Here is a 72,089-nt window from a genome sequence, read left to right as displayed (position 1 = left end):
TCAACTGAGTATATAGAGTGATAACCGGATGGAAAGATGTAATCTTGGGCAAAACAGGGAGGAGATAGAGGCAGAGTATAAGAATGGACGCTGAAACAAACAACCCGAAGATAAAAGAGTAGGATAAGCTGTATCTAAAACTACAGATCGTAAGATGTAATATCAGACGATCAGACGAGAGAGAAGGGATTGAGAGTTGAGACCACAGAAACCCTAACCTAAACCTAGAGAGAGCTTTCTGATAGGGATGCTTTGGCCTTTGAAACAATAGACTCACGCTCTCAAAGGGATAAGTAGTCGTGCTTGCTCGTGACCCGTGAGAACTATTTCCGCTCGAAAGACAAGTGTCCTCTAAACTCCAAGCAATACTAGTTCTATTTCTGTTGTAAAATATCTCTCTCTGTTATGTAAATGTACGGGGGAGGGGGGAAATTGATTGTGATATTACTACGCTACAGTTTGCGGTTTTAGAGATAAAACCCATACCCTTCTACTTATCCAAAAACGAAGAAGAGATAAACCTAAGGATGTCAACGGGTCGGATTTGCCTCAACCCGAATCCGACTCGTCTTAAAAATACATAATTTTTTAAACCAACTCGACCTGACCATATAGGGCCTAACCCGATAGTGAATTGACCTACTATAATATTTCAATTATATTTTTTTAACACATTTTGAAAACCTAAAATTCAGTAATTTAAGTTAGAAAATTGTTTTATAAAATCTAAAATTTTACTTTTCTCATTTAAAAAAAAAATAAAAATCAACATATAAATAAATCTTAAACTTTAAAGCTATAGAGTTAGAAGTAAAAAAAAAAAAATATTTACAAGAATACTTTGTATACAAAGTATCATGACCCGGTAAGAGTGGGTCAATCAAAACCCAAACTCAACTTGGGTCGAATAATAAAAACCCTAACCCAATCCTAAAGCCAAATATATTGACCCTAACCAGACCCTATCAGGTCAATTCGCGTTTACCATTTAACCCAACCCATTAACATCCCTGGATAAACCCATTATAGATGTAGACCCCACATTGGTGTGGGCTCTAGCTCTATTTGATTAATAATTATTAAAAAAAAAAATCATAAGGGAGCCAAATGAAAGACCAAGCAAGGGATTTTATCTGGGCCCATTCAATCAATGGTGTGAATTGAACTCACTTACCTGACCCAGATTGCAAGGACCAGCCCATCCAGCAGTCAATCCAGCATGGAGCCCAACCCAATAGAGTAAAATTTGCAAGTCCATCAAAGGTAAGGTTTTCAAAGGTTAAAGTAGTAGTTGAGGCATAAGCCTGAAAAATTAACAAAAAAATTAATTAATTTTTTTTTTAAACCTTAAAAGTTACTCCCATCGGAAGGGCGACCCTTCTTTTTGATAGAAGGTACAAATATTTATGAAACAAAAGTTTTATAAGTAATTAATTATGGCATAATCAAGTGACAACTATAAAGTATTTACATTTCAAGTTTCAAAATCAAAAGTTCTCAAATTATTAAAATAACTAGTCCTAATGATTAAAATTATTAAAAAAATAAGATTCACCATCATATAATTGTTTTCACAAATGGGATTATATGGTGAATCGTCTATATAATTGATATTAGCAATAAACTCGTGCAATGCATAGAAAATGACTCAAAAGAGCGACATAAGAGATAGAACATTGATGTTACGCTTGCTATCTATGTAAGAGAGATGGAAGACATTGTTGGTAAAATTCTAAGACAATGAAAATGCATGGCATTGAGTTGTCCAATATTGTGTGTATCCATATTCCATAGTAAGCATAAAGCATGTTGGTCGCAACAAAAGCAAGCCCAAATTTCTTGCAAGTAAAAACTTGGCACACATAGCAACCGGCCGCACATTGAGAATATCTCTTTTGCATATATGTTAAATTTATGGGGAGATGCTCCCAATATACAGTTGGATTCTCATACTTGCAAAATGTTTGCAGAATTTTTACTTGTAGAGAATCCAATCACAAAAACCCTTATTACAACTTCTTTGAGGTAAGATAGAAAATGGAGATCAATTGGAGTTATAATAAAAGAATGTGCCAAACTTTAACAAAATTTTATATTTAAACATTGTTTATGATTTATAAATCAATGATCTTTTCTGTTAGTAACATTAGAATGCTTAAAAGTCAAAAAATCAAGGGAACAAAGAATATGTACTTGACCTTAGGCTTACAAATAAAAAGTCTAAACTTTATTAATACTTTTATAATAATCATAATTTAATAATCGTAAACTTACCAGGGTCAGGAAAATGGCAACAAAATATAAAGGGGCATTGGTTGTCACAAAAAAAAAGATGGTTGTACTTTTAATTTGTTCCATGCTAGAACCCATGGCTTTATGAAGCAAATTTAGTTCTAACAAATTTTTTGTCTATAATTCCATATTTTAGAAGCAACATGAGTATCCATTGTCCTTTAGTGCTTGACCAAAAATAAAATAAAGTAAAAAAGAATACACATAGATTTGGCCCTTTTTTGTTGTACTTTTATTTTTGAAGTATTTTTTATACTTTTGAAAGTGTGGAAGTATGAGAAGTATATGAATGTGTTTGTTTGACATGTTTTTTATTTTTTTAAAGAACACACGAAGTAAAAGTATAAAAAAAACATGAAAAGCACGAAAGCTAATTTTTAATAATCCATGATTTTTTGGCTCTTTAACATACTTTATACTTTACAAAATGTGTACACTAACCACACATGTGATATTTATACACCCTAACATGTACTAACATATATAAATGTCACATGTAAGCATAAACACATTAATGTATTCAGTGACATGTGTGTTCCATGTGACATCATGACATCCATATATGATGTTGTGACATTCATGATTTGTTGATTTACATTTGGATGTCATGTGACATCCATATGCCATTGACCCAACACTCAAATGCCACATGATATTCATATATACTATCACATGACATATAAAAATGTCACATGGCATTTTAACATAATTAATGACAAGTATATGACACATATCATTCGTTTATGTTGTCATATGGCATGTACTATCATTAACTTACCTTTAAGGCCCTGTTCGTTTACAAATTTTCAATTTACCTAGGTACGTGCACTTATCCAATTAAATACTTATTGGATAACACTTACCTGGGTAAGGTAAGTTCACTAACCCATGTTATTTTGATTCCTAAGTAAATAATATAATGATTTTTTTACCTATAAAAAGATAATGTTAAAAATGGCAAACTTGTCTCATCATGTTTTATAAACTTTCCTCTTAGGTGAAAAAATTACCTACCCACCTAGGAAATGGGTAAGTTTTATTTAGATAAATGAAGCTCTCTTTACGGTGAGGTCTAGTACTTAATACAAAAAGAATACTATAAAGTTGGTCAATGGAAAATCTCTTTCCTATTGACCAATTTTCCCTCTCTTATTTATTGATAAACAAATGGGACCTAAATGCCAAATGGCATCCATATATGCTGCCATGTGGCATCCACATATCATTGACCCCATATTTAGATGCCATGTGACATCTATATACGTTGTCACGTAACATCTACATGTTATTGATATGCATTCAAATGTCATATAGCATGCACATGTATAAAACATTTTGTTGAAAAATGTCATTATTTACTTTTATTTTGAAAAAATTTCTAAAAAGTTTTCAAAGTAAAAGTACAAAAGAAGTATTTTATGTACTTTGTACTTGGGTACTCTTAAAAGTAAAAAGTACAAAGAACCACCAAACAATGCATACTTTGATAGTATTAAAAGTATAATGTGCAAAATACCACCATAGAAGGCTTAAATTTGTTGTTATAAAAAGAAGATAAAACAATTATTATTCTTTAGGAGTTGTGTATGTGTGTGTGTGTGTGTGTGTGAGTGAGTGAGAGAGAGAGAGAGATTAGATTAGAAAATATTGGGAATTGAACAAATCTATTTAAGGCCAAGTATGACCATATGCCTTGCTTCCTAGATATACATATCTTTCTTTTACTTATAGCAATGGGGGATAACAAATTCTTAAGATGCTTTTAGTTTTTCCTCATGGACCAGCCCAAGCCATAGCTAGAAAAAATGAGATTAGTAATAACATATACTGAGAAGGATTGGCAATTAAGTCAGTAAATTAAAAGAATAGTAGGAGTTGAATAATAAATTGTCCAATTAACAAAACACAAAAAAATTACAAAATAAAATAGAACAGATCAAGGAAATTGAACCGAACACTTAATTGGTTGGTCTAGTATCTTGGCCAATAGACCACATAAAAGATAAGCTAGGGGAGATGTTCCCACCCCAATTTGTTGCCTTCATATTAATGATTCGGTGTTGCAATGGTGAGTCAAAATCTATAGCTGCAATTCTAGTCCCGTGGTGAATGAGCATTTGATGGCAAGAATAGGTTGAGAGTTAGGTATAGTGATGGTGATGTTGGATATACTTTTGCAGATGGGTCAAACTAATTTGAATTTGTCGAGAAAGGATAGGACAACAGTGTGGGATTGAGTGATAAGTTGGTTTAGTTCCATTTGATTGAATATGAAAGTGAAATGTAATCAGAGGACATCAACATACATATTGTTAAATGTTGGTCTTCAAGGGTGGTCAACCACATTCTTGATCCAAATTGTGTTGTAAAAAGAAAGCTAGACAATGGGGGAGAACAAAGAGTGATGCTTTGATCTTTGGTCTTGTATTAAAACAACTTATATTTGAGACAATGTTAGTTAAAGAGAGAATATGGGGAATTAAAGAGTAGGTTATTGAAGGTAACATATATACAAAAAAAATTAGGTGATTATGTAGGATGGAAATGTAATTAAAGTGAAAGTAACATGGTGGTGGGAATTAAATCTATATCTATATATATATATATATATATTAAAAAAGAATGGGCCAAGTTGGCTACTTTTGGGTTGTTTTTGAAAGACACTTATCTTTTTTTTTCTTAATTTTCTATTTTTAAAATTGAACAAAATAACTCATGTGGCCAATCGCCTTTAAGACTTTTATATTTCCTCATTAACTCATCATTAATTCTCTCTCATCTTCTCATTAAGTCCTTTAATTATCTTTTATCACTGATTATGCCATTGACTATCTTCTTCAATAACTAATGCCATTAATTCTCTCATCTCCATTACTCCATTAAATTCATTAACTTTATCTATATCTACATGCATTTCAAATTAACTATAATTTTAGATACATTAGATAACACTAAATATTATTAATAAAAATTAACTATATCAAAATAGAGATATTTAATGATTAATTATATTATTTGATTAAATAATTTAATTCTCTTTAAAAGATAGTTAATTTTTAAGTTTCTTTTTAGAATAAATACTATTTCTTTCATTCAAGACATAAAACCTATGTTTTTAAAATTTGGCTTAAAGGCTAAGTAGTTTTTGCTTTTTACCTCTAGGTGATGGGTCAACAATTCAATTGTGTGAGTTAGACAAGTCAAACCATGACACATTATTTGTCACTCTCTCTTTGGTGTGTGTATATAGTATAATGACATATAACTGCATTTTACATGAGTGTATATAATGTTTCTAATTTGTACTTTTTATTCTAGTTTTATTTTTACAAATAAAAGATTGAAAACTGAAAAATTAGGTAAAAATTGAGTTTTTCTTGTATAGTAGAGTTTCAAAGATAGCGAAAAAATTACCCAAAAAAAAGACCACTCTATTTGGACAACCAAGCATGAAGTTAAGTCCTCTATAAGTCTTCAATACATTGTTTATTGTAACTCGTGACTAGACTTGTCATGGACACTTTTGTCAAAATTCTAATGGGCCTAGTTCGAAGCCTGACCCATTAACAAGTCTACTAGTGACCCAATGATTGAGTCAAAGGGGTCAATGGTTCGATCATCTAGATAGAAAAAATTTTGACCAAATCAATGATTTTTAACAAAATATAAAGTTTTAGGCAAACTAGAATTATAAATAGGGCCAAGTCATGATTTGAATGGTTCAATCGTTCGAATCATAATGGGTTGAAAAGATTGAATAAAACATTATAAAAATGATAACCCATTTATATTCCATTTAAAAATAATAAAAATTAATAAACCATAATAAAACAATTTAGTAAATTACTTAAATAAAATAAAAAAATATTAATTATTAAAAAAATATTTTTATCATATAAGAAGAATTAATTAATTAAAACTAATAAGATAAATTAAAAACTAATATACATTTAAAATCAATATAAAACTAATAGAAAATTATCTAACAATTATTAGTTTAAAGCTGATTTATACTAATTTAAAACTAGCTTAAATTACACTGAAAAATAAATGCTTAACATAATTAGTTAAAGTTAGTAAGGATTAATACAAACAAAAATTGATACAATTATACTAATTTTAAATATAGTTTAACTAATTTATAATCAATTTAAATTCTATTTAAAATAGAAAAAATTATAAGCATTTAAATTTTTTATATATCAAATTTACCTTTGACCAATGTCATTACATTACTAAAATACCTGGAAAAAAGTTTGCTTCCATTTATTTCACTTGAGCCCTTTAACCTTATTTCGTCCAAAAAGAGTAGATAGAATTACTCTTTGAAAGTCGTTAAGCAAAATAAATTAGTGGAGAACTAAGTTGAAATTTTAAGGCGGTGTTTGGAACCAATGTTGTTTCCTAAGAGGCGTTTTCTGAGAAAACGGTGTTGCATAAGCATGATGTTTTCTAAAAAAATGTTTTTCTCATGTTTTCTATGTGGTACCCTTGTTGTTGTTGCCACATAGGCATTTTTTAGTGCCATTTCAACATATTATTGCTAGCAATAGTAGAAAAAATGAGAAAACACCAAAAAGGGCGTTTTCATAGACCACACCTTTCTTCATTTCCAAGGCGTGGTTTGGTAAAATATTTTCGGAAAACGACTAACAAATAGCAGACATTTTTCAAAAAAAAAAAAAGGATTTCTGATGCGGTGCTACTTTTTGAGGAAACAACATTGATGCCAAATACTTACTAAATTGTGTACAATAACACTTTAACAATGATAAGGGTATTTTTATAATTTTAGCATCTTTCATATTGAAAAGCTAATGAAAAGGAGGTATTTGCACTTTTTTCAAAACTATAGGGGTTTTGATAGGATCAAAACACAAGGGTAGTTTATAGAATTGTTATAAGATGAGTATTTTTTTTTTATAATTTTACCTAAAAATAATAACAAACCAATAAAATTTAAAAATTAATAAAAATAACATTACAATATAAAAATAATATAAATTTATCTAGAGCATAGGAAATTGACCACTTTCTTTAAAGCACAACTTGAACTGTGATTGAATAAATTAGACATAACCCAAAAAAAAATTCTTGAATTGGACTTAGATAGCCACCACTTAATTAATGAAAATGTCATGGAACTCCTCCCTTCTTAATAAAGCTTGTACGCCGCACAAGCCCAGACTAGTAAGTTATTAAAGCCTATGGGATTAGGCATGAGTTATAATAAAAAAAGAGGTGTCAATACCTTTGTTCCATTGGCAATGCAAATGGAAAATGTTGATGTAAAGCATTTTTTTTAAATATCAAATTTACCCTTAAGCAACTTCATAGATGTAAATTCACTAAAATACCTTGAAAAATAATTTGCTCCCTTTTACTTTACTTCAACCCTTTAACCTTATTTCATCCAAAAAGAGTGGAACTCCTTGAAATTCAATATTTTTATTTTTGAGGTCACACATGCATTGTATGAGAATAGAGAGGAGTCTATGTGAGGCATATGATGAAAGGACCCTTGGCCTCCACATATTCCTATTTCTATTATAGATATAAATTAGAGTTATGATCACCCAAAATTTAGAAGAAAGGAAACAATTTAATTGATTTGATCTAAGCAAAAAATAAATCAATAAAAATAAAGCAAATCCATTAAGAAGAGAAATGAGAAAAAAATAGCAAACTTATAATGCTAGATTTAGTGCAATAAGAAAAATCCCACTTAATTTAACCAATAGAAACTAAGAACTTGGTTAGCTATATTGGCTTTTCATTTTTACTCACTTTGTTTTATTGATAATAGCTAAGGTGCCCCTATGTATATTTTGAATTATATGTATTAAATCTCTAAAATAACCATTGATTCTTGAGGCTCACTCCTTGAGACATGAGGTGCACAACTATTTTTGAAAAGAGCTGCTTAAGCATTGAGGCAAAACCTATATGCCTCGCCTCAAGGCTTAAGTCTTTTAAAAAACTAGTAAGCATGCATGTGACAATTCTAGATGATGATAATTATAGTAATAATATATCAATTTTTTTTACAAACTTTATGAATTTTTTATTTTTTGTTTTTTTTTATTAATTAGATACAAATTACAAAATCCAAATCTGATTACATAAACACCTCATCCAAATATGTGATAATCATATCAAATTGTGAAGTTTCAAGTATCCTACTTGCTTGGCTAGACTCTTCTTTTTGTGGTGTTTTATTTATTTATTTTTTTGTGTATCTTTTTTTTCTTTTGTTCATTTATAAAAAAATGTAATATTTAAATAGAGGGAATTGAATGAGGTGAAAAGTAGTAATTCAAGTTACAATTTAAACCTTATAAATAAATAGGAAATAAATTAAAAAATGAGTATGTTAGCCATTGTTTTAAAAACTGAACCAAACTAGACAATTAAACCATTTAGTTCAGGAACTAGTCAGGTTAGTGATTCCGTTTTGGCCCTGAACCACTATTTTACAAAAAAAAAATGTTGAAATGGTTAGAGAACCATTGGCCAAGATGGTTTAACCATTAAAATATTTGACCTAATTCTAATTCTAATTTTTTTATTTAATTAAAAATAGAAAATAAAAATAAAAATATTGAAAACAAAATTAGTTAGGATTTTTAGTTTTCCATTTTGATTTTGAGTTTTCTCATTTTTGTGATTTTTTTAGGTTGTAACAACATAAAAACTTCAAGTCCAATGGAGAGATCAAAAGATCGATGCAAGAGATGAGAGATTAAACACCAATCTTATATTAAAAATTTAAAATACACTAATGAAGCAAGTGATCTGGGACCTGAGAGAGATTTAGAGAGATGAGTGAGATGTAAAAAGAAGGTAAACAGTGTTGTAGCACCGTGATGGACTGATGATGAAGATGGAGATAGATGCTAGTGGTGGTTTCTTTTCTCTTTCTTTTTTGTCACTTCTCAACTTTAACCAATTGCCTCATTCTCAAAGTCTCACATCCCCCTCTCATATAATTTATATATATGGTGGAATTTAATATAATCCTAATTTAATATTTAAAAATAAAAAGTTACATTATATTTTACACCATACCAGTTTGACCCGCCCAAACTAGACCGTTGAACCACTAACCCAGAAATCGAAAGCCAAAGAAATTCTATTTCTGATCGATTTTTAAAACTTTGATTTTAGTGAGAAGAAAGTTCCACAATCTTATTCATATTTTTAATAGTAATGTAAATATAGAATTATAGATGTGTTTAATTTTTTATATAATTTTTTTGTGTGTAAAAATAATTATGATATGTCACACTTACTTTTTCTTTAATATGATAAATATATGATATTATACATGTGCCAGAATACTTTTTTTTTACAAAATTTATGTATTTTTCATTTTTATATTTTATTAATTTTTATTATTTATTTTTGACATTAAAAGTTAACACATTTAACCCAAATTATGTATTTTTACACATTTAACACATTTTATTAGTTTTTATATTTCATTTTTGGTCAGTTCTACATTATGTATTTCATTTTCATTATCAATAAAAATAAATCTTGTTTATTACACTTGTTTTTTTAACTTGATTAATAAAAATATCATAAATTTATATTTTTTCTATATTTTTTGTAATTTTTTTATATTTATTTTATTTTAAAATTTTTATTACATAACTATGAATTGCTTAGCCACCACTTGGATAAAAAATGGTTTTGTTTTTGAGTCAATTCTAAAATATATGATTTATATTGTTATTAAAAATATTGACATAGATTTAATTAGTAGCATTTATTAGTGAAAAATAACTTAAAAATATAGGATTTAATAAGAGAAAATGGGATTTGACACCTTAAGTATAAGACTTAATGAGAGGGGATTAAATGAGGTGGAAAGTAATAATTGAAGTTACATTTTCAACCCTTACAATTAGAGATTATTAAATACACAAATATGATCATTTTAGTAGCCATTAAAGCTATAATAAAATGACTTTTATACCTTTTCTTAAACAAAGAAACATAGGGTAATTTTAGTCCAAAAAAAGTTTCACAATGCATTAATACTTTTATATATAGTATAGATTATCAAAAGAATGGAGGTGGGCTAGGTCTTTCATACATAGACTCACCATACCCAACCCGCGAACCCGACCCAACCTAACCCGAAAAAATAGGGTTAGGCTCTCATATTGAACTACCTAAATTTGAAAATGACCCGACTTGACCCAACTTGGAAAAAAATGGGTTGGGTCATGGGTCAACTCGTTGACCCGATTGTTAGGTCTAATTGAGACTATTTATGCATTGTTAGAAGCTTTCACTCTTTAATCTTTACTAGTTAGTCTTTACTCTTTATTGTTTACTCTTTGAATCGTTAAATGTTCAGTTTTTTTTTTTATTTGGAATTTTAAGATTAATTCCTTTAATTTTGGAATTTTTCATGTATTTATTCTTTATTTTTTAGGATGACCCGAATTGACCCATGGATTAACCCTAACCCAAACATTTAGGGTTAGGGTCTAGCATTTGGCAACCCAACCCGAAATTCAACCTGACCCAAAATCAACCCAAGTGTCTTGACCCAACCCGAACCCCACCCACCCAACCTAATTGCTAGGTCTAGAATAGACCCATGCCCAACCCATCAAAGAGTGGGCACTAACCCAATTGGTTAGTTACTTATATATACCTTGTGTATTTAGGAAACTACTTAAATATACCTTGTACTTTCAAAAGCGTATCTTAGCAGTTGGGACCCGTGTATGCACAAAATTTATTATGTGAAATTGAAGATGAAGGAGCCTGTGGCATATTCTCAATTGAACTAAGTCAGTCCAAGCCCAACTCAATGCATGTTGAGTTGTATGTCATTTCCTCGCTTCTCTCCATCTATTTCAGCTCATATGCTTTTGGTCCTAAAATAATAAATTATTAGTAACTAATATTTTTTTTAATTTTAAATAAAATTTAAAAGATTTTTAAAAATTAAATTTTGATGGCTTGTATATGAAATGGTTTATGCTCGCCCATTTAATGAAATCCATGGTACCATGCATCACAAGCACATAGGAGTCGTGTCCCTTGTACCGTGCAAGTGGGTGGGATGATTGGGTTTAAGGTCAACCTAGACCCAAACCCTAAATATTGGACCTAAGGCCTTGGTACAAATTGGACTGAGGTCAAGCCCAATGTTTCCAACCCAAGCCTAGCAAATCAAAAATTAACATACTTGGGTTGCATCCTAGCCCGAATCAAGCTTGGGATGGTTAATTGGACCCAAGTGAGCTTATTAGGTTCAATGCACTAGAAAGTTGCATGGACCTATTTATTATCACTAGTTTAAAGCATGGTGTGTTGGTGGGTTTAAATTTTCTATTCCATTAATTCCTCTAATTCCATCATTAATAAAAGTATTTCTCAGTTACCATACTTATTTTTGTATATTATGATGAATATATAATATCAAATATTTATGCTTCTTTATAAATTATTTTGTATTTTTTATAATTTTGGTTTGTATTTGTTTTTGAGTTTTTATTATTTAAATATGACACAATGAGTTGACCTACACATGACTCAAAAGAAAAATCATTCATGTCTATACGATGTTATAAATATATATTATTAGAAAAGTGTCAATGTTTTTCTTATAATTTTTGTATTCTTATTATTTAATTGTGACATCATTGGTTAGTCCATCTTACCCAAACACTTGACCATTGACCCAATACCTATATGAAAACATAATTTTGTTTTCAAGTTGGTTTTAATTTTGTATTCCATTTCAGTCATTAATAATAAACCAAGGTTTTAAGAACCAACTCGGAAACAGAGCTGTTCTAGCTACCGGTTTTTGGGTCATCGATTTGACAGTGGTCGAACAGTTAGGACGGTTTGCATATTAAAGCAAATATTTTATATGGGATTTGAGAAAGGAGAACTAGAGAAGAGTTGTTGTCGGCTGAGAAAGAAAAAAAGAAAGAAGAAAAGAAAGAAAGAAAGGAAGGAGAAAGGAAAAAAAGAAAAGAGAAAGGAAAGGGAGGAGGAAAGAAGAAGGAGGGGGAAGGAGGGGGGAAGGAGGAGGGAAGGAGGGAAGAAGAAGGAATAGGAGGAGGATGGTTCGATGCTCACCAGCAACGACGACGACAACAGACACAGATATGAGTTCTCGGATTTGAGATATGAGATTCTTTGCAACATCTGTGATCTTCTTCTTCCTCAGATCTGAGACATGAACTCAGATATGAGTTTGTGTGTTTCTCTCTTGCAAGTTTATACTACGAACCACTGTCTGGGTCAAACAAGTCAATGGTTTGACCATTTGGGTCAGTGGTTTTCTAACAAAGTCAAGGGTTTTTGACCCAGGAACGGGTTAGGGGTGAAATGGAACCAGTTACTTGGATGATTTCCGGGTATAATGGTCCAACCGTTCGGGTCAATGACGATTCAAAAACATTGTAAAAAACAACTCTTATTTATCACCTTATTTTTGTTTATATTATCAATATATAAAATTAGTGATGTGCCCAAATGTTTTCTACACAAATTTTGATTTTTAATTATTTTGTTTCTATCATTTTTAAATTTTTATAACTATTATTTAATTATAAAATGTCATAGGCTGACCCATTTGACCTAAGAGGTTGAACCATTATCCAAACAAAAAAAATGTTTGTTCCTAAATTGGTTTTAAATTTTGAATTCCATTTTCATCATTGATAAAAATAGTTCTTATTTATCATACTTATTTTTGTTTGACATGGCAAATATATAATATTAACAATGTGTTCATTTTTCTATAAAATTTCTATAATTTATAGTTTTATTTATTTCTAAATTTTCATTATTTAATTATGACATCATTGATTGACCCATTTAACCTGGATGATTAAACTAACATGCTTGACAAATGGAAGAACAATGCCAATTTTAGATTAATTTGATAATATCGGTTTTTATATTGTTAAAATGATTGGATTAGATTTAATTATTAAACTTTATTAGCATGGAAAAATACTTTAATATAGAACTTAATAAGAGGAGATGGAAGTTAATAAAAGTGACAAAATTAAAGGTAGATCAAATTCAAAAGTGTCTCCAAATCTAGGGGAGCCATGGTCCCCCCCTATGGTTCAGAAAATCCCTATTGTAATAGAGTTTTCTATGTAAATTCCCCCTCCTCCCACTTTCCATCTCAATGGTTGGCCCTCCTATGGGTCCATCCATGCTTCATTTATGTTTTTGGACCCCTTATAACAATTTTCTAGCTCCACCCCTGTCCAGATCTACTGTGGGCACAAATGTGTGAACTTGGTTGAGCAACCAACCACGAGTGAACATGCTAGTGTTTCCTATACATGGGACATGACACTTGTGTGTTCACTTGTGATTGGTTACTCAATTAGGTTTGCACATTATATACTTATGGAACCCCATTACTTCAAAAGTAGGGGTGTTTTAATTAAGACAAAAGTATACAAAACTTGCTTAATATAGTTTAAATATAGGATTTAATGATAGATAATGGAAGTTAATACCATAATTATGAGGAAAATTTATGCTGCTAGAAAGACATGATACCTGAAGGGCTTTGTCCAATGAAACCCCCTTGTGAATTTGGATAAATCCATTGACTTTGATTACGCTTTTATGATACCAGTCACAGGTGCAAGTCAGGCGAGTTGGGCCTGGTTTATGGTAAACCTAGGCCCAACCCCAAGATTTGGCCGAGCCCAAGGTCAAGCCCGATCTTCTCAACCCAAACCCAACCTGTGTTGTAATTTGATGCACTTGAGTTGGGTTCGGGCCTAGGCCGAGCTCGGATTAGTAATGGACCCACTCTAAAATTATATCTGTATGTATATGTTTTATATAAATATGTTTAAATGTATGTATGTATATATGTAAATACATATGTATGCTTATAATTGGACTGGACTAAGATTGGGTTTGGGCTACCTAAGGGGTAGGCTTGGGGCCAACCGGAAAAAAAAACCCAACATGTGTTAAATTTTGGACTTGAGTTGGACCCGCCCAAATTGCACCCTCTAATACCAGTTGATGGCTTACAAGTTTTTCTAGTATCATAGTCAATTAATCCTAAATATGAAACTTAATGTGAAAGAATGGAATGAAATTGAAATAGTAGTTCAAAATACGTTCAATGCCTTAACAACAATAGTAACATTGGCTCAGAATTTATACATGGCAATCTTAGCATTAATGACGGGCAAGCTTTGCTTCTGCCATGTCTAATCTTCTCGCTATTGTGTTTCACCATAGCTATTGCTTTCCGGTATGTTAACCCAAATCACATAAGCTGACTACATAGAACACAAACTCGTTTAGTTGACCTATTACCTATATGATGCAAATGTGGAGCCATTTGATCAATTGATTTCTTATTTGACTTGACAATTAAACAAGTTTGAGATTAGGATGATGGCAAGGAATGCCAATGGCTCTGACCTTCTACAATGGCGTGGAGATCAACAAAGGCAAACTTGGCACATTGAATGCATCATGGACATGTGATGAGATCACACATTGACACTGTTGATTATTCAGGTGATCTAACAACAATTTTTTTTTACTTTGTGTACCCAAAACACCCTCCACTAAATTGCATTATTCCCTTTATATGTTTTCATTGTTTGTACTTTGTAAATGACGATATGCAAGAAGTTCCCATTATAGAACTCTAGCATAGCTCTGATGTGTTTGATGGGATTGATCCATGTTGTTATCCTTTTGTTTTACATAGAGAGGGACTGGGCCCATTAGAAGCTTGGTTAGAATGATTTATGAGGGTCTGTTTCGTTAGTAGTTAGAATCGGAATCGAAATTCTCCAGAATCAGAATTTGAATGATCTATTTTTATAATTTATTTGATTCAGATAGGAATGGGAATGGGAATTAAAATCAGTAGGAATGAGATTTCATTCCCAAAGGAGGGGCAGGGAATGGCCATTCCCTCGAATGGGGGAATACCATTCCATCAGGAATGGGAATGAGATTCTAATTCTGTCCAATCAAACAGTTGGAATCGGAATAACCCATTCCGATTCCAATTCCAAACCCCTATTCCTGCAAACCAAACAGGGCCTCAGATTTCTTCCTAACAGATTTGGTCCTTAATACCATATGTATAAGATTTACAATAGCTTACCTAGTATGTATGGTCTGTATGAATATGATGCATTAGCGTATTAAGTTTGAGATTGCATTTTGATGTTGCGCAATCTAGGTGCTCCATGCTGGAGGTGATTTGGCTTCTAAGTGAACGACGAATAATTGATCTGTAAGAGGATCAGAGAACCCGGGGTTGCTAGCCCGACGATATCGTACCGATGCTTAAGTCAGTATATTGGTTGCGAGCTAAAAATAACTTAAGAATGCAGAGAGCTAGAGAGCATATAAATCACGCGTACCTTGAACCACTGGGGGTGGAGCCTTTATATAATGGAGTCCTTGTGGGTTTTACGGATCGGTTCTGGGATCATCGTCACGATAGGATCCATTTCCGTGAAAGTTGGATGATAATGCTACCAACTGATAAGGTTCATCAATTCCGCCCTAATTGGGTGGGGAGATAATGCTAGCTGTTACATGGCGTGATCTCGTGAGGCCTGGGATCCATTGGAGGGGTTTTTGGGATCACCACGTAGTGGCGTGTTGGTATCCCTGAACTGATGTCTTTAAGTCCCGAACTAGGTTGAATGCCAAAGTGCCTTGGGATTGAGGTATTCTTGTTGCGATCTAGTACCGAGTTGATCTCGTCTCGAGGTGAGCTTGTCCCGAGGTCATTTTAGCTCAGGGTGGTTGGGTGCCCGAGCTCGATCTGCTACGGGCTGGTTACGTTAAGCTGATTTGTCATCTCTTGGTCAAGTCATGTCCACGTGTCCCCTCTTTACTAGGTCAAGCCAAATCACCCTTCATCAATTGCCCCCCACTCCCCGTGCCAGGGGTTCCGACTTGGTGTGGGGAGTTCATGACAAGACAAGTGGATTTGGCCCAAGGTCCGGGCAGCTTATCAGACGAATCGCTGGTCGGACATGTTTGGCTATCCGACTCAACCAGGAGTAACCCAGGTTGCGTCTGGTTTATGTGTGGACGTCACGCGATCTATAAACTCCACGGATGTCAAAAAACACGCTAAATTGATTTCAACCTTGGGGGTCGTGTAGTTGATTTTCCTAGGAGCCATTGGATTGTTTCAATCTCAATTGTTGATTTTCGTACATACCGGCTATAAATAGGGGGCCGGAGACTCATTTGCTTCGCCATAAATTCAAAAATCTTCATTCTAAGGTCATGTTCAAGCTTCTTAGCTCAGTTTCTCCAATCCGGTGTCTTGTTTCAGTTCAGTCTTTCTTTGGTGAGTCTTCCCTAGCTCTCCTTTTTCGATTTGCCTTTTCTTCGTAATGTCTAGTTTCGATAGTCTTTTAGATGAATGCGGTGATTCTGCAGGGGCCGAGGTGGGTACCTCGGCTCAGGTCATGGATCGCTTCACCAAAGAAGTTACTTCGGGTCAAGGAGCGGTCCGCGGTCCTCCCGAGGTGGAATCACCCCGGGAGGTGCGGGAGGCCTCAGGTGGTCTGGCGTCCACCTCGCATCAAGGTCGACGGCCAGACAACTTTGGTCCATCGACGATGACAATAGACATGCTCCAGACCTTAGTAGCTCGGTATAGGCTTCCCTTGGGTAATTTTCCTTAGGAGCATGGTCACGACGAGATCATGATTTTCGAGGAACAACTCGCAGTTGGCCTTCGTCTCCCACTTCACTCCTGATCGTAGAGGTCATAAAGCTCTTCAATATCACCATAGATCAATTACATCTGAACTCCATTCATAACGTAGTAGGAACCATCTCGCTCTTCCATGATTATAATTTGCCCATTGACCTCAACATCTTCTCTTCCATCCTCTCAATAAAAAATAATTCCTCATGTGTTCTACCCGACCATAGGCGGACTTACTACTTGTCCCCACGTCCGGGCTACAAGCTTTTACACGAACTCCTAAACAGAGTCTCGACCTGGAAAAGGGGCTACTTTTTAGTCTGTAACACTGAGGGTGGCCTTTCCCGATCCACTAGAGGGCGGCCATTTAGGATCCTGGTGTTAGGCTGGAATTGAAGACAAGGGAAGCGCTCCAGTCCTGGGTGGAGCTCGGTCTCAAGTTCGTGGACTATGTGACTGAGGACAAGATAATGCAGGCCGGTTTGAGTCCTAGTAGGTTGTTACTTTTGTGCTGCTTTCTTTTTATTTTGATGTTGTTTCTGACTTTTTTCTTTTGTTACAACAACCATGAAGCTTTCTGCGAACGAGCTCATCGGGAGGATGAAGGGGAAGAAAAAGCGAGCTGTCAAAAGACCTTGCGCTGAGTCTCCGTAGGCTACCATCCCTGAGCCTTAACAGCCCTCTACTACGCAACCTCCAGTGATCGATCTAATCGAGGAGGAACCACAGAAGGATCTCCCCGCCCCTGCGGCTGTCACTTCTTCGGGCAGCGAGGGGGCAGTTCGGAGCATCCTAACTCCGAAGTACAGCCTCCTCAAGAGCAAGAGCGCGATATACACTGAGGAGGTCGCCAATTGGGCCGAGCTGTTGGTCGCTCAGCTCGGAGCTCAAGCGGCTACTCACTATGGTAGTAAGTTGCCTTTACTTCTTCAATTCTATACTTTGAGAACTTTTCTTGTACTAACTGCTATTCTTCTCTTGGTAGGTGAACTCCGTTGTGCACGCTCCAGTCTGAACTGCACCCGAAGCGAGCTATTGCAGCTGAGTCTTCATCTCGCAAAGCTCACGCCGAGCTGAATCTGATCCGTAATGAAATCTGCTAGTTGAAGAATGATGCACAGGCTCAGAAGGAGCTGATATCATTGCCGATGTCGGAGAAGGAGCTTGTAAGGGAGAAAAAGGCACTGAAGCGGGAGGTGGAGAACTTCGAGGCCCACGCCAAGGAGCGAACTGAAATACTCCTTCAAGCAGTGGAGAGGCCAAGGAAAAAGCCATCGAGGAATACAAGACCTCGGAGGAATTCCACGGAGAGCTTATTGAGGCGGGGATGGAAGGCTACCATAAGGGTTTTAAGCTTAGCAGGTGGCTGACCCGACGTGAATTTCCGCAGCTCGATCTAAGCGCCATCACCACCTCAAGGGTCACATAAGAGATGGCTGTCGAAGCTGCCAAAGATCCAGACTTCGAGGTGGAAAGTGACAATGAGCTGCTCATCGACATCGAAGAGACTGATGCTAACGAGAGGGTGAACCTTCCTGCCGAAGCCTCGAGCAAGGGCGAAGAGCGCCAGATGAATAGACTCCATATTGTATACCTCGGACCTGCGAGCTCGGTCTATAGTAATCTTTTTTTTTTTGTAACAAACTCATCATATTAATGAAATACACTCTTTTGTCAAATAAATGTGCAAATAATTCCCTAACTGGCGAACTAACCAAATAGGTATAAGTACCTCGACCCGTCGAGCTACCGAGCTAGACTACCAGTAGGGGTAACTTCGCATGATGTACGCCAAGGTGCGTGGACATTGTAGGGCATACAACCGATCTATCTGCGCGTGGGCTACTTGGTAATGTTAGTTGTCCCTTTGCTGGGGTTCAACTTTTTCATTATATGCCGAGGTGGGTTAGACATCATAGGGTTTATACCCGAGCTGTCTATACCTTAGGCATGAGATGAGTTGCTTATGCCGAAGAGGCGATTAGGTCTTGTCTGCCCATGCCGAGGAGGCGACTAGGACTTGTATGCCCATGCCGAGAAGGCGATTGGGACTTATGTGGTGCTGAGGTCTTTTGTCAACTCATTTCCATTGCCCTTAGGCTTTGGGAGTGACTTGTAGTCCACTCTCCTTACCCTTGGTTTTGCCCATGCCGAAGAGGCGAATAGGTCTTGAGTGCCCATGCCGAGGAGGCGACTGGGACTTATGTGCCCATGCCGAGGAGGTGACTAGGACTTATTGTAGTGTCGAGGTCTTTTATCAGCTCGACACTTTAGTCCTTGGACTTCTGGGAGTGACTCGCAGTCCTCTCTCCAGTTCGGTGATCACAAGTAGTATCGTCTCAGGTTGTCAATGTTCCATGCTTGAGGTACTTGTTTTCCTTCCAAAGTCTCGAACTCGTACGTACCTTCCCCGAGTACCCATCTTACTTGGTATGGACCTTCCCAGTTCGTTTTGAGCTTATCGACACTGGGCTCAGGTACCATAATTTTCCTAAGAACCAAGTCACCGACATGGAAGTGCCATTTCTTGACCCGGGCGTTATAGTACCGAGCCACCCTTTGCTGGTAGGCTACAGTCCGAATGTATGCCAGGTCTCGTACTTCTTCCACCAGGTCGAGATTGGTACGGAGCTCATCGTCGTTTGCTTCCTCATTGTAGGCTTCCAAGCGTAGCGTAGGCACCTTGATCGCTGCTGGGATCACCGCTTCTATGCCGTAGGTGAGGTTGAAGGGGGTCTCACCTGTGGCAGTTTTAACGGTAGTTCGGTAGGCACATAACACACTGGGCAACTCGTATATCCACTGTCCTTTAGCTCGGGCTAAGCGATCCTTCAGTCCATGGAGTATGACTCTATTCGTGACCTCTGCTTGCCCGTTTGCTTGAGGATGTGCCACCGAGGTGAAGTTCTATTGTATCCCCATTTCGGCACACCAATTCTGGAACTTGATGTCCTCGAACTGCTTTCTGTTGTTGGAGATAAGTACTCGAGGTAGCCCGAAACGACATACTATATTCCTCCAAAAGAAATTTTGTACGTTGCGGGCTGTGATGGTTGTTAGGGGTTCCGCCTCCACCCACTTCGTGAAGTAATCCACTACTACCACCAGGAATTTCCTCAGTCCTGTCGTTGGCGGGAAAGGGCCAAGAATGTCGATTCCCCACTGTGCGAAGAGCCACAGACTGGTGAGATATTTGATGTCAACAGCAGGTCGGTGGTGGATGTTGGTATTCCTTTGACACTGATCGCACTTCTTGACGAGCTCGAGTGTGTTTGTCTTCATTGTGGGCCAATAGTACCCCTGTCGCAACGCTTTCTGGGCGAGAGCTCTGCCACACAAGCCTTCATGAATGTCACGGAGAACGAGCTCGACCTCTAAGGGTCGCAAGCAATGGAAGTAAGGGAGCGCGAAAGATCTCCAGTATAGTTGTCCGTCTATGATGACGTACTTCGCTGACTGGCGCTCTACCCTTCGAGCCACATTACAATCTGCTGGAAGGGTCCCGTGAAGCTGATAGCTAGCGAATGGGTCAATCCAACTCAACTCTGCTTGTACTACAGGAGCGACCTCTTCTACCCCCCGAGAATGCTAGGCCAAGGCAGGTCCTCTATGTACACGGTCCTCATTGTGTTACTACTTGTGCTGGCTAACCGGGACAGGGCGTCAGCCTCAGTGTTCTTAGACCTTGGGATCTACCTAATGAAGTAGGATAAGAAGGCACACAGAACCTCTCTAACCTTGATTAAATAGACAACCATGGTGGGGTCACGAGCTTCATACTTGCCGTTGATTTGGTTGACCATGAGCTGGGAGTCGCTACAGATGATGAGGTGTTTGGCTTTTACTTCTTTGGATAAGGTGAGTCCGGCTATCAACGCCTCATACTCTGCTTCATTGTTGGACGCCACAAATTCAAACCAGAGCGCGTATTCCAGTTTCACCCCGCTTGGTCCGTACAGAATTATGCTCGCTCCGCTTGGTTAGACGAGTCGTCGACATGGAGGATCCAAGGTTCATCGTCCCAAGTCGGTCTTGCTCGAATTGGGACTGGTGCCGCGCTGGTTTAAGCTTCCTCCGCATGCCCGAGCTCGGCTAGTTTGGCGGTCGTGGAGCTGAATGTGCATTCTTCCATGAAGTCAGCTAAGGCTTGGGCCTTAATCGTCGTCCGAGGTTCATACCAGATGTCGTACTGGTTGAGTTCAATGGTCCATTTCGCCAGCCTACCAGATACATTGGGCTTGAGTAGGATTTTCCTCAGAGGCTTGTTGGTGAGGACAATGATGATGTGAGCTTGGAAGTAGGGACGAAGCCTCCGAGCTGTTGTGACTAGCGCGTACGCCAGCTTTTTGATCTCCGGATACCTTCTTTTAGCATCTACAAAACCTTGCTAATATAGTAGATGGGTCGTTGGACCCGATCTACCTCTTTTATTAGTACCGAGCTGACTACCTCGTCGCTCGCGGAGAGGTACAGTTTTAAAACATCTCCCTCCTTGGGTCGGGTCAGAACCGGGATGCTAACTAAGTATTTTTTTTAGCTCATCGAAGGCAAGCTGACATTTTGTTGTCCATTCAAAATCTTTGCTTTTCTTTATTGCCTTGAAGAAAGGCAGGCAGTGATCTGCCGACTTGGACATAAAACGACTCAGAGCGGCTATTATGCTGTTTAGTCTCTGAAATTCTTTTAGCTTACGAGGTGGTCTCATGTCTAAGATGACCCTTATTTTTTCGGGTTTGGCTTCGATGACACGTTGGTTGACTATGTAGCCGAGGTGACACCGAAGACGCATTTGTTGGGATTTAGTTTCATATTATATTTATGCAAAATTTTGAAAACACTTTGTAAGTCATTCAACAAAGATTTTGAAAACTAGGTTTTTATAACCATATCATCTACATAACGTTTAATCTTATTTCCGATTAACGACTCAAAAATCCTATTTACAAGTCATTGAATGGTCGCCCCAGCATTTTTAGTCCGAAGGCCATGACCTTATAACAATACAGGCCAAGCTTAGTAATGAAGGCCACTTTTTCTTCATTGGCAGGGTCCATCTTAATCTGGTTGTATCTTGAGTATGCGTCTAGAAAGCTCAGCAACTCGTGCCTTGAGGTCGCGTCCACTAGACGGTCGATCTTGGGCAGTGGAAAATAGTCCTTCGAGCCACGTCTGGTTGGATCTTCTACTAAGATCGGAATGTGGAGTGTCTCTTCTATTGGCACGGCTCGTCCCTCGGTGTACTCCATAGGTCGCTTGGGCTCAATGTCAGTCGCTAGCTTGGCTTTCCCTTTGAGGGCGACGACATAGCATTTGCGAGACTCGAGCTGGTCGCCTCGCACTACCCCTACTCCATAGTCCGTAGGGAACTTCATGGCCAAGTAGTAGGTGGATACCACTACGCGAAGTGTGTGGGTAATGGGCCGACCTACTATGGCATTGTACAGGGAGGGAGTTGCGACCACCAAGAAAGTGTGTTCGAACCTCACTATGTTAGGCCATGTGCTGACCTCTACAAGTACTGTGACTTGCCCTAGAGGCTTGACTTCTTCTCTGCTAAATTCTACTAGAGGAGTATTTGTGGGCTTGAGATCACCAAGCTTGTCAAAGGCGTCCTTGAACAAGATGTCAGTTGAACTGCCCGAATCCACCAGGACACGCTTTACTTCAAAGTCATTTATTATCAACTTTATGACCAACGCGTCATCATGGGGGTACTGAACCCCGCGCACATAATCTTCTGTAAAATATATGGGGTATTTGAGCCTAGATCGCTTCGGTGGATTATGTTCTTCACGTTCTAGTTCGCGAACTGGATTTTCCCCGCTGCTGAGGTACAGCCCGTGACGATGGACCTGCCACTAATCATGTTGATTACTCTGTGATCGGTCTTTCTTCTGGTAACTATCTCTGCGGCTGCTCACTCTGCCTGCTGCTGGATTTGGGAGCATTTCTCTTTTGATCCCCTTGCTGATCTGTCTGGCGATATGCCGAGTTCCTATTTTCTTTTTGTACAAAATTTTTTAAATATCCGTGACAGATGAGTTCTTTGATCTCGTCGCGGAGATTTCTATAGTTTTCGGTACTATGACCGCGGTCTTTATGAAAATGACAATATACATTTTTATTTCTAGTGGCGAGATCTCCCCTTAACTGAGGTGGCCACTTCACATAAGAGGCGTCTTTGATCGCAATAAGAATCTCTCATCGCTTTGCGTTGAGGGGCGTGTAGCTCATTCTTTCGACCGACGGAGCTCGGGAACGCTGACCTGACTTAGGAGATCGTTTCCCGGACTTGTTTCCTCCCCTGATCGGGGACTTACTTTTTCTTCGTTTACTGCCACTGTTATTCGAGTTGTCACCTTCTCTTTTTCTCTTCTCTGCTGTCCCGATGAACCGGTCGATGAGTTTGAGGAATTCAGTGATGCCCTTGGGCTTGTTGGCCACCACGTGCCACTTGAATTCCTTATGAGTAATTCCTTTCCTTGCTGCCATGAGTCTTATAGCGGGATCCAGGTCTAAACTGGACACTTAATGAGACTGGTGTTAGCTTAATGTTCACAGCTAGTGGGTCGGTCTAGGGAGACCTATCCTAACAAGGCTGACACTGTGGTGCCACCAAGACGATTGGGGTGGCCTGTCTCAGTTGCCAGGGTGAGACCCTAGGCACATACTGTGTAGGATTAATTGAATCTTTGAACTGGACCAGAATTCTAGTATTGCCCTGAACCTTGGAGATTTATGGGCAAAACTGGAAAGTTACACCCGACCCCTAGACTCGATTATGATACTGCACTAGGTGTTAGATTGGGCTGTCTTTGATATACGAATCAGTGAGATCCTCAGCAGGTGTCAAAACTTGGGTATGTTGGGGCAGTCTGAGAATTCATCTGAGTGGGTGATCATAGTGACAGGATCAGCCCCTTTGTCGGACAAAGGTAATGATCGGGGATGCAGTCTCACTGATGGAAACCAAGACTGCCGGTAGCCGATTTCAATCGTTGAGATTTGTTTTGCAAAATATATTTTATATGAAATATAAAAGTATATATATTATGGTTTCTAAAAGGTTTGCAAAAGGTTTTAATTCCCGGGATCCATATAAGTAGAGAGTGCAACACTGTTCCTTGCAGCCGAGGGAGAGGTCCTCTTTTGTCGGGCAGTGTATGATCATTATGGGCTGAGAGGTTAAGTATAAGACCATTGGGGATAATACCTGATGGGCTAATCTTGCATCTACCCACAGTCCCTAGGTGTTACAAGGTGGCTTGGCCCAGGGACCACTTAGGGTAAGTGTTGGGCCCATAGAGACCATGAGATGGTTTTCAGGGGGTGCATTGTCCATAACTGTGTATTCGGCCAGGCCTTGTAACAAAGGCTGGGCCGAACCCATGTGGCTGATGTGTAGATCAATGTTTGGGTCCCACGCCATATAAGGAAGCCCAACTAGGCAACAGATTGGAAGGCTAAATGAATACATAACCTTAAATGGGACTTAAGCCCATTTCGAACTGGGCTAATTTGATTAGTCACTTAAGGGGCGAATTCTGAGATGGATCAGCTGATTGGGCCCATACCCTATCCACTTAGAGAGTCCAAGATCTAAATGAGATTTAGATCTAGAAACCTCCGAATTAGATTAGGAGATGACTGATCTAATCTGTAGATAAGATAAGATTATCCCTTATCACTTAAAGGGACTTCTAATCCAAATATGATTTGGGTTAGCAACTCCTAATGGGATTAGGAGCTGATCCCTTTAAGTCTATAAAAGGAAGAGGGGGCGGCAACTTTTAGAAAGGAAATGCAACCCAAAAAACTCTTGTTTTTAGAGCTGAAATCACAAGAAGAGAGAATTCTACACCCTACAAATACTCTCTTGCAGCCTCCTTCCTACAGCCGCCGCCTCCAACAGTTCGATCTCTTCTTGGGAGAAATCAAGATTTGATCTTGATACCAATCTTTTGGAGAAAAGATTGGTGGGAATTGTATTCACAAGCCGTTCAGTTGATTCTTGCGAAGGGTCAAGTTCTTTTGGAAGAACACTACTGATTCTACTCCACCCTGCACTGCGCCATCATCAGTGGGAGCAGATTTTGGATCATTCATTGGGCGTGAAACCTCCATTGGGAGATACTGCTTCTCTGTATCATGTATATCTCTCCCTACTCCTTTTGGTTCATATCTGGTTCAATTTATGGTTGAAGAATGATCCTTGAAAATATGATTTTCTAAATAGGGAATTCGATTCCTAGTTGAAGAGAGAAAAATTTTTTGAAATTCGCCCCCTTATTCCACAATCTTTGGGCATCCATGTGATTGATATCCTATCCCTTCATCTGGCACTGGAATGAATCCACATGGTTATTTGGATCGAACGATCCGTCATACTTGTCCAGCAGTGGTACTTTGAAGTCCTTCGGCATTGGGGTCGCAAGGAGCTCGAAGGACAAAGGGGATGACTCGGAGAGGAGGGGAGCAGTCTTTGTGGCTTCTGAGCTCACCTCCTCTTTACCTTTTAGTTGCTTAGGTTGGCTAGAACCGGTGAGTTGGCTTGGAATTGCAGTTCGGTGTGCTTTACGACGCCTTCTTTGCTGCTTCTTAATCGGCTCCGCATTGGTGTTGCTAACCTCTGTGTGGTTGGGTATCATCCTGGCATGGAGTGGCTCAGATTGCTGATGCATCGTGAATGGAAGGGCCTCGCCTGGAGTCCGCGGTCAGAACCCCGAACTGGTTCCCTGCAAGCGAACTTTCATGATGCGAGGGTCGGGGTGAAATGGCTCTAGCGGGCTTAGTATCTCTCGATCTGTTCACGTTCTGCGAAGCAGGAGGAGTGACTTGTCTGTCCCTCCTGCCGCGGGACGAGACCTAGCTCCCAAGAGGATGTGGAACCTGGGAAGTCTCTCCCCGGTGAGGAGGGAGTGGCACGTTCACTTGCGTGGTCGCTTGGGTCACGGTCAGCGTCGGTACCCCAGCTGCGGTAAGCAGGATGATGAATTGACTGATGCAGACAGAAGGGAACTGAGGCTGCCCCCCGGAGACATTCATCTCTTTGTTTTGTCCGACATTACTGGAGGAAGCCATGGATTTGATTCTGGTATTGATGGTGGAGAAAGGCTTTTTGTCACGTTTCCCACAGACAACAACAAATGATGCTACGCGATCTAGTTGCTCCCTGCTAGAGGTGATATGGCTTGCAGGCGGACGACGGACAATTGATCTACAAGAGGATCAGAGAACCTGAGGTTGCTAGCCCTGTGAGGTTGCTCCGATGCTTAAGTCAATATACTGGTTGCGAGCTAAAAATAGCTTAAGAATGTAGAGAGCTAGAGAGCATATAAATCAAGCGTACCTTGAACCACTAGGAGTGGAGCCTTTATATAATGGAGTCCTCGTGGGTTTTACGGTTCAGTTCCGCGATCATCGTCACGATAGGACCCATTTTCGTGTAAGTTGGAAGATAATGTTGCCAACTGATAAGGTTCATCAACTTCGCCCTAATCGGCACGACATGATCGCATGAGGCCCAGGACCCATTGGAGGGGTTTTCGGGGTCACCACATAGTGGCGTGTCAATATCCCTGAACTGATGCCTTTAAGTCCCGAACTGGGTTAAATGCCGAAGCGCCTTAGCTTCGAGGTATTCTTGTTGCGATCTAGTACCGACTCGATCTCATCTCGAGATGAGCTTGTCCCGATGTCATTTTAGCTCGAGATGGTTGGGTACCCAAACACGATCTGCTATGAACAGAGTTATCATCTCTTGGTCATGTCATGTACACGTGTCCTAAGATCGGGCCAAATCACCTCACCTCTTAGCGATGCTCTAAACATTTCTTCCAACAAAATCACTCTCATTTATCTTCAACCTAACTTAGCGATGCTCTAAACAAAATCACTCTCATTTAACTTCAGTCTCCTTTCCCAAGTTCCTTCACTCAATCTTCGTACCGCCGAGTCCTCCTCAAGGCTACTGTTGCCCTGTTGGAGCGCAGCCACTGAAATCCCCCACACTGTCGCCTGCCGTCAACCTTTACCCCAAGTTCCCAACTACTCTCACCTCACCTCTCACCGTTACCTCACCTTTAACTGTTACCCCGCCGGGCCGACTGCTGCCTTCTCACCATTACCTTCCTCTTTGTCCTGTACAGTGACCTCCAAACCGTGGTCTCTCACTGTTGCTTCCCACTGTTACCTTCCTCTCTGTCCTGTACAGAGACCTCCAAACTGTTGCTTCCCATGGTTACCGTCTCACCGTTACCTCTCTCTTTGCCCTGTACACTGTCACCTAACTGTACCACTGCTATCTATAACCTCCCTTCACTTTACTGTTGGTAGTAAACATCCCTGTAGCCTTTTACTTCTCACGTGAACATTTACTGCTAAAGCGATGTCCTTTAAAGGAAAAGAAGTTATAACCATACCCCAACCAGTAAGCGAAGCTGAGGGCTTCGAGACCCATTTTGCACAGGCAGTAAATGGAGAAGACGATTGTCAACCCCCCAACTTCGAACCACTCGAAGAGGCATTCCATGTCATCAGCTTAACCTTAAAAAGGCGTATCTTCCCAAGACAAAAAGCCACTGAAGAGGCACTAGCTAACCATGTTCGAGCGCAATGGAAGACGTCAGCCCCCGTAACTGTTCGTTTTCTTGAGGGCGGGAGTTCGGAATTCTCTTTTTCAAACTACAATGACTGGCTCATAGCCTTGGAGGCTGGCCCATGGTTTTTCCGTTCTAGCTGGATACCGTTAGAAGAGTGGCAAGACTCAAGCTCTGGAGTAGTAGAAAAAGTTTGGTTACAGCGAATATGGCTACAAATACATATGATCCCCAGAACTGTTGTGGAGGATGGCCGAATTTGCTTTCTTGCTAGTTCTGCAGGGACCATTATCCCGAATCAGGATAAAATACCCACTGGCTAGCTAACGCGGGGTTTGTATGTCCGTAAGAAGATCATTATTGATATCCGGCGGCCACTTCTCACAGGACGTTTCATCTTCTACCGCGGGAAACCACTCTGGCTGTGGTTTTGCTATGGACAAATTACCTTGCGTTAGTGCCAACTGTGGGCTTATCGAACACGTATGGAGCAATTGTAAGCGCCTAGATCAATCAATATCTGATTACCGTCACTATCTTGAGAATCGAACAATCAACTTCCCTGGGGAATGGCTACGGGCTGAGTTCAAGTCTGAGAAGCCATATAACATTCCAGTGTACTCGTCTCCGAATGCTCTCACTTCGGGTGCATGCAAGTCAGGCATAGTGAGCAAGGATCGGATGAAGGCTCTGAAGATCGATCTGAAGGACGTAAGCGGCGTTGCATCAATACCTCGTGCGACCTGCTGGCGGTGGTTTCCGGCAACTCGCCGGCACCCATGCAGCAAGATCCCGCCGAGTTGCACTCTTAACACAAGGCACCCGCGCAGCAGGCTGCACGTGGCGTTTATGCAACACAAGTTGACATGCAAAGGGAGCCATGCATCATGCATGTAACCCAGCCGGACACACTACTTTTGCCACGTAAATTTCATGCACAAGGTTTGTAATCCCTTCCAAGCAATCTTCCTCAGGTGCAACTCCATCTAAGCACATGCACCCCATCAGAGCCGCCCCCGCCTATCACATTGCCAGATGGACAGAAGCCAACCTTGACAGCACACTATCTCACTAAAAAAGGGTGGAGTTGGGACCATTGATCTGCTTACGGGCAAGGAGAGGTAGACCAAAATCATATCACCTTGATCTTGCCTCAAAAACATTACTAACTATCAAGAAGGGGCACGTGTCAGATTATTTCACTGGCCAAGTCTTCCAACCCGAGAGCTTCTTGTCCCGAACCACAATGACCTAGCCAACCCAAACTCTGAAACAAAGAACTGATAACTTCCCCTGGCCCGCTCCCGTCTCTCTAACCCCAAAACTCATTGATCTCACACCTTGGATCACTCCCAGTTACCCGGACTTTCTATCCACGCCAGACATGACAGTGGCTGCATTTCCAACAGAGCCAGGAAGGAAGGGCCCTACAACTTTGGAATTCCTGCATTCATCAGAAATACATCCAGTCATCTCCCAACAACAGGTACATCTTCACATTGCCCTTATTTGAGTTCTGTTAATATTCTTTTTGTTTCTCTAATTGTTAGTATGAAGATTATTGCTTGGAACATCCGAGGAGCTAATGATCAAAAGAAGATAAGAGAGCTCATTAAAATATGCAAACATGAGAGGCCAGACTTGTTGTTCTTGTCTGAAACCAAATTATCTTTAGTAAAAAGCTCCTCCCTAGCTACAAGGCTGTGTTTCAGCCAGTTTGTTTCTCATGAAGCCATAGGATCTTCAGGAGGTCTTCTATACTGCTTTTCGAATCAACTTAAAACCAATAACCTAAATGTGGGTAACCATCTGATTCAGCTAGAAATAGAGAATTACCCGCCAAACCGGCCTTGGCAACTGCTCTTGTTTTATGGCCATCCTGTCCGTCACCTTCGAAAGAAATTATGGTTGGAGCTACAAGAACTCTAGGAAACCGTTAGATAGCCTTGGCTCATTTTAGGAGACATGAATGACATCTGCAAAACCACAGACTACAAATCCCTCTGTAATAACAAGCCTTATCTCCCTAAGCAAAAGCAACATTTCCTTGATACTTTTGACCTGGCCGACTTAGACTTCATGGGACCCCATTCACATGGACCAATGGTCAGCAACGTGCAGTTAAAGTGCTTGAAAGACTAGATAGAGCTCTTGCCGTCCCAACTTGGTGTCAACTCTTTCCAGATGCTATGCTCCGACACTTCCCCATTCACATGGACCAATGGTCAGCAACGTGCAGTTAAAGTGCTTGAAAGACTAGATAGAGCTCTTGCCGTCCCAACTTGGTGTCAACTCTTTCCAGATGCTATGCTCCGACACTTCCCCATCACTAGTTCGGATCATGGAGCAATCATGCTCAATACTGAGTTAGTAGCTCCGCAGAGAATACCTCAATTTCATTTCATGCACTTCTGGACTAACCATCCACAATGTAAGCAAATTGTCCAGGATGTGTGGAGTGAGCATGTGAAGGGCTCGCCAGCTCACAAAATGGTTACCAAGCTCAAGTCATGTAAAGCTGCTCTCAAGTCTTGAAACAAAAGCCACTTCGGCCAAATTCAATATCACATCCGTAGGTTGGTGGACCAAATCTCATCTCTCCAAATGTCTACACAAATGACAACCTCCAAAACCAACTCGAGTCTCTCTAGGGAACAGATGTGGAGAGTCAAATCACGGGAACTTTCATCATATGACAAATCTTAGAAACTCTAAAAATAATTCAGTCTGCCTAAAATCCCCAAATGGCTCCTTGGACTTCCAACCGTACGGAAATTGTCCAAATATTCAAGCAATCAATACTGGATGTTGGGAGCCACAAAGAAGCCTTTGACCTAGGTTTGCTAGAAACCGTTCCTATTCCTACCATATCCTCACTTTAGAAGGACTCTCTACCCGCCCCTCCCACATATGAAGAAATTTCAGAGGTGGTTAAACAATTGCACCCACATAAAGCTCTAGGACCTGATGGGTATACAACTCATTTTTATCAGTATTTCTTGGAGCTGATTGGCTCGGATGTCTATACCATGGTATTAAAATTTTTTGATACTGAATCCCTGCCGAAAGAAATCAACAATACAAACCTGGTTTTTGTGCCTAAAATTAAGCAACCAGTAGATATCTAATGTTACCGGCCCATCAACCTATGCAATGTGTTGTACTAGATAATTACCAAGTGGATGGTCCTTCGTCTGCAGCTTGTGTTGTAGGAGTTGATATCTCCCTTCCAGTCGGGTTTCCTTAAGGGAAAGCAAATTTTAGATAATATTCTTCTGGTAAAGGAAATCATGCACAAGTTGAAGCTTCAAAAGAAAGGCAAGGGTTTCATTGCTTTAAAATTAGACATGTCCAAGGCATTCGACAGAGTGGGATGGCAGTTTCTGTATCATGTCCTACAAAAAATGAACTTTCCCAGTAAGTGGTCAACATGATATATCAGTGCATGTCCACTGCAACCTTCTCAATTAAAATTGCAGGTGAGGCTCATGAATATTTCAGCCTGAACTATGGGATAAGATAGGGTGACCCAATCTCCCCCTACCTATTTATCACAGGCATGGAAGTGGCATCAGCCTCCGGGCAAATTGAGGGTGTTTGACTCAGCCAAAATGGTACACCCATAACTCATATTCTTTTTGTAGATGATTGCATTACAAGTAAAATCTCTGGTTAATGTCCTAAACGCCTTTGAAAGCATGTTGGGGCAAAAAATAAATTACTCAAAATCAAGCATATTCTTTAGTAGGAATGTCCCACGAAATCACTGCAAATTCTTCTCCCGTATTCTGTGAATAAGGAAACCATTTACTGGTACCAAATATATGGGAGTTCCAATAGAAATAAACACATGGCAATGTTCTTCACACAAAGAGATGGTGGACAGGATATCTTCAAGGATAAATTCATGGAGTTCCAAACTGCTATCTTAAGCTGGTAGAACAACTCTAGTGAAGTCAGTCCTTCAGTCCATGCCAACCTATGTCATGGCAACATCAATCTTGCCAAAAGCAGTATCCTCCAAATTAGACAAAATGATAAGGTCATTTTGGTGGGGTGACAAAGATAAGGCATCCAGGCACACCATATCATGGAGTAAGTTGTACAAGCCAAAGAAAGGAGGCCTAGGATTTAGAACTTATGGCATCATGAATCAAGCCATGTTCGGGAAACAAATATGGAGGCTTTTAACATATAAGCAAAGGCTATGGAGAAAGCAAGTCAAGCTAAAGTACTTCCCCCACACCTCCTTTTTTTTGCATAAAAAAAGGAAACTGTACTTCCCAATGGTGGCTGCAAGCCCACCAAGCTAGGTTGGGCAACTTAAAGGTGTTAGAGTTTCTTAATTCAGATGGCTCATGGTGTCTCCCAACCCTCCAACAGTTCTTCTTGGCCTCTATCATCCAACATATTATGGAAACACATATAGAACCAAGTCAGTTGGCTGATCTACCCATCTGGAAAAACAACACTTCTGGCCATTACACTGTTAAGTCGGCCTTTCATCTTTTCTCTTCATTTGGTGCATCAAGCTCGGCCACTCATTTTAAGTGGAAGCTCATTTGGAAGTTCAACATCCCATGCCAGTTCCAAGTCTTCCTCTGGAAGACCCTCTGGGATGGACTTCTCACAAAAAATAAATGTCCTTGGTTACTAGGACCGGATAAACTTTGTTCATTTTGTGGTAGTCACGAGGAAAGAATGGGGTCACTGTAACTTTAGAGGAGAACCTCTGAGGTGCGTCTGAAGACACCGTCTTTAGAACGTTATTTGCCCCCACTTAGTTTCACTGAGTTTGCCATTGGGTTACAAGCAAATTCGTTCCCAGGATACAACAGAGCCTTGGACGAGAATCTACAACCAGCAAAGTTGAAGAGTCTCCAAAGAAACCTTCTGTGAGACTGTAGCAGACCAGACTGAGAGAGAGAGAGAGAATGAATTTCGAAATTATGTGATTTGGAGTCTGATTCATGCTCCTTAAATAATTTGTGAAGAGGTATGAAGAAAAGGTAGGTGCTGGTTTAGAGAAGGCACCTTGAACAGTCACAATTTCAAACATTGTGACTGTTTAAAAAGTAGTTAACAGTTGGTGATTGTTAACTTTGAATTGTGCCTCTTGATCACACCCGATCGAATCGTGACTGTTGATCTCATCAACGGTGATCAACGGTCATCAACGCACCAAAACCAGAGCCATCCATCGCGAGCCACGCGGGTGTGCGCAAAGTGCGCCACTAAAGCGCCTCATTGTGCCGCACACACACGCGTACGCGTTGCGCGGTATCGAATCCCCATACTCTCCTCTACTAATTCTAAGGAGTGTAAATCAGCTCCTATTGAAAAAATGAAAACAAAACTTGTAATTTTCCAATGTGGGACAAGTTCAAAACTGGGTTTTTGTAAAAGAAAAACTGATTTTTCAACTAAGTGTGCAGGTGCAATTTCTCATGTAATTGACCAAGCAAACCCATTGGATTTAATCTCTTATGAGATTAAAATCCAACAATCCCCCACATTGATTGATCAATTACATAGTTCTCTCTCAATCCAAACTACTATGACACAGTTATGCATACAAAAGGTGTTTATCAACTTAAACCTCTTGTTAGTATAGTTATCTCAGAGCCTTGTCAAAGTTATTGGTGGTAGGACCTTAAACCAATTACTCTCAAGACAGATCGGAGACACCTATACACAAAAAAATGTCTAGTTTCTACAAGAGTTTCAATTTTTGCTCAAGACTGTTATGGCCATGTGCTTCTTTCCTGGTTTCATGAACAATCCCGAGAGCAAACCCAAACCCTCATGAGAAGCGACATCACTTCTATGTTCACATAGGTGAAGTTCCACTATGTGTTCCGTTATTTGACACATTTCAGAACTTCATTAAGAATTTATCTCAACCTCTCATCATAACGGACAACACTGTTTATGTTGTGATGGGAAATTTCTCAATGTCAGTGCTAACAGTCACATTGTTGTAACTTGTTGTTATCCATTAAACCCAATACTGATGGTTTTTCAGTTCAGGTTAGGTTACCATTATAGGTGACTAAGTAAAGGGTTTTAATCCCATCTCTTTGGTTGTCATTCTTACCAATTCTCTGGCTAAACCCTTGGTAAGAGGATCACAAAGTTTTTATTTGACCTCACATAGGTTATAGTGATGACTCTATCTTGAATCAGTTGCTTAACAAATTCATGTCTTAGATTTATATGTCTGGACTTACCATTGTAGGTACCACTGTAGGCCCTTGACAGAGTTGCCTCACTATCAAAGTAAATGGAAATTGGAGGCATAGGACTAGGCCAAAGTTTTATATCCAATAATAAATTCCTAATTCATTCAGCATCTTTTCTAGCAACCGCTAAGGCTATAAATTCGAATTCCATGGTCGAGTGAGATATACAAGTTTGTCTCTTGGATGCCCAAGAGATTGCACCCCCACCAAGGAAAAAAATCCATCCAGATGTGGACTTGTTATCTCCATTACCGGTAATCCAACTTACATTTGTTATCTCAAAATTGCCTTCCAATGCTCTGCACCGGGATTACTTATAAACCGATTGAGTTTACTTACGACAAATGCAATATCGGGTTTGGTACAAAGCATAGCATACATCAAGCTCTCTACTATACTAGCATACTCAAGTTATGCAATTGCTCTACCAATATTTTCTACTAACTTTATACTAGAATCATATGGCGTGCTATTTTTTTTAAACCCTAAATGCTTAAATTTCTCAAGTACTTTTTCAATATAATGTGATTGGCTTAATGCATAGCCCTTCTATGCTTTTTAACTTTTATTCTCAATATGGTATCTATTTCACCTAAATATTTTATCTTGAAGACAAAGGATAAGTAGTTTTTAGTTTCATTTATGCCAACCATATTTGTACCCACAATAAGCATATCATCAACATAAAGACACACAATTACTCCATAATTTTTAGTGAATTTTGAGTAGATGCATCTATCAACACTATTATGTTTAAAACCAAAAGCTAGGATGCAAGAATCAAATTTCTCATGCCACTGTTTAGGTGCTTGTTTTAATCCATATAGTGATTTAACCAGTTTACAGACTTTCTTCCAATTTCCAAGAAGAACAAATTCTTTTGGTTGTTCCATATAAACCTCTTCATTTAAATCACCATTTAAGAAAGCGGTTTTAACATCCATTTGGTGAACAGATAAATGATAAATGGATGCTAATGCTACGAGTGTTCTAATGGAAGTTGTTCTAGCCACAGGTGCATAGGTGTCAAAGTAATCAATCCCTTCCTTTTGATTAAATCCTTTGGCTACCAATCTAGTCTTAAAAGTTTGTACAGTTCCATCAGTGTTGTATTTTCTTCTAAACACCAATTTACCTTTTATTGATTTTGATCCTAGAGGCAGGTCTATTAGTACCCATGTGTTATTTGACATTATTGAATCTATTTCATCATTTATGGTTTCCTTCCAAAAGGCAACATCTCTAGAGGTCATGGCCTCACTATAGGTTTTTGGATCATTTTCAATGTTTAGGACAATAGGTATCTTATTTAAAGTCTTCTCTTTATCAGCCTCAACCAAAAATACAATTGACTGAGTAGAGATAAAATCTGAACCTAAGTGTTTCTCTATTCTTTGTCTTTGACTTTTTCTAAGTTCTATTGTAGGTGTTACAGTTGTGTCATTTTTTCTTTCAGTCTTATTATTATCAACAGGTATTGAGATCTGAGTTTCTCTGTCATTTTCTGTGGATTCATTTTCTGTATGTTCAGAATACAGTTTATTTTCAAAGAATTCAACATCTCTAGTTTCAATTATTATGTTAGACTCTAAGTCTAAAAGCCTATAGGCCTTGCTATGTTCTGCATATCCAACAAACATACTTTTCTTAGCTTTGAGTCCTAATTTGGTTCTTTTAGGATCTGGAACTCTATAATATGCTAAACACCCCCACACTTTTAGATACGCTAAATTAGGCTTTCTTCCTGTCCATAATTCATATGGGCATTTGTTATTAACTTTAGAAGCAATTTTGTTATGTAAATGACAGGCTGTCAGGAGTGCTTCCTCCCATAGGTTTAAGGGTGCATTAACTTTTAACAACATGCAGTTTATCATTTCTGTAAGTGTTCTATTTTTCCTTTCAGCCAGCCCATTCTGTTGAGGGGTATAGGGAGCAGAACACTGATGTATTATTCCGAATTCTTCATAGAAAGAATTAAACTCATTTTTGAAGTATTCAACACCCTATCACTTCTAAGGATTTTAATTTTCTTTTCTAGTTGATTTTCAACTTCAATTTTATATAGTTTAAACATGTTAAAGGCTTCATCCTTAGTTCTCATAAGGTAGACATAGGTGTACTTAGAAAAGTCATCTATAAATATTATGAGTATCTCTTACCTCCTCTAGTTAATACACCATTAAGTTCACAGATGTTAGAATGAATTAATTCTATAAGTTGAGAGTTTCTCTTAATACTAGGGAAATGTTTCTTAGTCATTTTAGATTTTACACATATTTCACATTTTTCAGTTGATTCATTAATGTAAGCAATTATACCAAGTTTGCTCATGTTTTTTATGGATTTAAAATTCAAGTGCGCTAAATCTATCATGCCATAAAGAGAAAGAATCAACAATATAATCAGAAACTTTTCATTCATTAATACTTAACTTGAACATACCATTACAACCATATCCCTTTCCAACAAACATCCCATTCTTGGATATGATTAGTTTGTCGGATTCAAAGACAACTTTGAATCCCCTCTTACAAACAAGATTTACTGAGACCAAGTTCTTTCTAATGTCAGGAACATGGAGAACATTCAAGAGAGTCAATGTCTTTCCGGATGTGACTTTCAACTCTATGCTGCCTCTTCCAGCAACTTTGGCACATGTTTGGTTTTTCATCTGTACCTCCTGGCCATCAGTCACTTCTTCATATGTCTTGAACAAGGACTTGTCCTTGCAAACATGGACTGTGGCGCCTGAATCAAACCACCATATTCTGCCATGTTGACTTCAATAATCATGGCCACGAGATTGTCTTCTACCATGTTTGTAGACTTGGTTCCAACTTTCCGATGTCGCCAGAATCGGGCATAATGCCCATTCTTTCCACAAACATAGTAGGATCCTTTCTTATTGTTGCTCTTCTTGAAGTTCCCATCCTTCTTCTTTACTTATAATGCATGGTTGGTCTTCTTCGATCCGTTTTCCACAAAATTTACTTTAGAGATCAACATACCGGTCAGAGTCTTATCCCTACTATCTCTAATTCGAGACTCTTCTTCAATACGAAGGTATTGCTAAATTTGCTCCAAGGTAAGTTCTTTAGCCTTGTGCAGATGCTTCTTCCTGTAATCCTTCCAAGAGGGTGGAAGTTTGGCAATGATTTCTCCCACTTGGAAAGATTCAGGAATGATGATGTTAAAGGATCAAATTTTGTTGACTATCACCTGTAGTTCATGAACTTGCTCCAGTATGAGTTTATGGTCGTTCATGATGAAGTCAAAGTATTCTGCAATAAGATATTTATTTGTACTTGCTTCTTGCACCTTGTATTTGAATTCCAGGGCCATCCATATTTCTTTTGGAGATGTAAGTTTCTTGTAGAAGTTGTAGAGTCGGTCTAATAAATCATTCAATATGTGTCATTGGCACAGAAGTGAGTCTTCTTCTCGTTTTGCTCTTTCCTTCTTTAGTTTCTCTGAGTCTTTGTCAGTAGGTTCAAGAAGTGGTTGCAGATTCGGGTCCAACAAATAGTATAGCTTCAATATGGTCAAAAAGAAGATCATCTTGTCTTGCCATTGGCTGAAATTTGCTCCATCGAATTGGTCTAGTCGAATAAGATCTTGATTCATCATCTTTATCGAAGTCATGCTTGCTTCCGCCTCCATTGCAGAATAATGCTCTAAAATTGTTGGAGAAGAATGGGGTCACTGTAACTTTGGAGGAGAAGCTCTGAAGCGCGTCTGAAGACACTGTCTTTAGAACATTATTTGCCCCCACTCAGTTTCACTGAGTTTGTTGTTGGGTTACAGGCAAATTTGTTCCTAGGATACAACAGAGCCTTGGACGAGAATCTGCAACCAGCAAAGTTGAAGAGTCTCCAAAGAAGCCTTCTGTGAGACTGTAGCATACCGGACTGAGAGAGAGAGAGAGTGAATTTTGAAATTGTGTGATTTGGAGTCTGATTCATGCTCCTTAAATAATTTGTGAAGAGGTATGAAGAAAATATAGGTGCTGGTTTAGAAAAGACACATTGAACAGTCACAATTTCAAACATTGTGACTGTTAACTTTGAATTGTGCCTCTTGATCACACCCGATCGAATTGTGACCGTTGATCTCATCAACGGTGATCAATGGTCATGAATGCACCAAAATCAGAGCCGTCCATCGCGAGCCACGCGGGTGTGCGCAAAGTGCCTCATTGCACCGCACACACGCACGCACGCGTTGCGCGGTGTCGAATCCTTGTACTCTCCTCTACTAATTCTAAGGTGTGTAAATCAACTCCTATTGAAAATTTGATTTTTCAACTAAGTGTGCAGGTGCAATTTCTCATGTAATTGACCAATCAAACCCATTGGATTTAATCTCTTATGAGATTAAAATCCAACACTTCTCACAAAAAATAAATGTCCTTGGTTACTAGGACCGGATAAACTTTGTTCATTTTGTGGCAGACATAAGGAAATGCCACATCACCTTTTTTTCCAGTGCACGTTTGCACGGGCTGTCTGGAGCGGAGCTTAGATTGGTTTAAACCCTTCTACAAAGTGGTAACCTTCTCCAGCTTCGGCATATTGTCTCCCCTCTCTGAACTGTTCATCATCTTGGAAATCTCGACAGAAACGACGAACTAGCAGAAGGTGGTGGCTACCCCCTTCCTCTTTCACCCTCTCTATTTCTTCCTAATTGCCGCTTCAATTCACAGTAACGACGATCTGCTTTCTCTCGACCATTCTACCTCATCCGTCCCTCCATTTTCATAATTCCTCTGTTATTCATCACTTATACTAGGCGATTTTGGTACTCCAGCTTCCCGAACAGATCACTGATCCCCTATGTCCACCTTCGTATATGGATAGAAAGAGCAGACGCTAATGACGACCCAAACTTCTCTATTCCCCGTTGGAACACATTAACATTTGAGACAGTATCTTCATCGACGAACCTCCTGGATAAAAGCCGATCTGACATTTCAATTTGAAGAAAGCAGACTGGAATGAAGGTAACCCAAAATCCCATTGCTGTGACCTCAAGCCAGATCTGACACTAGTAAATCCATCTCTCACTATAGTCACTCCATACTGTTGTAGTGCTTAGGTTTGCTAGTTTAATATTTGGATTACTAGCAAAAATTGGGTAGCCGAAGCTAGTGGTGAAGCTCTTGCTGAACTGGTTCTGTGAAGTCTGAAACCAACTTAGATCTTTCATGACATTATCATTCCATGCTATAGAGATTATTTATCTTTCTTTTTGTTTTGTAAGAGATGCCTTCTTTGATTGTTTCTGTTCTTTCTCATTATGCCTTTATTTTCACGGAGATGAAATTTAGACTTGATTGGTGACATTAATGAATTTCAAATTTCAGTGCTGTTTATTTTGCATAAACATTTTATTATTTCTTGCTTGCCGAGCTTGTCGAGGGGCACAATTCTGAAACAAAACACGTTGAGAAAAGCTTTAAAGAAAAGAGTAGAAGTCAAACTATCAAGAAGAAGAATTCTTCATTGAATAATTAAGAGAAAATTCAATATCAAAAAACTGTCTTAGCTTTCCCCTAGCTATTCTTTATATAGTCTTACACCCTTATGGCTCCTACAAGAAAGTTTCCTAATCTATGAAAACGCTCCATAATAGAATTCTACTAAAACTCTTGAAAAAGAAAGTCCTAATTAAAAAAAAGATTGGAAATCATGGTCTAATACTAATTTGGTAATCATGAACTAGAATAGAAGTCCTGTGCTGACATTAGCTTGGTAAATTTGAACTAATATAGAAATTCCTTGTGGCACTGTTTTGGTAAATTTGAACTAAGATGGAAATTCTGCGCTGGCACTAACTTGGTAAATTCGAACTAGAATAGAAGTTTTGTACTAACGCTAACTTGGTAATTAATTACTCGGTTGGATTAGTGATGTTACATGAGCTTCTTATGTGTCTTGGAGTGGTCCCAACTTGCATAGAACTTATTGGACTTCTCCAGTACTGCATCATCTTCCCCGGGTTGGGGAGAATCTATCATCGGATTCAAATCATCATCCGACTAATTGTCAACATATGGTACCAAGTATTTGACATTGAAAACATATGGATGGGTAGCTTTAGTTTATAAGCATGTTCATTGATGACTTCAACTATCTTGTATGGTCCAACCTTCCTTGGTGCTAGCTTTTCACGTTGCCTAACCGGTAGGCGTTGTTTTGTTAAAATGACCCAAACATAGGCTCCCACATCAAATACTACTTTCCTCCTATATGTACTAAGATGGGTCTTCAAAAACCAACTTTGTAAATGTTTACTCAGTTGGCCTAAATCCCGTACTACATCATTCTCCCCGGGTTGGAGAGAATCCGACCTCGTATTCATGTTACCATTTAAGAGGCTGCCAACATATGTTGTTGCACTTCCACTATGTAGAGGTCAAATTTCCATGGGCACCCAAGTAACAAATGGCAAGCATCCATGCATGCAACATCACACTACACATGATCACTATAATTATTGCTAATAGAAATGCTCACTAGACACTACTGTGTTGCTGAAATCTCATTCTTTCCTTTTAGCCATGCAAGTTTGTAGGGGTGAGGGTGTTGTTGAGTTTTTAGGTTCAGCTTGTGGACAACTACTTCTGCTATAACATTCTTACAATTCCCGCTATCAATTAGAAGGCTTGCAACTTTCCCATCTATAATACATGTGGTGTGGAAAATATTATTTTTTAGCCAATTCGATGATTCATCCCTAGGAGTTAGAAATGATCGTTGCATCACCAAGGCCTTTCCCACATCCCCATACACCATTTCTCTCTCTAAGGTTTATTCATCATAAGGGTCAAACACAAGTGGGGTTGAATAGTCAAATGCTTCTAATTGGGTTTCACTCTCATCTTCTACAAACATCGCCCCTTTTCTTTTATCACTCCTCACACATTCAACAGATTTATGGCCTAGTTCACCACACTTGAAACACTTCAGTCTAGGTGGACCCACCTGGTTTTGATTAGGTCCACATTCTTGGTTTTGGTTCGGCCCACAGGGCTGCGGCTGAGTAGTTGAACTTAGAGTCGGCTTGGGATTACTATGTGGGGGTGGTTTGGCCACATCAATTTGGGTTTGACCAATTGGTTAGGTCAACTGCTTTGCTTTTCTATGGTTAGAGCATATTGATGTGCCATAGAAATGTCATATCAGTCAAATAGGTCTAATATGTCTTGGATATTTGGTCTCAACCCACCTATATACCTACCCACCAATTGGTCTTTAGTTTCAACTAACTCATTTTGGGCCACTAATAGATGAAACTTCTTTGTATACTCATATACTGTATCAGTTCCTTGCTTTAGATTTTGCAATTCTTAATAAAGTAAACGAATATAATTATGGGGTAGAAATTTTGACCTCATCTTTGCCTTGAGTTTCTCCCATGTCTTAATCTTTTTCTTGCCTCTTCTCTGTCACATAATCTTCAATTGATGCCATCACGCTGCTGCTCATCCTCTAAATCGAGTGGTTATTAAGGACATAATCTTATTTTCTGGAACTTCCTTGAATTCAAGGATTTCTTCTACCACGAAGAACCAACCCATGTTCTTTTGGAGTCATGCCTTCTTGGAATTTTGGGATCTCAACCTTGAGATTTTCTTTCCACCATCTTTGGTCATCACCCACAACTACAGCCAATTTGGTTTCTTGCCTTGATGATGAAAGGGAACGTGTGGAGATACTTGCGTCAGAGTCATTGTCCCCTCGTAGCGATGTCAACTCCTAAGCAAGTGCCTCAACTTGTCTTCTCAGCTCTACTATTTCTCCTTGCGTTTTGTTGTTGGGTTCTTGCTCCATGATGTGAGCTACCTGTTTCTTCTTAGGAGCCATAATCCGAAGACGGATCAAACATGAGCTCTAATACCAAATGGTGTAGTACGGAAATGAAACATGTTGAGAAAAGCTTTAAAGAAAAGAACAAAAGTCGAACTACCAAGAAGAAGAATTCTTCACTGAATAATTAAGAAAAAAATCAATATAAAAAACTATCTTAGCCTTCCCCTAGCTACTCTTTATATAGGCTTACACCCTTATGACTCCTACAAGAAAGTTTCCTAATCTATAAAAACACTCCATAATAGAATCCTACTAAAACTCTTGAAAAAGAAAGTCCTAATTGATAAAAAAATTGGAAATCATGATCTAATACTAATTTGGAAAACATGATCTAATACTAAAGGTGAACAACCCCATCAGGGATGATTTCCTATGTGACATGATTTAAATCAGGGAACAACCCCTTGATATATCAATGGCCGAGGAGAATTGTTAACCAATAAAAGATGATAAATAAAATAAAAGATTAAAAAATAAGAAATAAAAAATAAAAATAAAAAATTGGAAGGAGAAAAATAAATGAAGTAATTAATAAACTTGATAGTAGGTGTGAAGTGGGTAGATAATTAATTTTTCTACATTCATGCGTAGTTAGTTAACAAGGGGGGAGGATAAGTTGTTGAAAAGCGAAACAATGATAAAGCTTAAATAAAAAGAAAAGTAAAATTGTAAGTCGGGTTAATTCTCTTGTGTCGATTTGTTCTTGGCTTGTTTTGCTTATCTCTATTCCTTATGTCTCTAGTTTAATTACTTGGTTGCATATTTGTGATAGTGCTTATTTGGGACACCATGTGGGCCCCACCTTTAGACTCAGGAGAGGGGTGCCTGACCCCTTCCCTCTCCCATCTGAGTCTTACCTGAATTGCTTTAGTCGGTACCTTGGGCTACTGGAGTCACTATTGAACCAAAACGATTTTGATACCATTCTCGGAGGTCCCATCACCTCCATTTCCTAATTTAATGGGTGGCGACACCAAATCTAGCCTAAGTGAGTTGTTTTTCTAACGCTTACAGATTGGCAACTCCGTTGGGGAGTTCTTGGACCATAGGTGGGACCCACATTGGGTACTCAAGTTACTTGTTTCTTTTTGAGTAAAATTAGCCTAAATTTGCTAGTATTTTGTTTGAATATTGCATATGGATCGCTTCTATCTTGTCTTGTTGAAAATAGGGTGGCTTTCTCATTTCTTTGTTTTTCTATTTTGCTAACATGCTTGGCTTTAGGTTAGATCTTTTTGGATTGATATCTAGTTTAGGTTTCTTTGTGCTTGCATCTTCTAATTTGAGCATGTTTGTTTTTTCATTTGCATTTATTGGGTTGTTTAGAATTGTGGGTTTTTAGGATAATTGCTAGAATGGATGCATGCTTATTTCCCTCATACAATAGTTCTTAGTTTGCTTCTTTTCCGTTCTCCTTTGTCAATAAGATGTTTTTGCCTCTTTATTTCTTATAATGGTTTCTTGGAGGAAATCTAAGTTAGTGGAATAAGTTGGAAGAGCAAAATAATGTATTGGGATATTGGTACTTCAAGCATTTCTTTCATGTGGGTCAAATCTCACCACCCCTCCAAGAGGGCTTTCATGCACATGCTCTTAGGATATCATGGAAAATTGCAATGTGAATGAGCTAGGAAGTGCTGAAATGCATCTTAAAGACTCCATTTCAGTTTGGCATTCTTGGATTTCTTTATTTAATTCTTGTTGGGGGCTATCAAAGAGGTAAATTTCTTCCCCACACTTCATTTTATTTGAATGCTACAAATTAATAACACGTGGGATCCTCCAAGTTTTGATTTGGCATGAAATGGTTTGGGCTTTTGGGTGAATTTACATTATTGAAAGCCATGACATGTTTGGGAATGATGGGATACTCATTGTATGTTTAAATTTCAGATTACTTATTGTTCTTGACTCTAGTATGGGATGGTTTTGGATGGTTGTAATAACATGTTCATGCTGAAATGCCATTTGTTTTCATGTGGTCTACCAATTCAACACATGATGGGTCTTGATGGTTCTCTATAAGCATGTCATTGTTGAAATTTTGGGTTTAGGGTTGTTTTTGTTCTTCACATGATGGGTTTGATGATTGTTTTCATAAGCATGTCATTACTGAAAATTTGGGTCTTAGGTTGATTTTCGTCTTAGCATGTGGATTTGATGGTTTTGAAAGTATTCCCATTGCTGAAAATTTTGGATTTTGGATGTTTCTTTGATTCCCAACATGTGCGAGTGAAATTTTGAGAACTTTCTCATTGCTAAAATTTTTGAGTTTTGGATTCTTGTTGTTTCAAGAGTGTGGAAATGAAGTTTTGAAAGCATTCTTATTGTTCAAATTTCTGAGCTTTGGATTCTTGTTGTTTCAAGAGTGTGAGAATGAAGTTTTGAAAACTTTCTCATTGCTAAAATTTCCGAGTTTTGAAATCTTGTTGTTTCAAGAGTGTGGAAATGAAGTCTTGAAAGCATTCTCATTGCTCAAATTTTTGAGTTTTGGATTCTTGTTGTTTTAAGAGTGAGGGAATGAAGTTTTGAAAGCATTCTCATTGCTGAAATTTCTGAGTTTTGGATTCTTGTTGTTTCAAGAGTGTGAGAATAATGTTTTGAAAACTTTCTCATTGTTGAAATTTTTGAGTTTTGGATTTTTGTTGTTTCAAGAATGTGAAAATGAAGTTTTGAAAGCATTCTCATTGTCCAAATTTTTGGGTTTTGAGGTTTTTGTAGATTCAAGAGTGTGAAATATGTGAATTTTAAAAGCATCCCTATTGCAGAAATTTCTTGGTTTTAGGTTCTCTTGACCTCCAATATGTGAAAAATGCAAGTTTTAGGAGTATAATCATTTCTGAATTTTTGGGTGTTAGTTTCTTATTGTTTCAAGAATGTAAAGGGTGATGATTTTGAAAAAGCTTTCATTGTTGAAATTTTCGGGGTTTTTGGGCTCTTTTTGACCTCATTATGTGGAAAATGCTTGTTCTCGGAATCATCATATTGCAGAAATTTTTGGGTTTTGAGGTCTTTTGGATTCATATGTATGAAGAATATTTGATTTAGAGGCATACTCTATGTTGAAACTTCTAGGTTTGTGGTCCTCTTTGATTCTATTATTTGAAAGGTACACGTTTTTGGAAACATATACATCTATGATGGAGTTTAAGAGCTCTATATGGTTTTTCTTGAACTGATTTGTAATAGATATTTGTGGTCTAGACTTGTTCTAAATGCTGAAATGTTTTGCTTCATGAAGAGCTTTGAAAGATTGAGGTTATGATAAGCATGATGGTATTTGGTGAGAGGCTTATAATGAGAAATTACTGTTCATGATGATAAATGATAATTTTGCCTTGGGAAATTTGCCTATGCTGAAATGAATATTCTCATATGCTTTTGTTGGAATTAATGCTTGAAGGAAATAAACTTTGGGGATGAGATTTTTGTGATGAAATAAGCTATACATGTTAAATCCAAGAATGTTGAATAATGCAAGCAAGTTGGGGGTTAGGATGAGAGTTGTGGGGTCTTTTAGTTTTAGGTTGGTAGGTGGGGATTTAATAGGATGTTCCTAGGATAATCATGAATAAAATACCAACAAATGAGATTGATTGGGTTTTGTGTGTTGAGGCAAAAAAATCAGCTTTGGTGTAGAAGTTTAATTACTCTTTTCCTTACTAACAAGCAATAAAAGAAAGACTAGGCCTAATTCAGTTTTGGTTAGTGACTTCTTTGAAATCCTTGATTCTTGAAGTTGTTTATTATGGAGACATTGTTAGAGATTTTAGAATTGTTCTTTTGATGTTTATTCACTTGGGGTGCTGAAATTTGACTGCATTTCTAACTTCTTGAGTAGGTTTGGCTCTCTTGAACTTGATTAAGTCATTAACTTTTTCATTGTCGATGTGTTTTGGAGATATTTTAGCTTTATTTTTTTGAGGACAAATATGATCAAATGCTGAAAACGGGGAGAGGATTTAAAATATTTCAAGAAGGATAATCTTGCAAATCATGAAGAGTTTTTGAAAACCTACTTAGATCAAGTAATTTAGGCCTTGTTAGAAGTTGAAGAAGTTCCCTAAGCTGAAATGTGTTCATGATTCAAGACAAAAGACCCAAAAAAATGAAAAATAGAAAATAAGCAAATAAATAAATAAATAAAGGTAAAAATGAAAAACAACAAATGCTAATGTTTAGGGTAGGAAATAAGAAAGGGGGGGGGGTTACATTTAATAATTTCACATTCCAAATAAGTATACTCTCCTAGATTGAAAGTTAAGTGTATGTGAATATTTCTCTTGTGTAACTTGCTTCTAGTAAGTATGTTCTTTTACATTATGTTTAGTTTTGTTAATCATGTTATTTGTATTTGCATATGATGATGCTATTCAGCTATGATTTTCTTTGTTTACTTTTTTACATGCTTGACATCACTCACTATTTGCACACACAATTTGCATTAGGTTCTAGCATCCCATGCTCCATTAGGAGAGGGGTCAAAAAGTGGTCAAGATGCGATGGACGTTGCTCCCCGCGGTCGTACCCAAAGCCCCCAAATCAGCCACCAACCAGAGAAGCCTGTTTACCTTGTTGGAACCTTGTGTCTAGAAATAAACCGGGTCAACCCATGCATTTTTCACCTAGAGTCCAAGTTTTGAGTCTAGAAAAGAGTAGGGAAAATTACCTTAGTCTAGGATAGGACACGTGTGCCAAGCACTTTGTAGGTAACAAAAGATATATATAAAATAAAACATGGTAGGATAGAAAAAAAAGAAACAAAAAAAAAAGAAAAAGGAAAAATCAGTTAAAATAAAAAGGGTAGGAAAGGCTAGTTAAGCAAAAATACACACGGAAGAAAATGTTAAGAAAATTAAAAATCCAAAAAAATTAGAAAAGAGAAAAATAGAAAAAAAGGGGGAAAAAGAGGAAAAAGAAAAGAAGAAGAAAATATATAATACAAAATTGCTTAAAGGGGAAGGATTAATCATGTTTTCTTTTGGATAGTTAATTAAGAGACAAGAAAAAAAACAACAAAAAAGTAACAAAAAAATCAATCAAAATCCAAAAATAAATAGAAATCATCAAAAACAAAACAAAAATAAAAAAAAGAAGAAAGTGTTAAAATCAAAATTCAAGAAAAATCATCAAATCTTAAAATAAAAAAGATAATAAATAAATGATAAAATAGTAATAAATGAAAATGAGAAACAAAAAAATCAAAAGAAGATAAAGAGACTGAATGGTGAAAAAAAGAGAAATAGGATAAATAGGAAGTGGGATAAAATTAAAGTATATATGAGATGTTGGACCCACAAGTGTGACAACATAAAAAGATTAAAATCTCAAAAAAGTAAAAAAAAAAAAGAAAACAAATACAAAACAAACAAAATAATAAAAGATATATAAATCAGAAAATAAAAAGTCAAGTAAATAAATAAATAAACAAAATGATAATAATAATGAATACATGAAGGTTGAGATAAAAACAAAAAGAAAAAAATACAATAATAAGTTATAAAACAAAATAAAATATAAAAAAGTAAAAAGTAAAAAAATCAATAAAAAATGAGAGGGAAAGAAAAGGATAAGGACACAAAGAGAGGAGATAATGAAAAAGAGAACAAGGGAGATTTCCCATAATATAATGAACAATAGTAATTTTCAAACAAGTTGTAATAAATAACAAGAGAAAATTTCATATAATGTTTCAAGAAATTAAAAAACAAATAATAAAAAGTAAAAGCAAGTGTAAAATATAACTAATGAAAAATAATAAAAAATAAAAAAAAGAAAGAAGAAAAAAAAACACAAAATGGCAAAGAATGGTAATGTAAATGGGTCAAGTAAAATAACAAAATGTTCCTTTGTATGCTTTGATGAAACATGTAAGTTGTTAATGATTGGCTGCATTCTTTCTTAAAGTCGAAATAAAAAAAAATAATAAATTGAGTTTTTCCTCTCAAACTAGTGATAATCCAAATAAACTGCTTAATGCAAGTGTTTTAATCTAAATCATGTTTTTCCTCATTTCTTTGTGTGTTTTGGAAATATTTTCCTTTTTTATGCCCTTCATGATAGAGGTCCACTTCGTTTGCATCGTACAACATTTTGCATTTCCTTTAACCTAGTTGGCTATAGAGGCATTAACGACTTTTCCAGCCATAGAACAATCCTAAGCCACTATCCTAAACTGCTTCTCCTTACCATCCCTATTTTGCTCATTCCCGTTCTAATGCAATTGGAGACTAAACATCTCTCATGCTCAACCCCTTAACACCCACCTTTCCATCAATACCCTTGGACTCTTTGGTTAGACAACTAGCTCTTAGTATTCTACCCCTTTATAGGTGGCCGACCCACTCACAGCTTCATGCATATTTCTGTCTGCCTAGGTGTTCACCCTATCTGGTTTTGAACTACGAGTAGGCTGGTTTTACTGTTGTTTTCTCATTGTTTTGTTGTCATTTCATCTTTTTCTCACTACATAGCCCTTAGCATATCCCGCCTTAGTATCCTTAGGTAAAACCTCCCACTACATAGCCCTTAGCAGTTTTCTCATTCCCTTTAGTTATTCAATTTTTAATAAAACAAAAAAGAACAAATAAAACAAAAACAACAAAAACAAATAAAAAAGAAAAGAAAGATTGATTTTCCAATCACATTTTTGAACTATAGGAGTTTCTTTAGGATCATCGCATTTAGTTCCAAAAGAGTTTAGACGTTGATTTAAAGAATATCATGTCATCAAGATCATATAACCCTGGAGAATTGCAAATTTGCTTCGACCAAGTCCTTTTCAAATCCGCTTCCTTGAAAGTTCAGATTGTGTATATTCTACGATTATCATCAAATGCTTGAACATCGTATTGTTCAGTGTATTCCTCTTCGGCTTACAATACAAAATCTTATTGACGTTGGAATCTATCATCCTTAGCGGCATACCGTGAGTTTGGGTCATTTGGTTTTGTGTTCTTTTTTCTCTTGTTTGTAGTCAATGTTGTGAATAATTCAAACTACATTCGGTCTGATCCCTTACGGGGGGTGCGTAGGTAGCCTCGGTAATGGCGCTTGGGTTTGATTAGGATAATAAAATAAAAATAAGTCTCATAATCATGTGAATTTTGTGATCAACCATCTTTACTTTCAAATAATATTTCCCAATCTTAAACTCCTCTTTACCTAGTGAACAACCTTAGGTTGCCTCCCTAATAGGTTCCATTACCACATTGGCCATACATTCATTGCATGATTTTCTCGTATTTCATTCGTGTTGCCAACGACACACACATACACATGCTCTTTTCGATTTTCCCATTATTCTATTGCATGCATACTTTATCCCTTATTCAAAGTCTAAAGCTCCAAAAAGGTGAGAGAAAATCTCAGAAACAAGAACAAGATAAAGCTAATCCAAAGTTCTGGATATGCTGTCATTGCTCTATAATAATGAAAATGAATCAATTAACTTTTACCTAATAAAGGTATCGATTCGTTTTTTCATCATTTCATTTCACAATTTGCATAATAAGTTCAATTTCCTGGTTTGTTGCTTTGATTGTTGTTTAGATGTTTGTTTTCGTCATTTTGATAATAAAGTAATAAGCTTTAATAAGAAAGGAGATTGCCCAAACTTGGAAGGAGACAAACATGCCACTTCCTTTGAGAGGATTGCAGGAGAGCGTCTTCCTTTGATAATGAAGTTAAAATAAGCCTCAACAGCATAACATTGTGAAATAATGATTGTTAATCAAGGGTTCATCGATAGAAATGACTAAGGAAAGGGGGTAATTCTATCGGAACAGTATCCATTCCCAAGCGCATTCATAGATAAACCCATCATTGATAGCTCAAACTGGGGTAGTCATAAGGTTGAAGTCATTATGATGGGGTATGCACTCCTTTTGATATGTTTCCTAAGCCAGTATAGAATACATGCATCATATTTACGTAGTGCTTTGCTAATGAATTTAGGAAAGGACCGGAGGCCATTATCAACTGTTTATTCCCCAGATGTTCCAATTTAGCCCGTTGAGCTGATTTCACTAGATCTTCTTCTTTGTTAAACCAAGCAATTCCCAATGTGCTTCTTTCCAAAGGGTTAGGAGAAAATTATAGAAAAAGGGGAGAGAAAAAAGAGAATAAAAAAATAAAAAAGAAAAAAAAGAAGAAAGAAAAGGGGAAAAGGAATCATCCTCATACGAGCAATTTTAGAGTATTCAAGTTTTGAAGATGTCAAATGGCATAACTACCATCGAGTTCTTGGAACTCAAATTATGCTCGACATATAGTTCTTTATTATTTGTTATGCATTTGATGGAGAAATGATGGGAGGCCCTCTTTTGGTTGATTTCTTTATCCATTTTCATCAAACCCTCTTTACTATTCATTTCGCTAGTTATCATTTTGAGCTTTTGTGGGAATCATTCTTTCAAATAAAAAATGGGAGAATCTCATCTGTGCATGTGAGAATCTCAACAAAAATGGGAGAAGAAATGAATAAAAAATTTGGGATGAATGTGCATAATTGAGGAAAAAGAAGAAGAAAAATAGAGAGAAAAAAAAAAGAAAATGAAGCATTAAAAAAAATTAGGGTGACCATAAAAATTTGGGGCAAATGTGATGATCGAATCAATGAGATATTGTTCTGTGGTGACATTCATTTCGGTTTTTATTTTAACCTTACCCATTTACATTTCCTTGTATAATAAAGTCCTCCTTGATCACCTGGGTGCATGACCCACAATACTTAAAGACTTGAAGAGGATTTTGTTTCATTTATGATTACTGAAGAAAAATAAAAGTACAAGAACATAATTTTAAATAAAGCTTTATAAATTGATTCGAGCATCTGATATCCATCAAGTTTCTTATGCCTTTTATCAATTGTTTTAGAACCCTTGTCGTAGGCCATGTTTCGTCTTAGTTTGAAGTCCTCATCGATCTTTAAGAAATTGGTAATTAGCACTAGATGGACTTGAATGGGTTGGCCAAAAAAAGGGAAAAAGAAGAGAAAAGTCGAGTTTGGTGATCCTCTAAAACTAGGGGTAAAATGGTTTAAAAAAAAATCTCTTCGTAAAAAAGTTGAGTACCAAAGAAGGTGAAATGATCAATCTTTTAAAGCGCATTAAGAGTATTAATCAACCCAATTTGAGCAAATTTAGTTTCACCTCTCTTTGGAAACTTGCAATCAACACCCATTCAGATGAACCATAATCTTCTTTATGCAAAATTGAGTAATTATCTCATTTATGAATTATCTTTCTTAATTGGTCCAAATTGGGACAAACCCCCCTCCCATAGGTGTTTCTTGATGTGAATCTTTGATCAATAATCAATGTATATCTAATGTTTATGTCTTTCGAATTTAAAATATATTGATCATTCCGTTTTGGGGAGGTGGTTACTTTTGTCTCTTATCCAAATCTGGCAAGAATCCGTAAGGAAACTCTATCTTTGAGCATTCATTATTTTGAATCATCTGAATGTGACATTTTGCATATCATCTCTACTGTATTTGATTTTTTAATCATACATCATTTTTGTTTACAAGAAAAAGGATGCATTGTGTTTTCTTGATTGATCGACCAATTAAAATTTTTCTTTGAAAGCCATTCATTATGTGAAGATTTCTGTTCTCAGTTAATTTTGCCATGCTTTTTAAAATCATCTAGTTTCTAGATAATCATATCATTTTCCACACTATGGTATAGAAATCAATATTTGATCATCATATTTGTTTCAAAATCCCTAGTGGCATCAAAGTATGTTATTACAGCATCAAGGCACCAAAGTCCTTTGTAACAGAGTATCAATGTTTTATGGATAATTGCATCGCGGCCTAACATACATTAGACATGGAAATCATTTGTTTAAATCATGAACTTCTCATTTGAATTATGTCAATCTCAAAGTCCCTCGTGACAATAAAGTCCATTACGACGCTAAAGTCCTTCGTGGCAGCAAAGTCCCTTGTGGTATTAAAGTTCGTTCCGGTAATAAAGTCCCTCGTGTACTAAAATCCCTTGTGGCAATAAAGTCCATTGTGGCATCGAAGTCTACTATATCATTAAAGTTCTTTGTGATTTTTCCTTATGAAAGTATTCATTGATTACGCAAGGTTTTTGATACCTAGGAGGGATTGTTTTTGTAAGATAAATGGTTTTCACATTATGAGTTGCTTTTAATATTGTTTTTGATACCTTGATTTCGTAAGGTTTTTACCTAGGAGGGGTCGTTTTCCCAAAAAGAAACCAATTTTCATTGAATTTACCTTGAATTTGTAAGGCTTTTATCTAGTAGGGATCATTTTTCCCTAAAAAGAAATAAGTTTTCACTTAATTTACCTTGATTTCGTAAGGTTTTTTTAACTAAGAGGGGTTGTTTTCCCAAAGAATAGCATATTTCTCGACTTTACCCTTATTCTGTAAGGTTTTTACTTAGGAGGGGTAGTTTTCTAAAAGAATCGTAGTTTTTGCCAGTTTACCCTGATTCCGTAAGGTCTTTGCCTAGGAGGGGTAGTTTTTGCCAGTTTATCATGATTTTGTAAAGTTTTTACCTAGGAGGGACAATTATCTAAAAGAATCACATTTTTCGCCATTTTATCCTGATTCTATAAGGTTTTTACCTAGGAGGGACAATTTTCTAAAAGAATAGCAGTTTTTGCCACTTTACCTTGATTTCGTAAGGTTTTTACCTAGGAGAGGTAGTTTTTTTTAAAAGAATTGTAGTTTTCACCAATTTACCCATGGTTCCATAAGGTTTTTACCTAGGAGGGCAATTTTTTAAAAGAATTACAGTTTTTATGGAATTTATCTTGATTCCGTAAGGATTTTACCTAGGAGGGGCAATTTTCTAAAAGAAGTGTAGTTTTCACTAGTTTACCTTGATTCTGTAAAGTTTCTACCTTGGAGGGGCATTTTTTTAAAAGAATCGTAGTTTTCACCGAGTTTACCTTGATTCTCTAAGGTTTTTACCTAGGAGGAGTAATTTTCTAAAAGAATCATAGTTTTCATTGAGTTTACCCTAATTCCATAAGGTTTTTCCCCACGAGGGGTCATTTTTCTAAAAAATATAAGTTTCATCGAGTTTTCCCTGATTCTGTAAAGTTTTTATATAGGAGGGAAAGTTTTCTAAAAGAATTGCAGTTTTCACCGAGTTTACCCTAATTCTGTAAGGTTTTTACATAGGAGGGGGTAGTTTTTTAAAAGAGTCATAGTTTTTGCTAGCTTACCCTGATTCCATAAGGTTTTTACCTAGGAGGGGTAGTTTTTTAAAAGAATTGCAGTTTTTGCCAATTTACCTTGATTTCGTAAGGTTTTTACCTTGGAGGGGGTAGTTTTCTAGAAGAGTCTTAGTTTTTATTAGTGTACCCTGATTTTTGTAAGGATTTTACCTAGGAGGGGTCGTTTTGCAAGAAAATAGCAGTTTTTACAAATATACCCTGATTCTTTAAGGTTTTTACTGAAAACGAGTCATTTTCCCAAAAATATAGTGGTTTTTAAAATTACCTTGATTCCGTAAGGTTTTTATCTAAGAGGGGTTATTTTTTTAAAAAATAATAGTTTTTACAAATTTACCCTCATTCTGTAAGGTTTTAAACTAGGATGGGTCGTTTTTTCCAAAAAAAAAAAAAAAAAAAAAGGTAAGTAAACACTTTTCACATTATAAGTTTCTTTTAATATGGTTTCTGATACCTTGATTTCGTAAGGTTTTAGATACGTAGGAAGGGTCACTTTAAGATAAAAAATGATGAATATAGAAGCTTGATGACAGTTCCAACTTCATTTCTAGGTGTATGATATCATGTCCAACAATATCACAACCTTTGATGATTTTGTTATTGTGTTGAAATTCTCCATAATCCTCCAAGGAGTGCAAAGGAAAATAATATCTCAGGATATTATATTAATCATGCATTGGCATCTGTCACACACTTGAAAACATAACACTTTGCATTATTATTTGATTTATCGAGTGTTTCGTCGAAGCTTTCGAGCATAAACTGTTCTTACATGGAATGATGTCTCTCACCTTTCAAAAGAGTAGTTACACTATATCAATCATATGAATTCTGTCAAGTTTCTGAAATGTTTTACCAAGGATTTTAAAATACTTTCTAAAACATGTGTTTGCGTCATGATCGTGCTTTGTGATAAGTTTAAGTATTCTATTCTTGAATTGCTTTGAGTGTTTTGTTCTGTTAAGCTTTTAATGCCTTCCTCTACCGCAAATGTATGGTTTCTGATACCTAAGAGATGTCTTTTTTCCAAAGTGAATAGTTTTCATATTATCAATTGTTTTTATTGTTTTCTTTTAAGACAAATGTACATCGATTCTAAAGGTTCTTGATACCTAGGAGAGGTCACTTTGCCAAGAATAAGATAGCCTACGATGCTGTACGGGAACTCTTATTATTTGCCTTCATCATCGTCTCGCCTCTCTTTCAAGCCCGCTTTTCACAAAAATCTTTATGTGTTTCGCCTGTTTTTTGTTGTTTCGTAGTTAACCTCACCAATCACCTCAGACTACCCAAAAACCCTACCTTGTGAATTTTCATCCAAAACAAACATTGTTTGCCCCTTAATTACACAAAGATTTCATTTCAAGAATCCAAATTAATCGAATTGAGCCCTTGCCAACTCTGCCAATTACCCTTTCAGTTGGGGCAATCCAACCCTGTTAATCAACTCAAATTGTCTAGAAACCCTGTCAAATTTCAATAAAAAATACCCTCACTTACCCCTTTATCTAAATAGATTCTGTTTTGATCAATATCGTTGACCTACACACACAAAACCTACTCTTTATGGCCGAGACCCCTCTTAACCCTCTAACCATCGAACCAAAATCCCCCATCAGTGAACTAGAAGATCAGTTGATTCCTTGGACTAGGTTTGACTCGAATTCATGAAATTACTAAAAACTACCCTCAAACTTCCCAAAATTTATGAAATTGCCACCTACCCTAATATAAAAGTGTGAGCGTTGCAAAACGACTCAGTCATCACCCATCAAATATGGAATTAAAGGTGATAAGAGAGGGATTAGGTTCAAAGGTGGAGCTTACTTGGAATGCTGAACAAGCTAGAACAAACCCTTTTACCAGATCCAAGAAGATCTTATAATATGAAGCTAAAAATGGAGAAAACGTAAAAAAAAAAAGACAAAAACCAAAAAAAGATAGAGATGAAGAAAAACCAGAATCTAGAATACTCATAGATAACTCATTGTTCAATAGAAATTAAAACATTCGTACTAACTAAGCCGCTAAAATCCTTTTCGCCAACACACTGAATTGAAAAGGAGTTAGATCAAAGCACCACAAGCTGATCAAGTTACGACAATGGATAAAAATAATTATATAGATTATTAGAAAGTGAACAACAATAAAAAAAAGTGGCAAAAGAACAACTACAGAGGAATACCGAAGACCTGATAAAACATATCCAAGAATACTTAAAGAGAGGAGATTAACATGGAATCCGACGTATAAATTCAATGCTGTGATTTAAACTTTATATACCAATAGATAGATTCAAAAAGAAGAAAACCAAGAAGACTAGAACAATAATGAGAAAGCAGAACAAGGAAGATAAAATTAACAGAGGAACAAGAAATTATCAGCAACTATCGGAGACGGATGAGAAAAAAAAAAGCTATTAGAAATAAGAAATCATCATAGAAAAGAGAAGCTAACAAAGGAACAGATGAAACAAACTTAAGTTGATTAGGAACCGACTTCTTTCTTTTCTCATTCTTCGAGTATGCGTAAATAAGAAGACGACATGAGAAAGAGGAAGAATGAGAACATTGAGACGGGTTGAAGGATGGTCACTTACTCGCACTCACTCCCGAAACATGGTCAGAGAACGACGTAGCTGAATACCTTGACGAGGATGGAGAAGAATCTACTTCTGGGCTTCAACGAAACCCAAGTTATTTAGCGAAGCTAAAATCGGTGCTGCACAGGAGCTGCGTTCGAATGAAACTTGCTCTGCTGGTCGATGCTGAAGGAGAAATAAGGCTGGGTCTGCTAGTTGTTGAAGAAGGAGAAGAAAGGATGGAATAGAGAAAACGAAGAAACGGAGGAGAAGAGTGGGTGCCGAGCTAAAATACAAGAGAAAGGGGGGTTCTCTTGTTTGCTCCGCTGTTGATCCGAGTGGAGGAGACGATGAATAGTCCCTCCCACCTTAACCTATTCGATTAGGGCAAATTGAATGAATCAGCTCCTTTTTAAGTGGGTTATAGGTATTTTTGTAATTTTATAGAAGTTTGGGGGCAATTTTGGTAATTTTTGGCAAGTTGGGTTGAACCGGTTTTAGAGACTGAACCGGGTTTTTGGGTTAATGATGGGTGGTTCTGGGTCAAGAACGGAGGGTTGAGATGGGTCTAACCTTAGATGGGGGTTCTTTGTGTGAAGGCCAACAAGATTGGTTGGAATAAAATCTTTTTGGATGAAGAGGCAAATGGGGGTAGTTTTGAATGAAATTTCATGGGGTGGGGTTTTTGGGCATTCTGGGTTGATTGGTGAGGTCAGATTGGCTCGAACGGGCCTGAATTGGGCAGATTTGGAAAATGTGCGGCACCGACAAAGGGTTGAAATCAATTGATGACAGTTTAAGTTTCAATCAGAGAGAGTGCATCCCTGATCATTTACTTTGTCTGACAAAGGGGCTGATCTGTCATTATAATCACCAACTTAGATGAATTCTCGGGCTGTCCCAATATATCAAAGTTTTGACCCCCTCTAAGGATCTCACTGGTTGGCATATCAAAGACAACCCAATCCGATACCTAATGTAGTATCAGAATTGAGTTTAGGAGTTGGGTGTAACATTTCAGTTTTGCCCATCTATCTCCAAAGTTTTGGTCAATACTAAAATTTTGGTCCAGTTCAAGGTTTCAAGAAAACCTACACTACATGTACCTTAGGTCTCACCCTGGTGGCTGAGACAAGCCACCCCAACCAAATTGGTGGTACATCAGTTGTCAGCCTCGGCAAGATAAATCTCCCCAGATCTATCTAATGGCCGTGAAGATTCTAAACTAACACAAGTCTCATATGTGTCCAGTTTAAGGGTATTGCACAGAAACACACCATAATAACATGAATTAAATATGTACTTAGTCATTTACAATAAATGTCATAATGTACATTATGCTGATTGGAGTTAAGGGCATACACTGTCTAACAGCTCCCACTTGCACTTAGGTCCAATCGGGTATAAGTCAGAGTCTCATACTTTTCACGTGTTTCTGAAATACTTTCTGTGTTAGTGGCTTAATCAGTGGGTTTGCTACATTTTCCGTTGATGTTACATTCTGAATCAAGACGTTCCCTTTTCCAACTATCTCTCGTAGTACATGGTACTTCCTCTCAATGTGCTTTGACTTTGAATGCGCTCGTGACTCCTTAGCCTGAGCAGTGGCTCCAATGTTGTCACAAAATAGTGGAATGGGTGAAGTGGTGGAAGAAACTACTCCTAATTTTTGAATGAACTTCTTCATCCATACAACTTCCTTGGCAGCTTCACTTGCGGCAATGTACTCAACCTCAGTTGTGGAATCTATAGTTGACCCTTGTTTGTTGCTTTTCCAATTAACTACACAGGACCCCATCGTAAATATGTATCCAGATGTAGACTTTCTACCATTTGGGTCTGATTAGAAATCGGCATCGGTGTACCCAAGGATCAGTAGTGAACTACCATCGAATACTAAATAGAACTCTTTTGCCCTTTAAAGGTATTTCAGTATGTTTTCCACAGTAGTCCAATGCTCTTGTCCTGGGATAGATTAGTATCTACTTACCACACTCATGGCCTGAGCAATGTTTGGCCGAGTGTACAATATGGCATACATGTGCTTCCTACGACAAAGGCATAGAGAACTTCTTTCATGCCCTCAATCTCTTCAGGTGTCTCGTGAGACACAGTTTTGAAATAGAAATTAAAATTCTTTTCAAATTGGGTACATAAAGACAATCTTTTAATGTAATTATTCATTATCTGAAATACAATTCTACAATTCCTATAATTATAGCTGCAACGCTTGCAGAAGTCCCCAAGTAAAGAATCACTTCACCGTCACTCAGTCTTCTGCTTGTCCTAAACTCCTACAATGTATTACATGCATGAGTAGAAACCCTGGAGTCAATACACCAGGAAGTAGAAGTCACCAACATATTGGTTTCTATGACAAAGGATTCAAAATTACCTTGTTTCTTGGTCTTCAGGTACTGAGGACAGTTCCTCTTCCAGTGGCAAGCCTGTTTGTAGAAGTGACAAGCATCTGATGCCTTGTCCTTCCTCTACTTTTTAGGTTTGCTAGTTTTCTTCTGAGGTTTCTTGTTTGCCTTCCTCTTCTTCTTGCCCGATTTTCCACCTTCAACAAGCATGGCAATGGGTTCATCATTCTCTATCATTTCTTCGGCCCTTTGCAACATATTGTTGAGTTCCTAAAGGCTAACATTTAGCTTGTTCATAATGTAATTCATTATGAATTGATTGAAGGAAGGAGGCAAAGAGTTCAGGATTGCATCAACTTTGGTGACATGATCTAGCCCAGATCCAAGAGCCTCTAGTTCAATGATGTACCCCATCATCTTAAGGCAATGGTCATGAACTAGTTGGTTCTTGTACATTTGTGCGGTCATAAACTTGTTTTAGGATCTTCTGACGAGTAGAACGATTCTGCTCCTCATATATTGTCCTTAGACTATCCAAAATATCTTTGGACACTTCGATCTGATCGAAATGTCGTTGTATTTGATTGTCTAAGGAGGCTATGATATAATACCGGACAAGAGAGTTTTTTTCTTTCCATTCTTGATATTCCTTCCTACGGGCCTCAGAAGCCCTATCACCCGGATGATCCGAAGCAAGGTTTTTAGCAACATTGTCCAATTTCTCGGATGTCAAAATCAACATAAGGTTACGATACCAGTCAACATAATTTGAGCCCTTAAGTTTATTATCGTCCAATAGTTTGGCAAATTGTCCGTTTTCCATTTCTGGTAAAGGCAAAGCAAATATTAGTCCGCAACCTGACTTGATTCGTGTTATCTAATTAGATATGGCTTTTAATCTATGTTTCATTTTCATTTATTCATCTCTGAGATTTCCCTCCTATCTCACTGACGGAGACCGCGAACTATGTCTTTGAAAATGTGGGAAACCACATATGGTGCATGGAGTCAACTGTTTCAACTGCATAACCCCACCACCTTTTAGAATGATCACATCCACTCATTTCATGAGTTTTCCCTTTGGCCTCTATCAGACAATGTTCATTGCCATTTTAGGTTAAACATTTCTGTCCAGTGAGTGCTTACTCATCATATTTGTGAACGCCAAGGTATCATGAGAGAGTCTTCCATTTTAGGATAGGCCCCTCCCACATTGGTTTATGACGCCCCTATCATCTTTTGAAACAATCCAACAGACCCAACAGCAAATGGATAGCCCAATTTTATGGTGCATTTCCTCATTACTGAATGACCCATCTTCATGTTAATGATGGAAGGACTTTAGAGAATTCATCATATGAATCTCCCCATCACATGCACTCGTATTTTAGTGGAAGGAACGAAATATTACGCCCTAGTTTTATTTAGGTCAAACCAATGTGGCTCCCATTGGCTTTTTCAAAGCTAGATTTAAATGGGCCCTAAACGGTTAGGGTTCCGCACGGTTCCTCTTGGAGAGGAAGCTGATGTGAGGCCAACCAAATGGGGAGATCATCCAATGATCTTATGGACATCATGACAATGATGTGCATTCAACCATAGTGTGTGAAATAGCCATTATTGAAATAATCATGGGCCAAGTACTTATGATCCATGTACTTAGCATATCACACATCCATACATCACATGCATGAAATAAATTGATCAAATCAATTAAAATATCTGTAAAATCCTTAATTAATTAGATTAAATCATTATCATCCCAACAAAGCCCATAATGTTATCATATAATATTATCTAGGTACAAAAAGCAGTTCGGCCCATGTAGCTAATTTAGGGCTGATTCAGTCGTTATCATATTAAAATTACGTTTTATAGAGGTGAGCCGAATTAAAGCTTAAAGTGGGCCATCAACCCTCCAGCCTAAATCGAATTAGGGTTAGCAAAAAAAAAAAAACAATCCCATCGAACCAATCAATTTGGTCCAATCAGTTTGGACCAAATTTGTTGTAAATCGGCCCAAGTTTTGGTGTCCAATTCAAGATTTAATTCAAGAACAATGGTATGAAAATACATTAATTCAAGATAATAAAATTATCAAGAAATTAAAATAAGAGGGTTGCACTGTGATTTTCTTGGATATCCTGCAAACCTGCAAAGAACAGTTAATTGTAGATTGCTGAATCGATATCTACAAAATCACAGATCGCAAAACTTGTTTCTACGAAATTTTCTTCTCCTCTGTTGCACATTCCAACAATCTCCAGATGGAAATAAAATAGAAAAACCTAATTTTTCTATTATTACATCGCATCAAATTCCTATACAATTTATCTAAAAATAAAAAAATTACTTACATACCAGAATTGAATAGTAGAGAAATCACAGGGTGTGCTAATCTTGGCACCATAAAGATTCGATCTCCATCACATGTGCAACCCAAAAATTCAAGAAAAATTCATAGAACTATTTTATAAATTTCAGAGAATAATAAAGATTTATTTTCCAGATCATCTGCCCATAATCTGGGAATCAATTCCCAGAAAAAACGCTAACTGCACAAATCGGGTAGAATGCTTTCTGCCCATTTGCGTAGATTCCGATTTGTCCTAATTTGGTTCAAGACTTGTACCTGGCTCTGATACCACTGAAGGGATGGGAGATCCATCATATGGATGGCCAAACCCTACAGGAAGGTTGGGCGAAATTTTTTAAATTTCTTCACTCTCATTCGGGAATCCTATTCCCAATTTAGAAAACTGCATTTTCAAGGTTCGTTCTTGTAACCAAACCGGACCAAATCTAAAACCAAAATAAATGAGGGATATACCTGATACAGAATCCACGCAAGAATGCTCCTCCCAACGTAGGTATTCACACCCAAAGAGAGTACCAAATTCTCCCTCCACTGAAGATGACACAACTTAGAGTGAGGTAGGATCAACAGATAGTTCTTCACCAAGAACTAATGATACTTCAACAAGAATCGAATGGGATAGTAAGCACAAATTCTAAATTGTTTCTTCTAGCAAAAAACAATATCAAGATCGAATCTTGATCCAATCCAAGAGCAAAAGGAAATAGTAGGAAAAAAAAAGAGCAGAAGGCAAGAGCAGTTTAACTGTGTTGTCTTCTCTTTGTATTTAGTGAATGTGTATTTGGAGGTTTGCCCTGCTCTCGTATTTATAGCCTTAAAGAGACAAGTTCCTAATCCCATTAGGAGTTTCCTAATCCAAATTTTTTATTTGGATCTGGACTCTTTAAGTAATAAGGATAATCCCTTATCTTATCTGCAAATAAAGATCAGCCTTCTTAATCAAATTAAGAGTTCCTTTGATCCAAATCTTTATTTGGATCTGCACTATTTAAGTGGATAAGGATAATCCCTTATCTTATCTGCTGATCCAAATCCCAGATTCGCCCTTATTTAATTAATCTAATTAACATAGTTTGAAATGGGCTTTTAGGCCCATTAAGCTTTCAAGGTCACTTCCTCTTTAATGCCGGCTAGCTTAGCTCTCTTTGTATGGTGTGGGACCCTGTCATTGATCTACACATCAGCCACATGGATTCAAACCTAGCCTCTGTTACAAGGCATGGTCGAATTCACTGCTGAATACAGTGAACCCCTGAGTCCATCACTATGGGCTCTTAATGGGCCCAACATTTACACTAAATGGTCATTGGGTCCAACCATCATATGAAGGCCCAAGGACTGTGGGCAGATGTAAGATTGGCCCATCAGGTATAATTCTCAATGGTCTTATACTTAACCTCTCTGCCCATAATGATCAAACACTGCCCAACAAGAGAGGACCTCTCCCTTAACTACAAGGTGCAGTGCTGCACTCTCTATTTACATGGATCCTGGGAATTAAAACCTTTTGCGAACATTTTGAAACCATAATATATATATATATATATATATATATATATATATATATATATATATATATATAAGTGCATCTCCGATCATTCACTTTGTCTGACAAATGGGCTGATCCTGTCACTATGATTTCTCACTCAGATGAATTCTTAAACTATTCCAACATACCCAGGTTTTGACCCCCTCTAAGGATCTCACTGATAGGCATATCAAAGACAGCCCAATCATACACTTAGTGCAATATTATAATCTAGTCTAGGGGTCAGGTGTAACATTCCACTTTTGCCCATCTATCTTCAAGGTCTAGGGCAATACTGAAATTTTGGTTCGGTTCAGTGTTTCAAGAAAACCCACACTATTTGTACCTTAGGTCTCACCCTGGCAGCTGGGACAAGCCACTCCAACCAACTTGGTGGTATATCAGTGTCAGCCTTGGCAGAATAACTCTCCGCAGATTTATCCAACGGCTGTGAAGATTCTAAACTAACACGAGTCTCATATGTGTCCAGTTTAAGGGTATTACACAGAAACACACCATAATAACATGAATCAAATATGTACTTTATTCATTTACAATAAATGTCATAATGTACATTATGCTGATTGGAGCTAAGGGCATACACTGTCTAACAGGCTTTTGTGAGAGAAGTTGATTTTGAAGCCTTGCAGACTACACGAACAATAGTTGTAGAGGGAGGTTCAAGATTTGAGGGTGACTCAAATTCAATGACAGGGTCAAACTTGAGTAGAAGGGGTTATATCAGGAGGAAAACAATACACGAACAATCACCTATTTCTGCATCACCGGAATCATGGACTGTTGATTCTTTCATTGAATACGACTCATTGGTTGAATCACCATTGTCAATTGCCCAAGTTTCATGTAACTTTGATTGCAGCAAAAAGGTAGGTGAATCGAAGACTCTTGAGAATTGAGAATGGGGGAGTTGATGTGTCATTCAAGGACGGTCCATACTCAGAGAAAGAAAAATGAGGGCGTTGGCGATGCAACAGACCTTTAGCGCATGAGACTCGCAATTGAAGGTGTAGAGTTGGGTGAAGATGTGGGGTTCAGGGTTAATGTACGTTGGGGGATGTTGATGCATGTTAGAATGAACAACCCCATTAGAGGCGGCGACAGCAGTGGTGGTAGTGTTGTGGTTAGCATCGTCGGAATCAGATGAGCTAGGACTTGAGCCTACTACCTTTTCCTCATCTTTGTCTTCATCTTCTTCATCTCGAAAGACCATAATTTCAGGAATTGAAGGGAGTGAAAAGGGTTGTTCTTGGTGCATCTGTTGCAGTTGTGGTTGTAATTCTTCCCCATGCTCTATGATTTCGTGGTGGAGATGGTGGTGGTGGTCGTGGAGAAGGGCATCGGTTTCGTCAAGAATCATGAACGATGAGATGATTGTAAACGATTTCAAAATCTACGCTTCATCTCTTTGACTCGCTCTCTCTCTCTCTCTCTAACATTGGGATGTTGTTTGATCGAGGGTTTCTTTCTCCGTTTCTTTTTCTTGTATTTTTTTTTTTGCTTTTTTCTTCCTCATAGGGAAACAAGTCATCTGTGGGTAATCGGTGCCGACGACAAGACTCTAATTTAGGGAAGGGAAACAAGACTTGTTTCCGATGCTGACAACAAGAGCCATCTTCTCCGGCAACGGTTGAGTAAAAAAGGGGATGCAACAATGTTCCAGTGACAGCAACAAGAGTCATCTTCTCGGGCAACGACACTAGTTTCTTCGATTTCAACTTTTTCGACGTCGTGTTTGAGCGTTTATTCCAAATTTTCCAGCGACGCATTCGCTTGACATCACCAGTGTGAGGAGCTGGTTTTTGAAATCTAGGTAACTGCAAGTGTGAATAGTGGTTCCCACTTGTAGAGAAATTATAACTGGGGTCATTTTCATAATTTTGACTAAAAATCCATGCATTGCTCGAAAATAACTAATGGATAATTAAGTTTTTTTATCTTCTAATTGACGGTGCATTAACGTCAAGTACTAAATCGTTATAAAATGAAAATTGGAGTATTAAATTATCCATTTTAAAATTCGAATACTAAATTAACACTCGGCTTAGAATACATGTATCTATAGAAATTTTTTTTCTAATAAATAATATAATTATGGATTTGAAATCAGAAATTTGCATTTGGCTGTCCGTACTTCTCCGTATAAGTATCGGAGATGTCTCTATGTGCGACCAGAACCCAGAACATGCTGTCATGTCGGTGTGAGAAGCGGATCCGGACATTGCCATGCAACTCGTGGCTATCTGCTCGCATTTCTTACTCTTCCCACGTGACATTAATCATCACATCGACAGCAATTAGAGAGTGACACGTAACCTGCTGCTATTTGATTTGGCCGCCCATTAGTTTTAATTTTGATCAAAGAGCACTTACACAGTAATACTCTATAAAGAAAGGGGTTTTTACCGTTCAGTCTCTCCCAAGAGCAAGAGGCCGATTCGATCCATCTCTAAAGCCTTTTGAGAGAGAGAAAAAGAGAAGCGGACGGCATGGAGGACATGGAAGCTCAAGCTCAAGTGTGGAAACACATATACGGCTTCGCCGAGTCACTCGCTCTCAAATGCGCAATCGAACTCGGGATCGCGGACATACTCTACGAACATGGTCAGCCCATGACTCTCTCCGAGTTAGCCTCCTCCATCCCTCTTCCCTCGGTCAGCCAAGACGGATTGTACAGGGTGCTGCGTTACCTCGTCCACATGAAACTCTTCGACCTGCAGGTCGATTCCGACGGGTTAAAGAAGTACGGGCTCACTCCCGCGTCCAAGCTCTTGGTCAAAAGCCAGGAGAAGAACCTCGCATCCTTCGCTCTCCTGAACTTCTACGAGATGGACGCTTGGCACCACCTAAGTGCCGCAGTGGAAGGTACCGTGACACCCTTTGAGAAGTGTCACGAGGGCGAGGACCTCGAGGAATTATTTGGCAAAGACTCGGTGATCAATCGATTGTTGAGCGAGGGGATGACGAATCAAACGAGTTTGATGGCGGACGCGCTGGTGAAGGGCTGCAAGAAGGCGCACATCCTTGATGGAGTAGGGTCCCTAATTGACGTGGGCGGGAGTACTGGGGTAGCTGCGCGTGCCATCGCTAAGTCGTTCCCCAGTATAAAATGTGCGGTGCTTGATCTGCCCCACGTAGTAGCCAACGCGCCCGAGTGTTCCGAGGTGACTTGGATCGAAGGCGATGTGTTTGTATCCATTCCGAAAACGGATGTGGTGTTCATGAAGGTGAGAGTGAGTAAATTTGTATCAACGAATGAATCCCCAATCAGTGTTTTATATACTTTTTTTTTTATTGACCTGGATGATCATCGCTAATTAATTAAGGCTCTGTTTTGTTATTAATTCGTATAATGGTTGCCTGATCAGTCGGTCTTACACGACTATGGAGACGAAGACTCAGTGAAGATTCTGAAGATATGCAAGGAGGCCATATCGGAGAAAGGAGGAAAAGTAGTGATCGTGGAGATTGTCATGGATGTAGAATCATCTTCATCACCATACGAGATTACCGGTGCAAAGCTGAATCTGGACATGTCTATGCTGGTCATACCCGGTGGTAAAGAAAGAAGCGAAGAAGACTGGCAGAAGCTCTTCAAGGAGGCCGGTTACAGCCGGTACAAGATCACGCCCATCGCTGCATTCGAATCAATTATAGAAGTCTTCCCTTGAGTCTTTGCATGTTTTCGTTGTCGTCTTTCTAGCTAGTTAAGTTTTTGATCGCTGCATTCGAATCAATTATAGAAGTCTTCCCTTGAGTCTTTGCATGTTTTCGTTGTCGTCTTTCTAGCTGGTTTAGTTTTTGTTTAAATTTTCGTTGAAAAGTTGTCGTATTAATTGGTAGTTGAGTATATTCTCCAGAGCACCATGCTTTGCTGCTCACTAGCTAGCCTCAAGGAATGACAAACGTAAAAGAAAATGAGAAGAAACTGGTGTTTATTCACTTGGCCAACTTGTATTGCTACGTTAACTTAGTTAAAACCGACTAATGGAATGACACCCAATTTGCGTATAAGAAAATGAAATCGGTCAGCCCTAGAGTTTTGGTAAGTATATCAGCCCGGTGAGACTTAGTGGAGAGGTGACAGTTGGATGTCCTTTTTTGTATTTCCGAACAAAATGTCAGTCAATGTTAATATAATTCCTTCTTTCATGTAAGACGGGATTTGTTGCAATGTGGATAGCTGTTGCTTATCACAATGAAGTTGAATAGGTTGTTCTAAAGAAAGACCAATGTTACAAAGAATGCGCTTGAACCATACTAACTCACTTGTAGCCATGGCCATGGCGCGGCACTCGATTTCTACAGGATCGAGAAATAATAGCTTGTTGCTTGGTTTTCCATGATAGGAGAGATGTTCCAAACATTGTGACATATCTCATAATCGATCTTCGTGCAAGAGGACATGTGGCCCATTCAGAATCATAGTGCAATTAGCGGATGAAGAAAAGAAAATTCCTTGGCCTAGAGCTTATTACAAGAAAAATAGTCCAAGCTAGGCAATAGTCGTGTAAGAGGATATGTGGCCCAGTCAGAATCACAGTAACTTGTAAGTGTGCAATTAGCGAATGAAGAAAAGAAAATTCCTTGGCCTAGAGCTCATTACTAAAAAAATAGCCCAAGCCAGGCAACAGTCATGAAAGAGGATATGTGGCCCAGTTAGAATCATAGTAACATGTAAGGGTGCAATTAGCGAATGAAGAAAAGAAAATTCCTTGACCTAGAGCTCATTACAAGAAAAATAGCCCAAGCCAGGCAACGATCGTGTAAGAGGACATGTGGCCCAGTCAGAATCATAGTAAACTAGGGTGTAATTAGCGAATGAAGAAAAGAGAATTCCATGGCCTAGAGCTCATTACAAGAAAAATAGCCCAAGCAAGACAACAGTCGTGTAAGAGGATATGTGGCCCAGTCAGAATCATAGTAACCTATAAGGGTGCAGTTAGCGAATGAAGGAAAGAAAATACATTGGCCTAGAGCTCATTACAAGAAAAATAGCCCAAGCCAGGCAACAATCATGTAAGAGGATATGTGGCTTAGTCAGAATCATAGTAACCTGTAAGGGTGCAATTAGCGAATGAAGAAAAGAAAATTCCTTGGCCTAGAGCTCATTACAAGAAAAATAGCCCAAGCCAGGCAACAGTCGTGTAAGAGAACATGTGGTCCAGTCAGAATCATAATAACCTAAGGTGCAATTAGCGAATGAAGGAAAGAAAATTCCTTGGCCTAGAGCTCATTACTAGAAAAATAGCCCAAGCTAGGCAACAGTCATGTAAGAGGATATGTGGCCGAGTTAGAATCATAGTAACATGTAAGGATGCAATTAGCGAATGAAGAAAAGAAAATTCCTTGGCCTACAGCTCATTACAAGAAAAATAGCCCAAGCCAGGCAGCAATCGTGTAAGAGGACATGTGGCCCAGTCAGAATCATAGTAACCTAGGGCACAATTAGCGAATGAAGAAAAGAAAATTCCTTGGCCTAGAGCTCATTACAAGAAAAATAGCCCAAGCCTAACAACAGTCATGTAAGAGGATATGTGGCCCAGTCAGAATCATAGTAACCTGTAAGGGTGCAATTAGCAAATGAAGAAAAGAAAATACATTGGCTTAGAGCTCATTACAAGAAAAATAGCCCAAGCCAGGCAATAGTCATGTAAGAGGATACATGGCCCAGTCAGAATCATAATAACTTGTAAGGGTGCAATTAGCGAATGAAGAAAAGAAAATTCCTTGGCCTAGAGCTCATTACAAGAAAAATAGCCCAAGCCAGGCAACAGTCATGTAAGAGGACATGTGGCCCAATCAGAACCAGTGTAACCTAGGGTGCATTACAAGAAAAATAGCCCAAGCCAGGCAACAATCATGTAAGTGGATATGTGGCCCAATCAGAATCATAGTAACCTGTAAGGGTGCAATTAGCGAATGAAGAAAAGAAAATTCCTTGGCCTAGAGCTCATTACAAGAAAAATAGCCCAAGCCAAGCAACAATCATGTAAGAGGACATGTGGCCTAGTCAGAATCATAGTAACCTAGGGTGCAATTAGCGAATGAAAAAAAGAAAATTCCTTGGCCTAGAGCTCATTACAAGAAAAATAGCCCAAGTCAGGCAACAGTCATGTAAGAGGATATGTGGCCCAGTCAGAATCATAGTAACCTGTAAGGGTGCAATTAGCGAATGAAGAAAAGAAAATTCCTTGGCCTAGAGCTCATTACAAGAAAAATAGCCCAAGCTAGGCAACAGTCATGTAAGAGGATATGTGGCCCAGTCAGAATCATAGTAACCTAGGGTGCAATTAACGAATGAAGAAAAGAAAATTTATTGGCCTAGAGCTCATTACAAGAAAAATAGCCCAAGCGAGGCAACAATCACGTAAGAGGATATGTGGCCCCGTTAGAATCATAGTAACCTGTAAGGGTGCAATTAGCGAATGAAGAAAAGAAGATTCCTTGGCCTAGAGCTCATTACGAGAAAAATAGCACAAGCCAGCAGCAATCGTGTAAGAGGACATGTGGCCTAGTCAAAATCATAGTAAATTAGGGTGCAATTAGCGATTGAAGAAAAGAAAATTCCTTGAGGTGGCATTCCTCCCATGATCGCCACCTTCAAAACTAAAATAGCTAAAAATAATAATCAGGCAGCGGTCTTTGAAAATTGACACGGCAATTTCTTGTTCTGAACCGGAGAGAGAGAGAGAGAGAGAGAAGTTGAAACCAAAAACTCTCAAGACTCCCGCGCTCTCCCATGTTCCATAGAAGAAAAATTTTGTAGACAATTCCATCGAGAAGCAGAGATCAATCGAATTCAAGGGAAAACTCCATACCATCTTGTTGATCGACTGAGAATGCAAAATTGATTGACTGAGGAATCAACGGAGTACCAGCATTGTACGACTTTCCATTCTAGCATTATTCGTTTGAGTAGGCTCCATGGGGTCATGAATCAATCAAGTGAGGGATGGAAAGATTTGTCTCCATCGAAGGCTCCCATACCAGCATCGATCCTATGAAGAAAGGGGATAGAGGGGAACGAAAGACTCACACGTTAAGGAAACATGGTTTTTATTGGGGGTAAGAGAGTCTAAGAGACTAAAGAAGTAGCAACCAAACCCTGGTTTCGTTCATGGAATTTCATGGAAATATTTGTTGGATTTGAAGAATTTTGGAGAGAGAATGTTCATGGTGAATGGGCCACAATTATTGTCCTACACTTTATCGTCATCTGGCTAGGTCATTTGCCAAGCATTTCAGATCCTTTTCGGCTTCATAAATTGCAAAAACGACCGGTTCCCCTTCTATAAATCAGCCAATCAAGTAACTTTCTTCCTTTCAATTCTCTTTAATGGGTTGTTCTTTGTTTAATTACTAAACCTTGAGTTCATTTGATCTTATGGTATTCCTCTGGCTTCCATTCTTTGTTGTCGTAAGCTCCGCTATGTAGGGTCTGTTAAGTGTTCTACGTTTGGTCTCAAATCACTTGAGACTTCAAAAAGCAATGAAAATGTTGAGGATGTTACTTCAGTTGTTGCTGTTAACACCATTAATCAATCCGAATCAGGGAAGAGGAACAAGAGGCCAACTAACAAATGGAGGCCTATAGATGGTGCTTCTGGATGGTCAGGTACTTGTGCACTACATGGTGGCTTCTCTTGTTACTATTCCACTTTCTGTCAGGCTTTCAAGCTCCCCGAATCACCGGGGTCAAAGCTCAAGTAGGAAGGATTGAAAGCATTGCATCCTGTCTTGTTGGTGCTTGGTATTTTTATTGGCGGTTTAAAGCTCTAGGAAGGTAGATCCTTTATCGAGAAACTTCAATAGGTTTGGATTTGTACTCTGTATACCATCATTTCTAAATCAAATTTCAATTGCTTGGATGCTCATTTCTGATTTCTAAATTGAGTTCTTGCAATTATGCCATTGTGTTGGTTGGAGCATTTGCTTCTGGATAGTGAGACAGGGCTAGACCCACTAGGCATCTAGGTTTGTCCTGTTATTGGGCTGGCTGTGGTGGACTATTTTGCTTCTGGGTACTTTGTTTGGGCTACCCTTACCGAGAATCTGACGAGAATTGGATACAGGGGGAAGAATTTTCACATGGCTACTTATGATTGGAGGTTCTCTTTTCAAAATACAAAGTTTGTTTAGTTCCTCCTACTTCTATCTCTAGAAATTCAAGCTTTGCATTCATTTCATTAACTTTGTATGGTTAATTTCATTAACGTTGAAGCACTGACTCCTATGGGTGGTGATGGTGGTAATGGTGTGCTAAACACATCAAAGCAATCATGAACATTTGTCTGTTGTTTCTTGGTGTTCCAAAGTCAATTAGTAACATACTCTTTGCTAAGAATAAAGACATTGCTTTTGCCAGGTTAGTTTTCTCAATTCTAGTACCACTTGGCATGTGGTAACCAGTTAGATTTGTGTTGAATTGTTGATACCAAATTGAACTCTTAGCAATTTAGCACTTATTTGTCAAAATAGAGGCACTACTTTAACTACATGAGTTGAATTTTATAAAGAAGCCACTTTTTTAGTTTTCACTTTAATTAGCTATGTTTTTCTTTGTTGGAATTGACTTAGAAATATTTTGCCAACTTTTACAACATCTTTTGTTTCTTTAATGAATCTCAATCTGCAACATAAAATAATATTTTCCTTTCAATCCTGAAGGTCTTGTATGATTATGAAGACAAAATCAACCAGGTTGTCTTCTAAGGGCTTCAAGGTGGTCCACACAATCACACAATTGCTGGGTTAGCAGTTTAATTAAAGTTGGTTTTGTATTAATAAATGATTTTTGGCCTATTTGGAAGTGTACGGTTAATAAAGATTCACTTTTCTTGTTTTATTCTTTAATGTTCTATTTTCCTGTTTTAAATATCTAAATTACAACCGAGTTCATTTTCTATGCATTCCTCCTGATAAGTCAAACCAGATCATGTTAGTCAAAGACGTTGTTCTCGCAATAGACCAAGTCACAGTTCAATTTTTAGCTAAATTTGAAATATGATATGTTTAGGTCTTGTTTGGAGGTCTCTTCAGCCTTTTGAACTTATAGCTCGATGACAGCCTGGAAAAATTGGTTGTCAATAGGCTATAGGATCACCTTAGTCCATTGGAGTGTGTTTATGTTAAGTAGGTTATTTCTGTAGCCATTCCTAATCAATATAGGTTAGTGTTATTCTTTCCTTCTTACTTGTTCTGAAAGGGAGTCATTAAGAGATTAGGATAATAATAAAAGTTAATCATATATTTGGAACAAGATTGACAATATTGCGAGACATCATTATGCAAATCCTTTCACATAATTTATGATTTAAGAATAAATTAGATTAAAGTTTTCTTATATACCTATATGTGTCGCTTTAGTTAGTCATTTTTGTAGATTCATCTACCACAATCATTTAAATGGATGTAGGCCACAATTCTAGAGTACAAAACCTATCAAGAACAAGTTCTTAGAAATTGCTCAAAATTTGCAAAGGTATAGCTGACAAGAATTTTCCATCATTTGCATAAGATATATATTCCTGCCTCTATGGTGATCCATTTTGGTTATTCTTTTGTTTTGATTTGACATATTCTAAGTGCTACTTGGTGTTCGATTATTATATAATAGGTTTAGTGAACTTCTTTAGTGCACAAATTTTGCATAGCTTGGTAGAGAAGGGCTATGAGCTTGTCTCTGGTGGAACTGAAAACCATTTGGTTTTGGTGAATCTCAAAAACAAGGTAAGCAGGCAATTTTCATTCTTCCTTTTATCGTTTTATGATTTAAGTTCTTTAGATTTTACTTTTTCTTCTTCAAGCAACATTATGATTGGCACTTGATTAACTAGTGAACTTTGGGTAAATTCTTCTACTATAGAATCTTGATGTCTGGTCATTTTATAGTTTCAACAAAATACAAGATATGCATTTAGTTCAATATCTATAATAGAAATTATATTATTTTTAGCATAAAATGAGAATAAATGAGCACTACAGGACTTCTGTTCTACAAGGTATTGATGTCTCTAGAGTTGAAAATGTACTAGAATTAGTGCATATTGTAGCCAACAAGAACACTGTTCCTGGGGATGTGTCTGTCATGGTTCTTGGCGGCATCAGGATGGATAAAGTGCCCTTTGTTAATAGAATTGAACTTTCTTGATCCATGCATAATTCATTTTGATGAGCCTCCATCTATGGTGATTTAGGAACCCTAGCCCTCACATCAAAGGGATTTGTTGAAGAGGATTTTGCAAAAGCAGTTAATTTCTTT

General features: G+C 37.9%; 2 protein-coding genes across 5 annotated transcripts in view; one reads left to right on the top strand and one right to left on the bottom strand.

Annotated features, from left to right (window-relative positions):
• The window catches only part of LOC148878223 (polyadenylate-binding protein RBP45-like), an 8,710-nt gene extending 8,241 nt beyond the window's left edge, over window positions 1–469 (bottom strand). For 3 of the 4 annotated variants that reach the window (XR_016101056.1, XR_016101057.1, XM_088951280.1), the window contains exon 1: window positions 1–368. This exon is cut by the window's left edge and continues 483 nt beyond it. The gene's annotated coding sequence lies outside the window, so the exon portion shown is untranslated. The other variant, XM_088951281.1, reaches the window with a different exon arrangement.
• A 28,249-nt stretch (window positions 470–28,718) lies between these two features.
• LOC148878222 ((RS)-norcoclaurine 6-O-methyltransferase-like) lies at window positions 28,719–65,767 on the top strand. The gene is made up of 3 exons (XM_088951275.1): window positions 28,719–29,101; window positions 63,936–65,052; window positions 65,194–65,767. Exons 2-3 carry the CDS (start codon window positions 64,315–64,317, stop codon window positions 65,494–65,496), a joined length of 1,041 nt encoding a protein of 346 aa, XP_088807401.1. The 5' UTR covers window positions 28,719–29,101; window positions 63,936–64,314; the 3' UTR covers window positions 65,497–65,767.
• Window positions 65,768–72,089: the final 6,322 nt, after the last annotated feature.

Source organism: Nelumbo lutea, chromosome 1 (assembly GCF_056320005.1).
Source record: "Nelumbo lutea isolate HS-2025 chromosome 1, American lotus-T2T, whole genome shotgun sequence".
NCBI lineage: Eukaryota > Viridiplantae > Streptophyta > Magnoliopsida > Proteales > Nelumbonaceae > Nelumbo > Nelumbo lutea.
The sequence above is the reverse complement of the archived record's forward strand: the minus strand, read 5'-3'. Positions and strand labels throughout refer to the sequence as shown.

Bases quoted from the DNA above. Each gene is read 5' to 3' on its own strand.
- LOC148878222 (XM_088951275.1), top strand. From the start codon at position 64,315: ATGGAGGACATGGAAGCTCAAGCTCAAGTGTGGAAACACATATACGGC. The intron at 65,053-65,193 runs GTGAGAGTGAGT...TTGCCTGATCAG, and splicing joins CGGATGTGGTGTTCATGAAG to TCGGTCTTACACGACTATGG.